The sequence below is a fragment of the Euleptes europaea genome, chromosome 9 (genome assembly GCF_029931775.1).
Source record: "Euleptes europaea isolate rEulEur1 chromosome 9, rEulEur1.hap1, whole genome shotgun sequence".
Lineage (NCBI taxonomy): Eukaryota > Metazoa > Chordata > Lepidosauria > Squamata > Sphaerodactylidae > Euleptes > Euleptes europaea.
This window is the reverse complement of record NC_079320.1, coordinates 41,079,071-41,151,159: the sequence shown is the minus strand read 5'-3', so window position 1 is coordinate 41,151,159 and position 72,089 is coordinate 41,079,071. Positions and strand designations below refer to the sequence as shown.

The window sequence follows — 72,089 nt, the reverse complement described above, 5'->3', positions numbered from 1 at the left end:
AGTGCCCCTACGCTGCTCTCAGGCGCCAGCATAGCTTGTTGGTAGCTGTGTGCTGGCGCCAAAAAAAAAAAAAAGGCGTGGTAATGGGCAGTTCTCAGCCCATGGCCAAAGTCAGTCAGCTCCCTGAGACCTTTCACCCCAGGAACGCCCCCTGAGAGAGGTGCAAATTTACAGCGAGGAAAATGGCAGCGCAGCCCATCGGCAGCCATTGAAGTGTAAAATCAAATCCCCCCCACTACCTCAGCCATGCCCACGAGGCCCCAAGCAGCTCATGATACCAACTAAGGGCATGATCAATTGTCTCCCTCCCCTGCAGCAGCCAAGCCCCTGCACCAGCACCCAATAGTAGCCCCCCAACCATACAAAAACCCCAGCTAGGATCCCCACAACCCAGTAGGTAGGGCGTGCGGCACAAGATGCTGTCAGACCGCTCTGTGCCATATGGACTTAGAGCAAGTAGTGAGGCACCTTGGTGGCAGGAACAGCATAGAGAGAGGGCACCCAGCACTACTGAGTGAGCACTTTGCACAAATACCCAACAGGGAGAGCAAAGCCAACACTCTGTGGCTGACCTCTTCCAATTCTGAACCCTAACAGGTACCCTATCTTCTCAACCAGGACTAGGGTTGCCAGATCCCTCTTCACCACCAGAAAGAGGCTTTTGGGGCAGAGCCTGAGGAGGGCGGGATTTGGGGAGGGGAGGGACTTCAATGCCATAGAGTCCAGTTGTCATAAGCGGCCATTTTCTCCAGGTGAACTAATCTCTGTCGGCTGGAGATCAGTTGTAATAGCAGGAGATCTCCAGCTAGTACCTGGAGGTTGGCAACCCTAGCCAGGACCCAAAGAGGTGGCCATGCAGTGACAGGTAAGCAGGCGATTGTTCCCCAATCCTCCTCCCCCTGGGCTGGAACAGCTGCCAGGGAGAGGGCCAAAGTTGTCGGCTCTGCACTGGACTGGTAGCTCAGGCAGTTGCCAGGGTCCCCCCAGGAGAGATTGCAAAGGAGTGTGTGGAGCCCCACCATGCTGAGTGGAGTGGGCAACCACACAATCCCTGGACTCATTCCCTTGCAGGAGCAGACTCCCGTGGAGCAGATGCCAAGGAGGATGCCTCATGAGCTGTCGGCGTGTACTTGAGCTCCAGACAGGTGAGGGTGATTGGGATGGTGCAAGCCTTTTGCTGGGGGGGGGGTATCAATCATGCACAGCTGAATGCCCCTCATGGTCCTCCGTCCCATGTGAAAGCTGCCCTGGGAGAGTTACACCCATTCCCCCAGAGGTGACGCGGAGGTAGAGTTTGGTTCTCTCAGCACCATTAGCCCCTACAAGCCCTCCAATAAAGTGTCTTTATTGGCACAACTGTGCCTTTGCGGATGCATCTCTGGGGGTCATTGGAGGGTGGGTGGGGAGGCTTATCTGTACCGCAGATGCTGCAATCTGATTGCAGAGCAGATAGAGCTCTTCCCGTTAATGATAGTGACACATCTGCATGGACAGACAGAACGGTGCTATCCCCACTAGCCCCGAACGGTGGGCCCTCAGCCAAAAGTGCAAACAATGAATGGAGGTCCTGCAGAGAGCTGAGTGTAATCTGTTGAGAAATAGCTGGGTTCTTGGAGCGGAGGCCACAGCTCAGAGAGAGGGGACAACAAAGAGTCAGGTTTGGCTGACGTTTCCAATTGATTGGGGGGGGGCACTGGGAATGATTGACACCCCTCTATTTTCTTGCCAGCCACCATGTAACTAAGCCCTTCAGGGAGCGGACTAGCACTGCCGTGGTTACACCACAGCCGGCTACGGCGGCACAAGCGGCCCTCAGGATTGCTCTGCCCAAATACGAATCTCTCAAGAGAAATGAAAAACAATTTTGTAGAACACTTGACAAAATCTCATTTAGGAATTGAATGATACTATCAACGGTGCTTCGCAGCTGAGGAACTGAAGGTAAAACTCACAAGGAAATCTTGACAATTTCATTTAAATAAAGACCCTGAGGCCATAAACTATAGAACATCATAAAATATATCCAAATTATTTGTGAGAAATTGAGGAAGTAGTGATGGGAAAGGGGAAATCCCTAAGATTTCCATATAAGTTTTACTTTTGGTTTAAAATACCAAATATGTAAAAAATATGTAAATAAAATGAGCTGGTTTTTCCTATCAGGTTAACTCTTCACTGTTGTTTGATTTTTCTGGCTTTGCTTCACCAAGTTTTCTTACTTCAAGTACATGAAGTGAGGTGTCTTCTTTCTTTCTTATTTATTTTACTGTTGGAATATCATGTGCAGGCAAGCATAGAGTGAGAATTGCTATGTGTCAGGTGCAGAGGGCTTAATATTCCTTTCTAACCTTGAATTCCAGGAATCTGTTAAAATAATCATTACATTCCAGTTACAGCACAATAGCATATTTCCCCTGCACATTCCCTCCACCAACATGAATGGAAATTGCTCAAGAGCATATGTGTTTCCTAACAGAATTCAAGGTCAGAAAAAAAATAAGGAAAATCAAGAGCACCTGTGTATTGAGAAACTTGCAACACTTCTGTTTCATCCATATGACATCACTGTTTTGGGGAGAGGAAAAGATTAAGATGTGCTATTGAAATCGTATCAAGTCAACAGATCAGATTGTGTCAATGTCATAGGACTCAATCTTGCAGGATCTTCCAGGTTGCATGTACTTGGTGCAATTATGAAAGACTTTGCCATATTTGTCACCTAGTTCACCTTTGCAAGGTTTATAATCTGTTATGCAATACTAAGTAAAACAGGTAAGATTGAAGGTGGAAATAATTATTGTAGTTGTCTAATTATTTTGGTTAGATATCACCCAAATCCAACCACTTTGAATGTATTTTCAGTTACTAGGCACAATGATAAGCAAAACAATAAGCCTTAACACCTGCTGCATTGTTGTCCTCAGAGCAACAGGCTCTGAAAATATCACTCTGAATAAAACTTATGTTTTCTCCCACTGCACTTTTTTGTTTTGGTTTATTTTTTGCAGTGCGCATCCAGCATGTTGGAGTGTCCCGGAGAACTCAAAAGTGTGTACACTGCTTGGTGTTTTTTGGTTGGCATTGGTACACAACTTTTCCTTTTAGAATGTTCCTATGAACCAGCACAACAACCTGAGATCTTTGTCTATTTTTAGCAAATGTTAAATTTAAATGTAAGATAGGGCTTCTTCAAGTAGAGAAAGATAATATCTTCAAATGGGACCTGCTTATGGGCACTGTGGGCCCTCCAACCATGTAATATTGCCCAATTTGGCTCCCACTAACTCTTTACCTAGTGCAATACGTTAAAGATCTCCAATTTCGTTAATATAAGAACAGCACGTTTTTCTTTTGATCTCTGTCTTACCAGTATACTGGGCTGGAATGTTAGTTGATTAACTGGTACCTTTTATATTCACAAGGGACGAGGTCTTTTTTCTCTTTTCTTTGTTCCAGTAGCCTTCAATACACTTTGAATACCTATTTAACTTCCAATATCTAATCCACTTAAGTACATAACATATCCTGTATTCCATGTTAATATTATAAGTAGCAGTGCCAGTCGCCAGGTCTCAGAGATCTCCTGGGATTACAACTGATCTCCAGCCAATAGAGATCCGTTCGCCTAGAGAAAATGGCTGCTGCGGAAGGTGGAAACTATTGCATGATACCCTGCTGAGGTCCCTCCCCTCCTCAAACCCCACCAGCCTCAGGCTCACCCCCAAAATCTTCAGGTATTTCCCAACCCGGAGCGGGCAACTCTGATTATAAGACTTGGGGCATTTGTCCCACACTCTGAAATAAATTTATTTTCTCCCCCATACCCTGCTTTTTGTTTTGTTTTTTGTATTGAACATCTATGCTACCCTTTCCCCCAAAGATGTTTTTCTCCCAGCAGGAGTTACTTCTCAATCACTCACTCAATCAAGCAATCACTTATACAGTCATAGACCAGCAGAATAAAACATACATGAACAGAGTGGCTACAAGAGCATGTGTAAAATCTTCTATTAAATATATTTTTTTAAAAAACAAATACATGTCACTGAATCAACACTGTACCTCAGTAGACTCTTGCAGCTGCACAGAATCTGGAAACCCTATCCGAGGTTTCAGATTCAGAGCACACCACACAATGTGTTTCAAGGTATATTATAACTATGTAAGCACTCTGTATAGGCTCAGAGGTTACAAAGTACTAGCTGCCGGCTGCTGGGGGGGAGGGGAGATAAGAAAGCATAAGAAAGAGGAGTGGGTACAACTCACCTGTCAGGCAAGATGCTAGCCAGTACATAGAAATGCAAATAGACCTGGCCAAGAAAAGAACAATACAAAGGTCACACATTAGCTACAGAGCTTGGAAGCCCTAAAGGAAAGAATGAACTTTCCTTTTTGGATAGAAAAAGAAAGAGAGTCTGCAAAGGGAGGAGCAGAGGGGGGAATTGTTTAAAAAAACTGGCCACAAGAAGGAAGGAACACTTTTTTTATCCGTTCATCATGAGCAATTAATCTCAGTCTCCATTTTAACCTTGACACCATCGTGAGCACATGATACTGAGACTGCAAAGGGGGAAGCCCCAAACCACTGGAACAAAATAATAGATCTAAATATTGTCGAAGGCTTTCACGGTCAGAGTTCATTGGTTCTTGTAGGTTATCCGGGCTGTGTAACCGTGGTCTTGGAATTTTCTTTCCTGACGTTTCGCCAGCAACTGTGGCAGGCATCTTCAGAGTAGTAACACTGAAGGACAGTGTCTCTCAGTGTCAAGGGTGTAGAAAGAGTAATATATAGTCAGAAAGGGGTTGGGTTTGAGCTGAGTATTGTCCTGCAAAAGTATTGTCCTGTAAGTATCAAGATAATGTGCTAATGAGGGTATGGTATGTTAATATGGAACCATTGTATCCTGAAGTGATCTGTTAATGTGTGTAATCCAAAACTAATCTGTATGGCTATTGTTGAATGTTGTCTTTGTCTGGAGGTTTTTCAGGGCAGGAAGCCAAGCCTTATTCATTCTTAAACTCTCCTCTTTTCTGTTAAAGTTGTGCTGATGTTTGTGAATTTCAATGGCTTCTCTGTGCAATCTGACAAAATAGTTGGTAGAATTGTCCAGTCTTTCAGTGTCTTGGAATAAGACCCTGTGTCCTGTTTGTGTCAGTCCATGTTCAGCCACTGCTGATTTCTCAGGTTGGCCAAGTCTGCAGTATCTTTCATGTTCTTTTATCCTTGTTTGTATGCTGCGTTTTGTGGTCCCGATGTAAACTTCTCCACAGCTGCAAGGTATACGATATACTCCTGCAGAGGTGAGGGGGTCTCTTTTGTCTTTTGCTGATCGTAGCATTTGTTGTATTTTCTTGGTGGGTTTAAACACTGTTTGTAGGTTATGTTTTTTCAAAAGTTTCTCCATCCTATCAGTGACTCCTTTAATAAATGGCAAGAATACCTTTCCTATGGGAGACTGTTTTTCTTGAGTTTTCTGATTTTTGTTTGGTTCAATGGCCCTTCTGATTTCATTCTTGGAGTAGCCGTTTGCTAGCAGTGCGTGATTTAGATGGTTAGTTTCTTCCTTGAGAAACTGTGGTTCACAGATCCGTCTTGCACGGTCCATTAATGTTTTGATTATTCCTCTTTTCTGTCGGGGGTGGTGGTTGGAGTTTTTGTGTAAGTAGCGATCTGTGTGAGTTGGTTTCCGGTAGACCTTGTGACCTAACTGAAGGTTTGATTTACGGATGACAAGGGTATCAAGAAATGGGAGTTTACCCTCAATTTCCTTTTCCATGGTAAACTGAATGTTTGGATGGATATTATTAAGATGGTTTAGAAAGTCCATTAATTTTTCTTCACCATGGCTCCAAATGGTAAATGTATCATCTACGAACCTGAACCAGACTGTAGGTTTGTAAGGTGCTGATTCTAATGCTGTCTTTTCAAAATATTCCATGTAAAAGTTTGCTATTACTGGACTGAGTGGACTTCCCATAGCTACTCCATCAATCTGTTCATAAAATTCTTGATCCCATAGGAAATAACTTGTTGTCAAACAATGGTGAAATAAGGCTGTTATATCTTCTGGAAAAATCTGGTTAATCAATGAGATTGTGTCTTTAACTGGAACCTTGGTAAAAAGGGATACAACATCAAAACTGATTAATATATCCTTTGGATTGAGTCTTAACGGACTGATTTTGTTGATGAAGTGAGTTGAATCTTTGATGTAAGAAGTGGTTTTTCCAATGTGGTCCTGTAGGAGGGTGGTCAAATATTTAGCTAATTCATATGTTGGGGAACCAATGGCACTCACGATGGGTCGGAGTGGAACGGAATCCTTATGAATTTTAGGTAGTCCATATAATCGTGGTGGTTGTGCTTCAGTCTTGCATAGTTTTCTGTGTGTGTCGGGATGAAGAGTGGAATTCTTGATCAGAATGCTAGTTTTCCTGGTAATTTTGCAAGTTGGATCTCGTTTTAGTTTTTTGTATGTGGCAGGGTCCAGAAGTTCCTCAATCTTCTTTTTGTACCATTTACCATTTGGAGCCATGGTGAAGAAAAATTAATGGACTTTCTAAACCATCTTAATAATATCCATCCAAACATTCAGTTTACCATGGAAAAGGAAATTGAGGGTAAACTCCCATTTCTTGATACCCTTGTCATCCGTAAATCAAACCTTCAGTTAGGTCACAAGGTCTACCGGAAACCAACTCACACAGATCGCTACTTACACAAAAACTCCAACCACCACCCCCGACAGAAAAGAGGAATAATCAAAACATTAATGGACCGTGCAAGGCGGATCTGTGAACCACAGTTTCTCAAGGAAGAAACTAACCATCTAAATCACGCACTGCTAGCAAACGGCTACTCCAAGAATGAAATCAGAAGGGCCATTGAACCAAACAAAAATCAGAAAACTCAAGAAAAACAGTCTCCCATAGGAAAGGTATTCTTGCCATTTATTAAAGGAGTCACTGATAGGATGGAGAAACTTTTGAAAAAACATAACCTACAAACAGTGTTTAAACCCACCAAGAAAATACAACAAATGCTACGATCAGCAAAAGACAAAAGAGACCCCCTCACCTCTGCAGGAGTATATCGTATACCTTGCAGCTGTGGAGAAGTTTACATCGGGACCACAAAACGCAGCATACAAACAAGGATAAAAGAACATGAAAGATACTGCAGACTTGGCCAACCTGAGAAATCAGCAGTGGCTGAACATGGACTGACACAAACAGGACACAGGGTCTTATTCCAAGACACTGAAAGACTGGACAATTCTACCAACTATTTTGTCAGATTGCACAGAGAAGCCATTGAAATTCACAAACATCAGCACAACTTTAACAGAAAAGAGGAGAGTTTAAGAATGAATAAGGCTTGGCTTCCTGCCCTGAAAAACCTCCAGACAAAGACAACATTCAACAATAGCCATACAGATTAGTTTTGGATTACACACATTAACAGATCACTTCAGGATACAATGGTTCCATATTAACATACCATACCCTCATTAGCACATTATCTTGATACTTACAGGACAATACTTTTGCAGGACAATACTCAGCTCAAACCCAACCCCTTTCTGACTATATATTACTCTTTCTACACCCTTGACACTGAGAGACACTGTCCTTCAGTGTTACTACTCTGAAGATGCCTGCCACAGTTGCTGGCGAAACGTCAGGAAAGAAAATTCCAAGACCACGGTTACACAGCCCGGATAACCTACAAGAACCAATAGATCTAAATGCTTGCAGCTCCAAGAATCAGCCTGTTTTGATTTTCCATCATTTAGAATATGTAAGAGTTCAGGTCAGAGGACTGCAATTTTATCACCTTTTTCTTTTGTCCTTGCTCATTCTGTTATGCTTATCTATGATGTGTGCACTTTTAACTATTAATTATTATGTTAACATTTTAAACGGGGCTTGTCTGGTCTCTGTAATCCAAGTTAAAGCCCCTGTTCAGTCACACATAACAAGAGTGGAAAGGCAAGGGGACAGAGGCTGATCCCTACTGTCCTGGAGTGTGCAAGAAAGAGCAGTAGCAGGTAAGGAAGGCGAAGGAGATGAAAAAGGCTGAGCTGGTCATTTAAGCAGTCCACAGCAGAGGGTGCCAGGGGTCAGAAGAAGAAAAAGAGCTGGTTTTTATAAGCCGACTTTCTTTACCACTTAAGAGAGACTCAAACCGGCTTACAAGCACCTTCCGTCCCCCTCCCCACAACAGACACCCTGTGAGGTAGGTGGGGCTGAGAGAGTGTGACTAGCCCAAGGTCACCCAGCTGGCTTCATTTGTAGGAGTGGGGAAACAAATCCAGTTCACCAGATTAGCCTCCACAGCTCATGTGGAGGAGTAGGGAAACCAACCTGGTTCACCAAATTAGCTTACGCCGCTCATGTGGAGGAGTGGGGAATCAAACCTGGTTCTTCAGATCAGAGTCTACTGCTCCAAACCACCACTCTTAACCACTACACCATGCTGGCTCAAGACCTCAGGTGGTATGTGTGCCCTTATAATTGGCTTGATGGTGGTGGTGGTACCGGAGAGACAACAGTAACCCTGGGAGAAGACAAAGAGAGAAGTCCCATTGGGCAGAAGACCCAGGACAGCAGAGCATCTTTCTTACTCCTAGGTAGGCATAAATGGGTTTGGGAGTCTGTTTCCCCATAATGGGATTGGGTGGATACACCTCTTGCTGCTTTTTTCTCACCCCAGCTGTCTTCAGGGTGGAACTCTCAGTGGAGAAGAAGTCTGGAGGATCCTCCACTTGCTGGGTACTTTTGTTACTGCAAAAGATAGGAGTGTGGAAGAAAGGACAGGAGTCGAGCTTCTGTGAGTGGCACCAATATTAATAGTGTTACACCAAATCAGGGCTGCTCACTCATTTGGACGGTGTCATTACCTGCTTGGGGGGAAAAGTGTTGATATCAGCAAAAGGGAACACTAGGCTAGTTTAGGTAAAGGCAATCCCCTGTGCAAGCACCAGGTCATTACTGACCCATGGGGTGATGTTACATCCCAACACTTACTAGGCAGACTGTGTTTACGGGGTGGTTTGCCATTGCCTTCCCCAGTCATCTTCCCTTTACCCCCAGCAAGCTGGGTACTCATTTTACCGACCTTGGAAGGATGGAAGGCTGAGTCAACCTTGAGCCGGCTACCTGAAACCAACTTCCGTTGGGATCGAATTCAGGTCATGAGCAGAGCTTTGACTGCGGTACTTCAGCTTACCACTCTGCATCACAGAGCTCCTTGTTTAACAAAATATAAAATGGATTTCCACAACCAATGGGATGTTGTCCATCTTTCTATTGCAATGTACGTTCATTTCTATTTGTTGCATATCCCTACTTCACTTTGGGTGTAAATCGCCTAGGGGTCTAGCAAAGAGGGAGGAAGGTGGGGTTTGTGAGGGGCAGATAGTATACCATCGTGTGTAATAAATTCAGTAAGCATGCATATCATGTTCCCTAAAGTGATACTGTTTTTTCTTTCCATATCTGCGTATTTGCATTTCCTGGAAAGCAAGATACAAGGCAGGGTGTGTGTGTGTGTTGAATTCAACGCTTGGGTGGTCAGTCTGCAAAAAACATGTAGCAGCAGATGGTGCTCCATCAGTCAAGGGTTTGTAGCAGACTACTTAAAAAAGATGATATAAATAAGTCAAGGGAAAGAATAAGACACCCTTCCCAATGGTGAATGGGGGATCCAACAACTCCTTAGGGCGGCAGAGTGCTAGATTTTACCACTGTGGTTAGGAAGCATTTGTGTGGTGCATTACACAAGTAAAGAACACATTGCAGCACTATTCTCATTAGCTCTAATGACAGGTATAGTGATTTGAGAGTGTCTGAATGTGCAGCTGGAAGAGATTTTCACAAGACACCACAGCTCACATATTTGCCAGTAAAGGTGTCTACTCAATGAGTAGTGGCAAAATGCAGTAAGAACTATGCCAGCAATGTTAAATAATTAATTTACAGTAATATGTTTTGATGTGGATGCTGTCCTTAATGTAGCCAAATACAATTTGTTTGTCTGTGCAGGAAATGAAGATCAATATGATTCCCATAATTCACCAAATATTTAAAAGAATAACTTCAGCCAACCTGTTGTATATTTGTTGAAGCATTTGCAATACCTGAAGTGCCCTGGGAGCTTTCCATTCAGTCCTATGCACAGCCTATCCCAATCAGTTCAGCTTGCCCAATTCTATATAGCATTGGTAGGGTTGCCAGGTCCCTCTTGGCCACCAGCGGGAGGTATTTGGGGCAGAGCCTGAGGAGGGCGAGGTTTGGGGAGGGGAGGGACTTCAATGCCATAGAGTCCACTTGCCAAAGTGGCCATTTTCTCCAGGTGAACTGATCTCTATTGGCTGGAGATCAGTTGTAATAGCAGGAGATCTTCAGCTAGTACCTGGAGGTTGGCAACCCTAAGCATTGGGCTGTCAGAAACTTTATGGATTACCTTCTGGAATATGAAGCAACCTCTTAGCTGCTGCCTCTGTGGTTTCTAGTGCCAAAGAAATTATTCCTGTTCACACCATTCATGGTTTTTTTGATGTAATTTTGTAAAAAGCTGAGTTCTCTCTTCCACACACAGCCTTTTTCCCCATTCTGGATTTTTAGTTATTTCAACAGGAGACATAAAGGACCAAATCTGAAACCATCCACATGTTCTACTACTGAGGTTCCCTTTTAAAGACGTTTTTCTCTTTGCCCATTTGTTTGCTAAGTGGTGCTAGAACACACATATCCATTATGAGTTTTTAAGAAGGAAAAGCCACATAGGGGAATTGTTCAGCCAAAAGGTAAAGGTAGATCTAGGCCAGCATTACCACAATACTCAGAATGAAATCAGTTTGCTTTTTAATAAAAACTCACATGAATTAACATTGAAGCAAAAGGCCTTTGGGATAATCTGGGATCTGGTATTCTTTCTTTGAACCTGCAACACTAAGCAGGCCTAAAACTTACTTGGAAGTAAGCTCCATCAAAGCATATGGGAATTACTTCAGAGGAAACTTGGATTCAGACTTGTTAGTCACAATGTTTGGCTTTCTCATGGTTCATAATATGGCTGATGTATTACCCAATGTTACCTTTCTGAGATAATGACCAACAAGAGATGTATCCACTCAGACTGAAGAGAAACAAAGAAGACGAAGAATTTTGCCTTAGGCAGTGAACATGGTATAGCTGGCCCTGGATCTTTGCTTTACTCCTCAGACCTGAAGGAAAGCTGAAGGCTTACCCTCAAAGTAGGTTTCCTACTAAAGTACACAGGTTTTTGTTTAGTAGTCAGCTGGTTGAATGATCCAAGGGGAAAAAATTAAAACCAACAATGGTTGGTGTTTTATATATTGGATATAAATACAAAGCACTTGTTCATTGCATTTCTCCACCGTCATAGAACTATGAAACAAAGCAAGCTAGGGTGTGTAGCCACATGGAAAGCTCACCCTTGATTTTAAAGTTTAGTAGTGCAACCACGTGAGGGGTTACAAATGTTTTGTCGACAGCCAGTGTAGTATAATGGTTAGCATGTCGGATTCGAATCACCCAGGTCAGGACTGTGGCATGAGGTGGAATTTAAGCCTGAGGAGCTGCTGTCTGCCCCGGTAGAGAAACATACTGGTACCTGTGTCAGACTAGTTTGGCCTGACTACACGTTACATTTTACACTTGTCCTCCACAGGAACTTTTAGCCAGCTGCAAGATCTCTCCTTGGAACTCAAGTGCATGGACCCCAGTTTGGATAGGAAATGCCATAGGAAGAATGTTTAAGCTCTTCTCTTCTTGTGCCATGGTCCTGATCCAAATCAGCCTCCTCCCACAGATCTGGTTTGTATATGGGAGGGTTCACTAAGAGCTCTGTTCATGGAACTGACAGAGTCAGGTCTGAGCCCTCAGCCATGAATTGGCTGTGTGATCTTGGGCCAGTCGTTTTCCTCAGACTAACCTATCTCTCAGGATTGTTGTGAAGATAAAATGGAGGGACCATGCATGTCAAACTAAGCTTTGGAAGAAGGGTGGGATAATAATGTAGTAAACAAAAATTTTAAAAACCACAAGTACATAGGTGGTTGGTTTCAGTCTAGGTTCACCTGGACTGGGTCATGTAAAATTAGAGTGTACTCTTTTCTGTGACCCACAATGAAAAAAAAGTGGACTATAAATAATATAAATAAATAAAGAAGTAAATTTACAGGGATAAATGGAAACACTACATTTCTCTTTTAAAAAATCTCAGACACCTATGAGAAGACTAACCTGGAGCATGGACCTTGCTAGACTCTATTTTTTCAAATGAAATGACCTTCCATTATTTGTCCCTTCTCCCCAGAATGCAAGTGATCTAATTTAACACTTACAAGCAAATAAACTAGGGACAGTGAGCCTACCAACATCTAAGGTTGGCATCACAGGGTCTTAAGAGCTGGACCTTGCAAATTTGCTTTCTCCCCCTTTTTCATGTTTTTTGTAACATCTGCCTGAAAAATGGTTCTCTAGAACTCAAAAGCTTGCACAGTGTTTTGTGTCATTTGGGTTGGCCTCCACAAAAGTACAACATAATTTTGTTTCTTTTTCTGGATTTTGCATGTTGTTTACAACTTTTTAAAATGATAGCCTGGACAGTTTTGTTTATTCGGTTGGTTTTACTTCCCTTAACCCAGCGAGCCAGTCAGTAAACAACATTTTGCATTCTGAAGTATGGAAGTCACAGTGGGAACCTGATGTTCTGATAAGGTGGGGACCAAAACAATGGCTTGCAATGTAATGTCACATGTAACTGCTTCTTGGGTACATACAGTACAGTTTTCAAATCACAAGTTTCTTTGTAAGAGATGGGAAAGATGGCACAGTTTCTGCTTTAACAACAACAACAAAATTGAGAACATTTTCACATGACTTCATCTCAAGGAAACCAATCACTAAAGGAACTAGAAAGCAGACCATGACTCTCTCTGTGTATTTGTGTGTGTGTGTGTGTGAGAGAGAGAGAGAGAGAGAGAAAGAAAGAAAGAAAGAAAAAAAGAAAGAAAGAAAGAGAAAGAAAGAAAGAAAGAAAGACTTTTTTGTAGTAAGTAAAAGACTTTTGTAGTAAGTAAAGTTAACCAATACTTAACTTAAAAGAAAATTCAACTGGTTCCCACTGGCCACAATCCAACAGAGTTAGCCACTGATTATAATAAGCTCAAGAATGTTTAATTTTGTGCTGGACTGTGGCCATTATCTTCCGTTTGTTTTCCTTTGGGACATCACAGGGCTGGTTCTCCACTTAGACAATAGATGCTGATGGGCAAAGTTTTGTCTGATGTTAATTTGGGAAGTATTTTGAGTCACACCATCTGCAGGGTTTGGAGAGGCTAAAACTGGCTTCCTCGGCATAGGGGGTATAGCATGTGTACAAGGTAAATTAGACAACAGCAATTTGGTCATTATTATTATATGGGTGAAAACGCACGGTCGCTGTAGCCTCCTTTATTCATTGCTTCAGCCAGGATCGAACGCATGCGTTTCGCCGAATGTGCGTTCGATCCTGGCTGAATCCTGGCTGAAACAGGGAATAAAGGAGGCTAAAGCGACCGTGCGTTTTTGCCCTATATCTCTTGCACATTTTTATTCCACCATTCTTCCAAGGAGCTCAGGGTGGCATATATGGTTCTTGCTTCTTCATTTTGTCCTCACAACAGCCCTGAGAAATAGCATCGGCTGAGCGTCACCACACAAGCTTTTGGGAGGGGACAGTATGGGGATTTTAACCCAGGTCACCCAGATTCTAATCCAACACTCAAACCACTACACAAGTAATAAAAGTAATTTAGGAGCCAGAGCTAGATGGAGCATGAGTATTTCTCCCATTCTGTAGACGCTCCATTGGCTGCCCATCTGTTACCTGGCTCAGTTTAAGGTATTGGCTATCACAAAGCCCTTCATGGCCTGGGCCCCTCTTATTGGTGGGACTGCCTCTCTCCCTATGCTCCACCATGACAACGTCACTCATGTCAGCAGGGGATTCTGCAGGTGCCAACCTGCACATGGGCAAAATCGACAACTGCCCGTACATGCACTTTCTCTACTGTGGCTTGTACTTTGTGGAACGGTTTGCCCGAGGAGATCAGGAAAGCTCCCACTCTCCTGGCCTTCCACAAATTATGCAGAACTGAACTATTCAAGAGAGATTTTCTGCACCGGTAATAGGGTTGCACTGTACATACAATGGTTCACAAACTTACCTGAATACATGATTGGTACTGGTGGTCTATACTGCTGCACATAGCTTATTGTAGTAAGATCCTATTATTATAATCTCTGTACCACTTAATGGGTCATGTTAATACTTATGTTACTCTTCGGTTCTTTCTGGTGGTTTCAGACTTCTAAAATCCTAATGCATTGGTTGTTGAATGTCCCATTTTGTTGATTATTCTGACTCAATATGTGTAATCCTCCTTGAGTCCCTGTGAGAAAGGCAGGCTATAAATAAGTAAGTGATGGCGGTGTGCATCTGGCAAGGCCTGTGTTTTTACTCAGTACCTCACAGACAGACAAAGACACCTTAAGAGCTAAGCTCAATGGGTCAGTCACAAATATTCTATGTACAAATGTGACTCATTCATATATGAAGTTGGAGGATAGGGAGGTCTATTGTATTTTTAAAAGGGCCATGTGGCCGCAAGAAGCTGCAACCTTTCCCCTCATTCCGTCACCCCATTCACTGCCATTCAAGCAGTTTTCTCCCATATCATTCTCTCCTACTCCATTTTATTCTCTCAACAACCCTGTTGGGCCGAGAGGGTGCAGCTGGCCCAGGATCTAGGGTTGCCAGATCCACCTTTGCCACTGGCGGGAGATTTTGGGGGCAGAGCCTGAGGAGGGTGGGGTTTGGGGAGGGTGGGACTTCAGTGCCATAGAGTCCAATTCACAAAGTAGCCATTTTCTCCAGTTGAACTGATTTCTATTGGCTGGAGATCAGTTGTAATAGCGGGAGATCTCCAGCTATTACCTGGAGGTTGGCAACCCTACCAGGATCACTCAACCAGCTTCCATGGCAGAGTGAGGTGGGTCTCCCAGATTCTAGTCTGACACTAACCAACTGGGAAGGGAAATGTTTAAAGCAATGGAGCACAGCAAGGTAACATGAGGGAGCAGGGAGGCTTTGGATCCACTTAGCTGTGTGCCCCTTTCCATGTCGAAGTACAGACCCCTCTCTCCCTGCTTTATGCACTCAGAGTACATTGTAAAACAACTACATCACAATGAGCCAGCATCGCGTAGTGGTTAAGAGCAGCAGATTCTAATCTGGAGAACCGGGTTTGATTCCCCACCCCTGCCCATGAAGCCAGCTGGGTGACCTTGGGCTCGTCACAGTTCTCTTAGAGCTCTCTCAGCCCCACCTACCTCACAAGGTGTCTGTTGCGGAGAGGGGAAGGGAAGGAGATTGTAAGCCAGTTTGATTCTCCTTAAAAGTTAGAGAAAACCGGCATATAAAAACCAACTCTTCTTCTTCTGAGTCCTTACAGTATGTGGGTACAACTGTTTGCAAGAAGGAGCCAATGCTCATTTACGACCAGGGGCCAGTAACTGGATAAATGTTGGGTTTGTATAACATGTTCCAGATGTTTACATGTTTTGCTTTAACATGAGAATTACTCATTGGTCTATTAGGAGGGAAATTACATTGGCACTTGGGTCTCCCCACAGTCCCTCTGTCCTCTGTACGGTCCCTCTCCTTGTTGCCTTGCTTGGCCTTATTTCTTCAGAGGGAGAGGGGAAATTAACCTTTACCCAGTGCCTTTGCTTCCCTGTGGCTCCTTAACCAGAGCTCCCAGGGAGCCATCCTCAGCCTTGGACCTATTTATTAAATTATTTCAAATGTATAGCCTCATTCCCAGACGAGGCCAGGCTCACCAACCAAGCCAGCAGTGGAGCAAGGCAGGACCAGCCATCAGAGCTCATGACTGATAGTCATTGGCCATTTATTCATGGTCAATTTTGATGCTCACTCAAAGCTCTTTTTTTAAATGCGACTTTACAAATGCCCGTTCACGGTCCCAACGATGCAAAAGGAGAAATTCCACCCCTGCCACTCGCCTGCTCCTTTGTTCCTGTTAGCATAGTCATTGGCATGTGCATAGCTAACGCACTGCTGTTGTTTTGCATGGTTCTTTGAGGAGGATTCTTCGTGGCAAATGCCAAAGATATGTGAAGCAGGTCTGGGCCGGCTTCGCAGTCACTTCTGGAATGATGGTTCAGCATGTAAAATTCAAAAAAATATGCGGGGCAATTCAGCCTGGAACGTGCTGCTAATTATAATGAATAAATGGCCTTTTGCCAGGATGCAGCTACCTAACAAGGTTTATTTCCAGCAATCTGTTTCCCTCTTCTTTTCCTTCTACCCAGCTCCATCATTTTCTCTGTTCAACCAGATCTTGCAAAAGGGTAGTAGCCCTGTTAGTGTGCTGTAGAAAATAAAACAACCTTTTCTCTTTTCTTAATTTTTCTTCCTCCTTTCCCACACATTCTTCCTTCCTTCATTTTGCTCTCTTCCTTTCATGATATGCCTTCATTCCTGTCTTCCCTTCTAATCTCCCCTTTATTTTTCAGTCTGGGTCTCAACTCCTTCTCATCCTTGGTTGGCAACTTTTTTTTTTTTTTTTGCTGTCAAGTCACCGTTAACTTATGGCTTAGGGTTTTCAAGACAAGAGACATTCAGAGGTGGTTTGCCATTGCACAACCCTGGTATTACTTGGAGGTCTCCCTTCCAAATAGTAGACAGGGCTGACCCTGCTTAGCTTCTGAGATTTGATGAGATCAGGCTAGCTTGGGGCTATCCAGGTCAGGGCATTGCTTTATATAACTGTAGTAAATTACAGCTGATGTCCCTACATGTGAAATGTGGCTTGTTATTTAAACTACTGCATAAAATTCATCCACTGTAAAAGGGGCGAAGCTATTATAATGTGGAGCAATATTGTGTCACAAAAAATCACTGGCAAATAACTTTTGTGCGTGAGTTTAGGGACTGTCATTTACATACCGGTAACTGCTAATTGTTTCCTTTCACTAGTTCTTTCTGGCGCTTCACTCAAATCAATTAATGCAAGAATGATATAAAAATATGTTAGTGATTTCGCTATTCATGTAACCTGATATAACAGTAGCAAGATGCAACCATATTAATGCAATATGTGTAAACCCAACAAAGTTCAAGAAAAAGTCTGCAGTAAAGTCTTGTACTAGTCTACATGGCAAAAGCAGACCCATTTAGAGCAAAGTAAACAGAAGGGATTTTGGAAAACTCTCAATGGGAATCATATGTGCTGGTTTGCTTTACAATATTCTGCCAAAGACTTTAATCTTACCAATACTGTATACATAACACTTTTAATGCTCTGCATTCATGTATTCACTTACATTATTACATCCATGAGCCTTAATTCAAGACCACGTGCATCACACATGAGAAGCACAGGAAAACTGAGCCTAAAATGGAGCTGTCTTAACTCATGTTTCTGTTATGTTTATGGGTGTACATTAGAAGCCTGAATGCTATTAATTTCACTATCACCCACCCTCAAGTTATTATGACTATAAAGACTGGTGAGCACATCTGTCCAACCCCAAGCATTTAAATTGAAAACAGGCCACTTAGAACAAGCAATCATAAAGCACAAATTTCTTTGGATCCATTTTAAAAGGGAAAACAATAGATTTTCACTGTATTAATTCTATTCCCTATTGAAACAGCAATTAATCATGTGCTCTCAGCAGGAATAAGAGACTCTCCCAGTCATATCTCAGGATAAGAATTTGTACAGTTATTCCTGCTGTTCTTAGGTAGGTTTTGAAATAGACGTTTTATGGGCCTCTAAAACAAACCCACCATTGAACTTCTGCAAACCACCCAACTGGGATCCAATTTTTTTGGGTTGACAACACTGTAACCTTGTTTTACCAAGAACCCATAAAGGGATCTTTATCATTCAGGCAAAGCTTTGCTATGCAATACAATGTATAATAACTCAAAGAAACATGAACAGTTTTTGAAACAGTTACTGCTCAATGTAGAGAAAAGGGTGACATAAACAATGACCTCCGTCTCTGCCTTTAGCTGTAACTGTTCTCTTAGCTACCAAACTAGTATGTGGCTTTTTGTTGCTCATTCAGGCAGCTGTGCCAGATAAGAGCGGAACAATACTGCCTTGTATTAAACTAGATCTGGGTATTTCACCTTAAACACTAGGGTTGCCAGGTCCCTCTTTGCAACCGGTGGGAGATTTTGGGGGCAGAGCCTGAAGAGGGTGGGGTTTGGGGAGGGGAGGGACTTCAATGCCATAGAGTTCAATTGCCAAAGCGGCCATTTTTCTCCAGGTGAACAGATCTCTATCAGCTGGAGATCAATTGAATTAGCAGGAGATCTCCTGCTGCTACCTGGCAGTTGGCAACCCTATATCGGCTGGAGATGAGTTGTAATACCAGGAGATCTCCAGCTAGTACCTGGAGGTTGGCAACCCTACTTAGCTGAGGTCCTAAGCTCTCCTTGATGGTTAATTTCTATGCTGGCAAATGACGTGTAAGTGAATATATACCTAAAGTGCTCAATGAGGGACCAAATTGACTAACCGCCCACCCCCACCTTCTCTCCTTTTATTCAGCCCTGATGTAATAACAGGTTCTGAAAAATGCTGCAGTGAGGTGTCTGAGTGTGTATGATATTTGTGGATTTCTGAAGGCAAAAACAAAAGGCCTGTAATACCTTCTATTGGAAATAACCAAAATAATATAAAACCGTTTGCAAGCTTTCAAGTTCTGTGTATTGGAAAACAAAAAGGGAAAGGGAGAAGAAGCAAAAAAATGAAAATTGTAAAACGAAGCAAAAACTGAAGCAAAAATGAAAATTGTAAAAAGAAACAAAAACTGATCTATTATAGTAGAAAAATTGTAAAAAGAAACAAAAACTGATCTATTATAGTAGATCATATCCCCTCTCAGTCTTCTCCTCTTCAGGCTAAACATACCCAGCTCCTTCAACCTTTCCTCATAGGACTTGGTCTCCAGACCCCTCACCATCTTTGTTGCCCTTCTCTGGACACGTTCCAGCTTGTCTACATCTTTCTTAAATTGTGGTGCCCAAAACTGAACACAGTACTCTAGTTGAGGTCTAACCAGAGCAGAGTAAAGCGATACCATCACTTCGCGTGATCTGGACACTATACTTCTGTTGATGCAGCCCAAGACTGCATTTGCCTTTTTAGTTACAGCATCACACTGCTGACTCATGTTCAGTGTTTGGTCTACTAAGACCCCAAGATCCTTTTCACACACACTACTGCTCAAACAAGTCTTCCCCCATCCTATGATTATGCACTTGATTTTTCCTACCTAAATGCAGAACTTTACATTTGTTCCTGTTGAAGTGTATTTTATTAGTTCTAGCCCATTTCTCCAGCCTGTCAAGATCATCCTGCATCTTGGCTCTGTCTTCTACCGTATTTGCTACCCCTCCCAATTTAGTATCATCTGCAAATTTAATAAGCATCCCTTCTATTCCTTCATCCAAATCATTTATAAAGATGTTGAACAACACAGGGCCCAGCACAGATTCCTGAGGAACTCCACTAGTCACTTCTCTCCAAGTGGACAAGGAACCATTAACTAGCACTCTTTGGGTATGATCTGTAGTACTGCCATACTCATCTGTAGTACAATCTGTAGTACAATCTGTAGTACGGCCATACTCATATTCTCCTCTCTTAGTTCTAAGAGCAAATGTGTAGCAGTAAAGGTCAGTGATAAAACTACATTTTAAGCTCTAAATGTAGTTTTAAAATGTTAAACAATGTCAAAAAATAGGGCTTAAAATTTATTTTGTGTTTGATAATTTACATTGGAATCCAAAGTTAACAGAATCTATTTAATGGTATTTGTATTGAAAACACACACACACACACACACACACAGAGAGAGAGAGAGAGAGAGAGAGAGAGAGAGAGAGAGAGAGAGAGAGAGAGAGAGAGAGAGAATTAGTTGTGTTAGTCATGTATAAGTGATGAGTAAAAGGCTATGTTTATATTCAAAGTTAGTGGCCATTTCATGGCCACTGCAGTCTTTCATCCTAGTCCCTTCATGCCCATCAATTAAAATCCTCTTCCCAATCCCTGTACTATGTGTCCCTACCAGTAAGGTTGCCAGGTCCCTCTTTGCCATCGGCGGGAGATTTTGGGGCGGAGCCTGAGGAGGGCAGGGTTTGGGGAGGGGAGGGACTTCAATGCCATAGAATTCAATTGCCAAAGCTGCTATTTTCTCCAGGTGAACTGATCTCTATCGCCTGGAGATCAGCTGTAACAGCCGGAGATCTCCAGCTAGTAGCTGGAGGTTGGCAACCCTACCTACCAGACACATGGCATTTTCAGTAATGGTTCCTCTCCTTCAGAATGTCCACCCCCTTGAGGTTCACCTAATGCCCCATGTTGCTGTCCTCTATGCACTGGCCCAAAACATTTCTTTTTACCCAGCCTTTTCACTTGAGGAAAACCAAATTCAAGTCACCCTGCCTCCAGTTTTCTGCATCAGGTAATGAGATGTGATTACAGTGTCGATCACATCTTCAGCGGATGGGGTTGGCACAAAGAGCGCTGTGTGCTGCCTGCTCTTTTGAACAACTGTCATGTTACATAATGAAGTACAGATTTTTTTCGCCAAAATTCTTATTATCGAGGCAAATAGTCCCTAAATAATAATATGGAAAATGCACTGCCAATCTTTTTGATTTGAGAAATTTTCAACAATGACGGTCAAATAATAAAGAACTCACAAAGTCTGAGCTAATTTTCATCACATAATATTCCCTGGTTCCTTACTGACAAATCCTCACATGAGACTGTGTGCGGGCATGCACACACACATGTACATAGACACTGTCACTAAATCCCATAGCTAGTTTCCATGTTTCTCATCACTCTGTGTTTCTTGTTATATTAAAATGTCAAGATTCTCCTTCTTTCTAGCATTGCAGGCTTTCTTTCTCTGCCATGCAACTCACAGTATGGGGACAACCGTAATATTGACTTGTTTTTTTACTCTAAATAACAGCTAAACAACAGCTATAGGCAAGGGAGACTCAGCACTGGATAAGGAAGAGGTTAATTCCTTTCCTCCCATACCAACACACATACACACACAAAAAAAAAGAGAGAAAAGGGGGGGCGCTTCCCTCCAAAATGGCTACTTTATTAGGGTTGTCAACCTCCAGGTGGTGGCTGGAGATCTCCCGCTATCACAACTGATCTCCAGGCAGCAGAGATCAGTTCACCTAGAGAAAATGGCTGCCTTGAAAGGCAGACTCTATCGCATTATACCCCATTGAAGTCCCTCCCCTCCCCAAATCCTGTCTTCCTCAGCCTCAACCCGCAAAACCTTCGGGTATTTCCCTGCCGAGAGCTTACAACCCTAGACTTTATATATTCATTTTCAGGGAAAGAGTTATAAATTCCCCCTGGCCCTATGCTGTGGTCTCAATTTGAGTGCCACACCCCTAGCAAGCAGCCCCCTTTTAGGTTAAAAAAAACAACAACCATAAAGAGATCTAATCACAGAGGTCTAGAACAGCTTGGCCATTGAACAGGCGAGTGAGGGGTTTTCAGTTTTAATGTAACCAAAAGAAATCATTTAAGCCCTGTTCCTTTATTTATAAATTTATTATCTGTAACAGTTATAATAATGGAAAGCAATTTGAACTCAAAGCAATTGTTTTAGATGTGTTTCAAGGGGTCTGAACACATCTTTCACTTTTTTCCCCTTTTAAGTCCTCATCCCTTTGCCAAGCCACAGTATGCTTTTGAGAGGCCTCTCAGTTTCAAAAGTGGTTTACCATGTGGTATTGTGGGGGGCATTTGTGTGGTGGTTTCGCTACCTGAGAAACACACGTTTCTTTGTATCCCAGCTATAATTTATTATACTGGCATGATTTTCATCAATATCACTTTGCAGGGTTTTTATTTTTTGGGGGGGTAAAGTATTTTTGCAGCCTGCTCCTTTGCGTATTTATTCCGTGAGACTTACTTCCATGCAGTCTTAGAGCGAAACCAATCCAAGTATGTTGGTAGGCTGGATCTTTGAAACTTCTGTACGAAAACTGCTTTCCTTAAATCCGACCCAGAACTCTCTTGTATATAAAATTCAACAAAGAGTTCAGTTCACATAGTGTGGTTATAGGAAGAAGTGAAAGTGTTGGAAACTAACAATGCAGTCCTAACCAGAGTTACAGTCTTCTAAGTCTGTTCATTTAGAAGGGTATAACTGTGCTTACGGTTGCACTGTCACAGTGATTTCAAGACCTGCAGGGTTGTAACTCATGAAAGATTTATGGATATTAAATATTTGCCTAACAAAATCATCCCGAACTTCAAAGTTGCGCCACAGAGATCATTTTAATTATAGTGCTTTCTGCCAGTGAGTTCAGCTAAGTTTTCTTTTGGCATGCCTTTACTGCAGCAGACAGCGACGCAGACAAACAGGGCTTGCACAACGGTGCATTCCCACACCAAACAGGAATCACGCAATTGCACAAAAATCATTCAGTGAACACGTAAATCAGAAACAAGTCAAGCAAAGAAACAAACACAGACTAAACGGCACAGGGACAAATTTCATTCTGTGTGCTGCAGAAACATGAGGGTATAGGCTTAAGGAGACTGCAGATAGCGGCCGTGATCCAAATGAGTTATTTATATGGGAAACCAGAGCTTCCTTAGTTGTTTTCACTGGTACATCTGAACAAGGACAGTCTTTGCTGTTTTTCAGTGTAGCACATCTCCTTGTGGGAGTTACAGAAGTGAAAAGGACAAAGGAAGCCCTGGGCTTCCAGCGCTATTCCAATTAACAGACAGAAAGAATTCTCTCTGAAGCAAACTCTCTCTCTGGTGAGCTGAAGAACAGCCAGCACTACAGCACCATCTAGTTTCTAGCTGGAAATACTGATTATTTATAAGCAGTGTTTGCATTTCTGCTCGAAAGTCAGCTTCAGGAGATCAGTTGTGGGTTTTTTTTGCACTAAGTAGTATGCAAACATTTTGAAACCATCAGCACTAACTTTCAAAGCCCTTTACATTTTGATCTTACTTCTTAGTAAAGTACCTAGCGATGGTCAGTTTCATATAACATACCAGGTCTTGGGAATCTCAGACTTGCTACAGTATTGGAGATGCACAGAATCACCCAAGGTATTTTGCCTAATGTTACAAAACAAAATATAATCCCTTGATTGGACAGCTGAAGTTACCAGTGTTCATAAGTATTTATTAATTGTTAGAAATGTGTTTGCTTTTCCCATATTGTTTTTTGTTTTGTTTTTTGCTGTCTAGATACATCTGACTTATGGTTACCCCTGGTGGGGTTTTCAAAGTAAGAGTCATTCAGAGGTGGTTTGTCATTGCCTGTCTCTGCATCATGACCCTGGTGTTCCTTGGAGGTCTAGGCTTACAACAACAACAAAAACAAAAACCAAACCCTTCAATGTAAACTGAAAAGGTAGTGACTTACTCAAGTCTTCAGAGCTGAACAGAGATTTGAACCTAACCTGGTCACATCCAACCACAACACAATAGCACTAAACCTCTCTGGTCTTAGATTTACTCTTTGATTTCAGAAATTGAAATAGAAATACTTAGATCAACATGCAAAAAAACCTGGTTCAAAATATTTGGTTTTCAATCTAAATCCTTCATTGAGAAGTACTGTAAATAGACCCAAACAGGTTCTGAAATCAGAATATAGCCTATTTGTCCAATTTCAAAGACCATATTGTTGTATTTAATGTGCCATTTTATTTTTACATACCTATATACACTGCTAAAGAATAATAAAAAATATAAAAATGCAATATATATAAGACTAAACAATTAAAACCCAAACAAGTTCCAAGCAAAAAGACATGTAAAACATTATATATAATTCCAGCAACATAAAATAATAAGCAATTTCAGTAATACAAAGTTGAAGTACCGAGGAATATCTTCTAAAGAAGACTCACTAGTTTACTGCAAAAATTATCATTTCAGAACTAATGTCTTTTCTCTGTGTTGTGCAGCTTAGTTTTATCCTTGAAGAAAATTACTCATTTAAAACTGACCCCACCTGTAATTGCTATTCCTCAGCTAAAACTGAGAATCTCAAATGTCTGTTCCTTGAGCATTTCTGGTAACTACCGGTAAATGGACACTGACTGAAGCGGAGAACCATGAATGTCTCTTTGAATATCTGAAGCTGTCCTGTACCACCTGATCTAGCTTAGCATTGTCTGCTCTGGCCAGCAATGGCTCTCCAGGGTCTCAGGCACTGAAAGTATTTCCTAGCACCAGATACTTGGGATATTTTGTATGCTAAGCATGTGTTCTACCACTGAGCTGATGCCCCTTCCCATCAAACTGTTATTTGATCGTGATAATGAAGTTCAACCAAAATGTTTCGAGGATGCTTTCAGAGTCCTGATTCTGACGTTTAAGATGAAAAACAGATTCCACCCTTCTGCATTAATCAGTTCCAAAATAGATGCAATCCAAGTATCAACATAAATAGTTCCTTGCCTTTAGTCCCCATGGGTACATTCTAAAATTATTCTTATGACTTTTATTGCATAATTAATAAAGATATATGTGCTGGGGGGTGCTCTGGTCTGGCTGAAGCAGCAGTGGCATCTTGTGTAAGTAAATGAGGTGGTATCTATCAGGCCCTGGGCTCGCTACCCAACTACTTTTGCACTCTGACCTCCCCTTTCTTGAGACGTCTCTTTATGCAAGCTCGTCTAAATTTTCTCCCCACGGCCTGGACCACGGGCAGATATGCCAGAGTCCCCTATGAGAAAAGGCTGTGTTCTTGTGCCTCTGGACAGGTTGAAACCGTGGCCCATGTACTACTACATTGCAAGCATGGCTCACTTTTACGGGAATAGGTCATCAAACCCCTACTGATAGATTGCCCTGGTGGCACTGATAAGGAGCTAGTTCGATTTCTTTTAAGTGATATTTATCCCCAGGTTACTGCAGGGGTTGCTAGCTTCCTGGGATTTATATTAAAAGTTTAAACTTTTAATGTTGTAGGGAGACCTTCGTCAAAAAGTTTATAAATCTCCTTTTAACCTCATTATGTACTTTTTTAAAATGTCAAATAAAGGTGTGATTTGATTTTTTTTGAAGTAAATGAGGCTTCTTTATCTACAGGCTTTCTAAAATTTGATTCATCCCAATAGACTGTGACTGAAACCAGGGTGAGCAAAAAAAGAAATGCTTTTTTGGAATGGGTGGGGGGAAGCACCCACTACTGCTTGGAGTCACAATGTGGGTTTTCCATAGCAAAAAAAGTATGGATCTGTGAGAAGTGGGTCTTTCTTCTAATTTAACACAAGGCCTGAAGGAAATTTTGGTTGCAGTGCTGCTAAACTGTTTAACTTGGCATCTAGTTTGCTAGTTCAAGGCAAAATGGAACATTCTGCTTGATCACTTCCTTAAAGCAAGACTCCAAATTTAGATTGGAATGTTTACTTTGTTTTTGCTGTAGGTTTGGCCTTTTAAAAAAAACTTGACAGATTTTTTGAAAAATAGGGTGAAAGAAAACACGCACAGTCATTTTTGTTGTTTGAAGCATTCTGAAAATCTAGCATCCCAAAGTTCAATACTGCTAGTGGTGACACCCAAAACGTTCCTCAAAAGAAATAAACTCTGCTCACACAATCCTCTGTCCAAAGTATTCACTACATACTGCAGGCATTAGGAGGATGTATTGTTTGCCTTGGCATACTTAAGGGACCACCCTCCACAAAACAGCTGGCTGGCACGCAGCAGTCAGACCAATAATTGAAGACATTGGGGATAATCAGAACTGTGATACTTTAAATTCTATGGACTAGAGGCTTGACATTAGGGTTGCCAGGTCCCCCTTCACTATCGGAGGGAGGTTTTAGGGGTGGAGCCTGAGGAGGGTGGGGACTTCAATGCCATAGAGTCCAATTGCCAAAGCGGTCATTTTCTCCAGGTGAACTGATCTCTATTGGCGGAGATCAGTTGTAATAGCAGGAGATCTCCAGCTACTACCTGGAGGTTGGCAACCCTACTTGACATCAATATGGAAAATGATGGAGAGCCAGTACAGAAAACTTAGAGGGATGAGTGGGTGACTCATTTGTTTTTACTGTGATGAGAGAAGGGGCTTTCTGTACCAATTAAGCAGACAGGCCAGTAGACGTTCAGCTCCATGTAACCAGCTGTTTAGTTTTTCTTTACAACTTTTTGATTTGAAATCACATGGTAAAAACCACTAGAACTCTATGGAGGAGCTGCTGATATTGGCGTGCGTAGCAGCCTCTCTGAGCATGCTCTCAATTGCATATATGAACTAGGGTTTAAGACTGCGTCTGCACTGCAAATGAACATAGCTTTTTTGATGGGTCTTGGGTGCATATGGTTTACAATAAAGATACTTTTTAATTGTGCAAATAGACTATCAAATTCAGGAAGCAACCTTTTATATTATACAGAACTTGTTGTCAGGCTGAAGTATCCATTATAAAAAAGAAAAAAGCAACAAATCTGATGTTTAGAACAGATCAGATATTCATTCATCCTGATTTGAAGTCAGTAGAGTGATGCCAATAAGTTTAACAGAACATTTCCAGATGCAGCCAAATACTACAGAGCCTTTATAATGCAGCTTAGCATTCATTAAGATTTAAGAAGAGTTTACAGAGGTGTGAAAAAAAATGAGGCTTACTGGGTCCCCTTATCTCTTTTGCCCAATGCCTTACCTACCCCTTAGGGTTTTGAGGTTAAAATGAATGAGGGGAGAACCAGGGATGCTGCCCTGAGTTTCCTGGAAGAAGAAAAATGAACTAATGACAGGCAGGTTGAATGAACATTTTCCATTTAAGACACTTTGGGCGAAAACGCATGGTCGCTTTATCTTCCTTTAATCCCTGTTTCAGCCAGGATTCAGCCAGGATCGAACACATGCGTTTCTCTTAATGTGTGTTCGATCCTGGCTAAAACAGGAATTAAAGGAGGATAAAGCAACCATGGGTTTTCGCCCAAAGACAATTCTGTTTAAGACACTAGGCCAGAGGCAGCAGCAGCTAAGCCTCTCTGCATGTAGGGAGCAAACCTAAGTAGGTCTGCTCATAAGTCCCATTTCATTCCATGAGACTGACTCCCAGAAAAGTGTCCTTAGAACTGCAGCCAAAGTGTCTTTTTAAAAGCATCCTCCCTTGCAGTTTGGATGCAGCTGACCAACATTAATCCTTACCAGTTTGATATCGGCCAAGTACATCAGCTTAGCCATTTTGATGGATTGTTGATGCCTTTGTTGATTCTGGACTAACTCCCCCACAACTATATTTTATAGCTTTAATCTAACATATATGTTGATGTAAAGGTGTTCTTTTTCCAACAGGATCAGCTGGCCCAAAGTCAGCACAAATGATTGTAAGCCACCTGAAAGCAAAAATTCAAGGTTCAGATACGAGGCATTTTTAAAGTTATTGCACATGGCACTTCACAGAGTAATAAGGAGAAAACAGAGATCCCTCCTCCAAGCTGTTTAGAATCTCAATTTCAAGGAGAGGGGGAAAGGAAGGAGGAAAGGGTATAATAGGGTTGCCAACTGTCCTGGAGAACAATGCCCTGCTCTTTAATAGAGGCTTCATAGAATGTTATTTACATCCATGGCATAAAAAGCTTCCACTGCCCATCCCCATGCATTAAGCATCCCTTAAACAGACAGAACGTTTTCATCCAGGACAGCTGACAACCCTACACAAGGGTACTGGGATGAATTAGTGCATAAAATGTAGTTACCTTTACTTACGATTAATTTCATTTGTGGGACAAAGACTACATGGTTACACTAATAGAGTCTCCCAAGAGGTAAGCTATGAGGAGGGATATAAAGAAGAGATAGGTGGCAACCACATGTGCTCTGGGAAGGAAATCCAGATGTGGGGATAGCGTGAAAAGGGTAATGCTGTTTAGTGGTATGTAGCTTTGGGTTTTTAGCGCAGTGGCATCTAGGCCATATTGCTCCATAGAATCATGCTACAACTCTGCACAATAATTTTTGTTCTCTGGAAGCCACCAGACCCAACAAAATTCCCTAAACGATTAGACCTTTCTAAGTCTGTTCAAGTTAGTGGCTTTAGAAGGGTGCGACTCTGCTTAGGATCTCTGCATGTAACCAAATTTTTTTTTTAATTAAAAAAAAGAGTTAAACTAGAAATAGAGCACTGAAGTTAACATTTTAAGAAGAGTCAGGTCCATATGGTGAAAATCAGAGGCTGGATTCACAAGAATGGCTTAGTGAGCAGATTAAATATTTAGCTCATCAAGCAACATGATGGGGCACCCCTTGATTAATATGGTTCCATGTCCAGTCCTTAGTGGAGCCAGGAAAATTGCCATGCTGGGCAAATGTCCTATAGCAGAACACTTGAAACAAATTCTGGTTCTTAAAGTTCAACGGGTTGAACATATAAGGGTGAGCCTAAATGAGAAGTTCTGTAAATGTGTGAAATAAGGGACCTTTATCTAGTTCAACCTTAAGGCCCATGGTTAGGCTTCCAGAAATAACAGCATCGGATGAGATTCATATACCTGGAGACTGCTGTTGTCTTCATTAGAACTTGGCTAGTGGCAGGATGGGAGGAGGTTCCAGACAACCGCAGCCAGGCCCAAGGAGAGCCATATGCCGTTTTCCCTATCCTATAGACTCATTTAAGGATTACTGCTATAAACAGCACCTCAGCCTGGGAACCAAAAGGACAAGGAACATTGTTCTTTATGTGAAAACTCTGTGTCTATAGCCAGAGATTATCCTCACTGCTGTTACTCCTTTAGAGGACGAATCCCTCCACCCTCTTTTCCAAGGATACTACTGAGATCATGTACTGCAATAACATCCTTGTTGGAATGAAGGGGGTTGTAGGAAATCACAATGGGAATATCTCTGATGATTTTATAATGAACCAAAACCCTGGCTTGCTTGTCCATTGGGATTTCTATAAACCATTCTCACAACTGCAATCTCATCCTAGATCAAAAAGCCCCAACATTTTTCCCTGCCTGTTACACCAAGCTCAGGATACATGCAGATATACTTTCCAAAGCATTGCAACTAGTAGAATGGACTAGAAACATCGCAGCAGCAAAGGTCTTCTCTCACGGTGGCCTTCTTTCATTTCTGGAAATCCTGGTCATGTTTCAGAGCCACTGGTAGACAACTAAGGTGCTTTCTACAAACAGTACGTGAAGTTCCCCTTCTGTTGTAGAGTTTTGTGATGCACTGAACTATGTTCCCAAAGTATCTTCTAGCATTGGACAAGCTTTTCAAGGAGCACAAAAGGTTGCAGCTGGAATGGAATATTTAGGAACTCTCTCTGGATCTGAGCCAGTTTTGAAAACACTATTTAGGGACAAGGCTTTCCCATTGGAACACTAAGCAGAGTCTATGTGCTTAAATCAAGAAACTGCAAACACCAGCAAATATCCTAAGGGCATATCGGCAAAGACAGGATATAAATGCATCTCCTTCACCTGCAGCAAAACGGCTACCACTGCAGACATTTTAATTTTCCCCCCTGTGCCATTTATATTGCTGTTTTCTTCTTTTAAACAGGGACTGGATATAAAACTATGTGGAACTGAGAACTTGAGGCCACACTTTTCGCAGGATACTGAAGACAAGCTACACCTTCAGGAACTATTGCTTTATTTATTTCAAGTAATAAATGGGAAAGCTGAGAAGAACCTTTCTTTCAAAAAAAAAAAAAAAAGTGTTCAGCCTGTATTCCTCCAATGGCTCCCGTACCATAATATTGATGCTGGCTCAACACTATCTTAATTGAAGGCCACAGCAAGTCAGGATTATTTTTTTTGTACCTGCTGTTTTGTGACCTCTTAAGGTGAGGATAATTTTATGGGCAATGCTGTGAGATATTATTTCTTTTGGCCAGTAGCGGTGGTTGTATTTTCAGGACATAAAGATTTCTTGCCCCAGAAAGCGCACATACAGCAACTGCCAGCAGAAGAAAGCACTCCAAATAGAGAACACTGAAACTTCTTTCATAAGGGCACCACTGCTAGCCTGCCTTGGAATTTGCCAAAAGGTATACAGAGTGGACAAACCGGCATACATTCAATTATTACCTTCATGTGGTCATTGGTACCATCTTTCCTGAGTTTATGCTCAATGCAATTTATTTATGTTGAAACTGTTATCGAGGCATTAACAGCTATTGCTCGAACAAAATTGGCAGGCGTATATCTCAAGCCAACAATTTAATTTAAACAATTTAAATTATTGCAACACGCTGTACAGGAGGGCTTTCCCTGGCGCAAAGCGAGGTAGCCCATTTTTAATGGGATAGCCATCAAAACCATGTTGCGGCTGTTCTGAGGCCCCTTCACTGGCTGCTTAGTTTCTGGGTCCAATTGGTGCTCACCTTTAGAGCTCCTCACCCGTAGACCACCCATATACTCAAATGCTCACCTCTTTCTGCCTGGTCTTCCATGGCAGCTTCATTCTCCCCAGCAACATCTGTTGGTTGTACCTCTTTTTTGGGTGGTTGCCCCATATTTGTGGAACAGTCTCTTATCAGTGGGAAGGGGGGCTTATACTGGCCAGGCTCGGAAATGGAAGTGTTCCAGAAAGCTTTTGGGGCAAACTGAGCAAAAAATGGAAATATGTTCTCTAGCTGTGAACCGGCTATTTTAATGTGGTATTAACGTATTCGTATTTACCTTCAGTCCTGAGCTATCAGGATAAAGACAGGCTTACAAATAAGTAAAAATCCTCGAACAGAGACTAACACCATGGAAGCCTTACTTATGTGTAGAAGCCATGCCCCAGTCACGAAGGGAGCAGCAATCTCCGTCACTAGATGCACTGTTTGGTTTGCAGCACACATTCAGCATTACTGCTACTACTATACATTTAACCCATTTTACTGTTAAATATCATGAACATATGAAGCTGCCTTACACTGAACCAAACTCTTGGCCCATCAAGGTCAGTACTGTCTTACTTAGAATGGCAGACGGTTTCCAGGGTCTCAGGTACAGATTTTTCACATCCTTTATCACAGTACTCAAAACTATTTCCTTGAAGTATATCTAGAACTTTGATATGTACATTACGGAATAACCTATGAAGAGACAGATTTCCCTCTATACTAGTCTATTGTGATGAAATACTGAAGATCCTGGATCTCTCAGGTGCGTTTAAATAAAGTTAAAGCAGCTGCACAGGAGGAAGGTTTGATGTGGCTTGGTGGCCATGGAATTTAAGGGTGTTAAGTCCCTGCCCTACATTTTCCCTGAAATCCCCTTCCCCATTGCTATCAGCTCTATGTTTGGGATGGGGGAGACAGATTGCCTAGCTTTTTCTGGGGTTACTAGCAGGAGAGGGATCTTTGTGCAGGCAACAGGGTAGGGAGGAGAAAAGAATGAAAGAATTACCGCTGTCACACTAGGATCTCCTCCTCCTTTCACACCTGATTTTAAAAATAAAGACAAGATGATGGAAGATGTTTCTCATCTAGTTGTACCTTACGTCCAACTGATCTTAGCCAACCATTAACTTCCTGACTATTTTGTTGTCTTTTAGACTAAAAAAGTATCTTACCTAGAAAAAAAGGGAAAGAATAAAAATGCCAGCAAGAGCAATTTAAGCCAAATATTTAGAAATCCCTACAGAAGTAATCTTTCCAGAGGTATCCTCTTACCAACAGGGATAAAATTTCAGTCAGCATTGTTTGGTTTTTACACAAAAGCACTGATATTAACGTTACTAATTTTCAAATGCATTTCTGAAATGAAAATTATGAGCAACAAATAGATTTTTAGAACCACCAGACTTTACTTCTGGAAAATCTAACATTTCCCCCAAAAAATCATTTCATATTAAACAGGAAAATTAACATCTCATGTTCTACACTCTTCTGCAGCCTCAAAAAGTTTTGTACTTCAAGTTACGGTACAGCAAGGCACATACAAATTCTCTTCCTTCAGAACACAGCAGAGATACTCCCTGAAATAATTTTAAAATCCTCAAAGCAATTAGAAATACTACAAACTTTGCATTTTTCTTAAAAACTTGGTTGCTACAAGACCACGCACATTTAGAAAAGTGATTTAACAAGCACATTAAAGTGACTTCTTTATATATGTACCTGCAATTCAAATATGCCGCGTTTCAATTGTTCTTACCTTGGATTACAGTGCTAGTGTTCTGGGTTTTCATTCATTTTAAAGATTAAACCATCTCTAGTACCTTTGAGGATTTACAAATTTATGAAAAAAATTAAACCCACCCCAAACTGCATTGGGGTTGAGTAATCATCTCTTCTTCAAAGTAGCATACTTTCACCATGAAGTTTGGGATTACATGTCGTAAGTGCTTTAGTCTAATGTCATAAGTCTTCATACTCCTCTTTTGGCCAAGAATGTCCTTTCATAAAGACAACTGATTTTAAGAGGTAGATTTCTCCATGATGCACTTATTTATTTCAAATAAAAAACAAGGTTCTCTTTAGAACAAAGATCACATCTTGAAAAAAGCTTGATACATTATTTAATACAGTTCAGTGTTTTAACAGTCCTAAGCAGTAGTGGGGGCTGTTTAGGAACCAATGCATTTGATGCTCTCTTCCTCAGAACACTAATCGGCCGATAGTACTAAATCCTCCCCCGCCTCCTCCACCCGTCGGTCCACAGCTTCCGGGGGGATCATTGTCATCAAATCCATTCGGTCGAAAGGAGCATGAAGCCGCAGCTGCTTGAAGGGCCTGTGTTCGAGCACTAAGCTCTTGCTCCTGAAATAAGATCAAAACGGTCAAACAATACTTGGCCAAATCAAGTTAGGAAAATTTAAATTAGTTCAAAACTTTAGGTTGGGAGGGAATTTGACATTTGACCCAGCTATGAACAGAATGGCTAATTGCGGCTGCAGAACGATCCACACCAAAAGTGCAACAAACTAGTGTCATGGACCCTGTACGATGGAGATGAACAGCTTGTTTAATACAGAGGATCTAATAAAATTATTTCAATCTCAACTTCAAACTTTCCTGCAGACAAAAGAACTATGTTTGTGAGAATGTCGAATCTTGAGACTTGTAAAACAACCTCAGGGACTGCGAACTGCCCAGTTGTGTTATTTTGCGCAGACTGGCCTGGTACTAAAAAGCCATGATACAGTACTTACTTCAAGGGAAAACTCCCCCCCCCTCCAGTATGCCATAAAAAGGGGTGGGGTCATCTTATACTTACATACAAATTACAGTTGTGTTCAGTAAAATTTGTTCTTGGTGTATAACTTTTTTTAGAGAGGTTGTCTTACATTCAGGGTCACCCTCCTTTCAAGTAAATATGGTATATTTACAAGCCCCATGCTAAGACATATTTGTGTAATATCTGTTGCAAGGTTTCAGGGCGTGGGCTTCTATTTGACATTTACTAAGCTACCAGGGATTATTAAGAGCATATTGCTAGCACTGCAGGAATCCAGTCTAGTCATTTGGCAATCAACTTGAGCATGTTCTCAGATTTACTGATGGCTTTGTAAAAGTTGTTACAGAAAAACAGTACAAACCTTACGAAGGTACGTATCCCAGAAATGAGTTTGTCTCAATTTTCCTCACTTTTGACAACTGGACAGATGTAAGATTTTCCAATGGAGCAAGTTCACACTGCCATGAACTTCTCAGCAAACCTGCCCAGCACTCAAATTTACCTTGTTCAACACTATCACATTCAGAAAACATTATCACAGTCAATCAAGGTTATGTTCAAATTGCATCGAGAGACAGCTGCCAAATAAGTTTGCAGCTGCCTGTTGGTCAGAAGCAGACTCATAGATGATCAGGTGATCAGCTAGAAGTCAGGCTCTAACCCTTCCCACTCAGCAAAATAGCCACACAATGAAGTTGCAAAAGGAAAAAGGAGGAAGAGCTGATTTATTTCACTTCCTCTGCAGCCCAAGGCAACAGCCTGAGGAGGGGAGAAGGGAAATCAAGTCGGCTTGCTGCATCTCAACAACTCTGAGGCAGCAAAGTTTCAAAGATGTAGAAAAGGACCCAAACTTCATCTGACCCTTAATCAGCTGGCAGTCAGCTTCTGATGGCTGCAAGTAGCCTGCTCCTGCAAATACACACAAATAGGTTGCAAACAGCTGAACAGCCCTCCAATTAATGGGCTGATGGATCATCACTGGCAAAAGGGAACTGAGTCGAACTGGCAGGTGTCTAAGTAACCCTAGTTCACACAGGCAATTTTTAGCGCTTTACACTTCCCCCTGGCAACCCACTGAATTGCTTCTATTGAGGCGCCACTGTCCTTCCAAACAATGTGGCAAAGAAATTGCAGCAAGAAGAGAGCATCTACACAGAAAGAAGAGCATTGGGTTGGATCCTACAACTCTGCTCAATTAAAATGCAAAGCCTTCCTCCAGAGAAAGGCTCTGCAATCCACAGATTTCTTTAAAATAATGCATTTCATGTAATGCACACATCATAAAGTTGTATTGCAGATGTACTGCAGCTATGAAGTTAATTTGTATTGTGACACTGAAAATACAATAGATGTTCAGATATTTGAATCACTTCTGTTAAACAATCAGTTTTGCACTGTGTAAGGTAGATGTCTGTAAATGTTCAACAATACCTTGCTTGAGAGAACCAAATACTGTGAATGTATATTTTCACCTGACAAAAAACGAGAATGAAAGAATCTAATATTCTTCACAGTAACATCTACTGTGCCACTTTTATCATCTGTATATCATTACTACTGTTGAGTTTTAAGAATAATTTTATTTGAATGATCACCCCAAGAGACTACCATGTAAGGTGCCTACAGAAAATTCAGTTTACAAATATTTACAAGATTAACTAGATTCAGACATCATGCCAAAGTACAATTACAGTCCCTCTGATTTGGTAGGATGTTTGAAGTGACAGTCAGCAAGCCACAGCCAGAAACCATAAAGTGCCAAGACACAGAGCCAGTAAAAGCCACTTTTTCACAGTATTCAAGAACAGTCTGTACCTTACCTGTAAATATAGCTTATTATCTTTTGTAATAGCATCCATAAGATCTTTCTGCAGTGGAGGATCTCCATTGACCCAGAGCCCATTGGGTGATTTAGTGCCAAAAACATGTGCACTGTTCTGTTTTTTGTACAACAACACGTAAGCAGTATCCTTGGGGAATCGGCTTGTAATTTTCTGAACTGACTGAAATGAGGTAAATGTCACTCTGCTGTCATTAAATAAAAACCACTCCTCCGACCCCTTATTTCCATCCAGGTCCTTTTCAACAGCTGCAACTGGAGTCTCTCCAGCCATTAAATTACTTTGTGGATAAACTAAAGTCAGATCCCTAGCTTGATCACATGGTCCTAATGAGGGTGCTGAACTAGCAACATTTCGGGCGTAAGAATAATAATGTCCACTTTCCGAAGATATGCCAGAGTGTACAACTACAGAACTTAATACGTAGGGAACTAGTTGAGGACAACACACTTCTTCAGCACCGGAAGGTTTGAGCTTTTTAGCTAGATTCTCACCAGTGTCAGAAAACTCAAGTCCTGCAGGCCATACGCCTGTTACTTGCCCCAGGGATGGCACAGTTCTTTTGACAGGCAGCTCCAGAATAAGTGGCAAAGACACATTGTCTAAGATTTTGCGCCTAATGTGACACTTGGGGTCATATGAGAATCTCAACAGAGTGAGAATGAGGTATTCTGGCTCCTCCACTATTTGCATAGTTTTTTCTGCATTCTGTAGAGAGGCACATTTTTCACAATAATATTTGTTGTCCCCGTTAAGGACTTCAGGCGCCAGAAAATAATTCAGCAAGTCAGTGACAGAGGGAGTAGCTTCGCTAACATATTTCCGCAAACTGTCCTTGTCTTCAGCCTTGCACACAAAAGGCTCTGGAGAATTTTCACAGTTTGAGTTAATGAGAACATCTTTCAACAGTCCATCATTTGTGACCATTTCACAGCAGTCACTAACTGTTTCCACCACAGGACTGAGCACCCTGGTACTAACTTGTTCCATACTGTCATCTTTCCCTTCAGACACATTTTCTGAACTCCGTGGGTCAACATTTTCTAAGAATATAGGAGGGCAAAAAGCAAGAGAAAGATCTGTGAAGGCTTCCTCTTTGTAAGAAGTACTTTTGCAATTTAAACAGCATATACTTGTTAGCAGCTTCCCTCGAAACATTTTTTCTATTAAGGTACTCTCTTCTCTTCCTGAACAAGACGGTTTGGTAAACTTCTGTGTCTTACTAGACACTTCTTGCACCGGTGACTCTTCATTCATGTCATCTTGAAGTTTGGATGAACACAGAGCTTTCAAGGTCTTCTCTTCTTCATGAAGCCTAAGAGGGGGGAAATCCAAACAGATCATTTATTTCAACCAATGCTTTGTTTATGCTTCTGTAAACTTACACATCTGAACATGACTAAAGTGGAAGGAAAGGCTATGAATGAGTACTTCTTTATCTTATGATTCTGCTGGTGCCAGCTGTAGTAATTTACTTTTGCCAAGTTATAAATACAGAAAGACTATTCAGCCTATAATGGGACTTCAGGATATGAGAGAAAATCTGACTTAATATATAACAAGTGAACTGATACCAATGATGCCTCATATATAGAAGCTTATTTTAGAGACAGACAATCCCTTGCATGGACATAAGCGGTCTAGAGGAAAGGCCAAGAATCTTCCTGAAAACAGTGGGGGATGAACCCTAGGTGTTACCTTTAAGAACTGGCCTGTACACTAGAGGAAAGGGGGGAAAAGCTCTAACATTTCAGCTTTGTAACATGAATATGTATTCAAAGACCAAATGAAATCTGAAACAATTAAGAAACCAAATTAGTTCTTTACTAAAAATCTGGCTTTCAATCTTTGAAGTGTGGATGTGCTACTATAACTTGCAACTCTAGGTAAAACTCTGGCCCGAAAATAATTAAGGGAAACCCAAAGGACTACCACTGTTGCATTGAAGAGCAATTTTTTTTGTTTCATGTGAAAAGCACTCTTTAGTCAACCACGTTCACAAGAATCACAGTGCCCACAAGATATTGCACACATCAAAACCCAAAGGACCACCACTGATAAATTCCAAAATGTCAAACCTGTCTAGCAGGAACCTGAGATATTCAGAGCAATCCTGCTGGGATCTAGGAGTGAACCATGGTGGCCTTGAAGCCTCAAAGAAAATCCGAGGAGCATATGCTTCCCTCTATATGCAGGAAAAAAAACACAAGGCAAACATTATAGAGGCTAATTTACTAAACATTTAATAATTTCTGGAGAGAGACAGTCAAGTGAATAGTACGCTAAAATCTTGCTACACAGCAGCAAAAGATTTGAGGATTAGCTATGAGTTGCACTGATTACAGAAACGCTATCAGGCAATATAAAAACACACACAATCTGTATTTTACCAATAATTTTAACTTAAATGTGTAATTTAATCCCAAAATATTAATCTAGAATTTGAAAAACAAATTTAAAATACATAGGAAAATTAACAAGACATACCTACACCCCCCCCCCAATGTGCTTAAATGTAGAAAGCATATTTAAAATAGAAATCTTTGGGAACAATTTCAGCTCCTTATAAATTTAAAGCACCATCTACAACTATGTTTTATTTCAATTACATCACTCTTCTTAACTATGCTGTATTTTCCTTCAGAAGTACACATTCCAATTCCCAGTTGAAAAACTTACTAAAAATGTTGCCAAAACCTTCTCTTGGCTTACTAAAGCTGATATATGTCCCTCCCCGCACGACCCCATTAATTCAGTTTACTACAAAAATACATAATTTGGAACTCGAGATAAAAATATATTGTATTTTATACAGATTTAGTTAATTCCAAAAGTGCAGTATTTGTTATAGGTATTAATTATGGATATTACTGAAATAACAACATTTAAAAATTCACACACACCTGAGTATGAGCCAAAAATGCAAAAAGATGTTGCAACTTTCTCATCAGGGAATTGCATCCATTCAGATTTAAAGATAACACGTGTCTCCTGAAACTGCAAAGGGGTGGGGGGAGGATGTTAACATTTCCATGTACTGTTACAGATAAAATGTTCTGATTCCAGAAATCAAATTTATTAGAAAACAATGGCTTTGGCCAGTGTTCGCTTTAATGATGCAGCATAATTTTAAAACACGGAATGCCCCAAACATACTACTGATGAAGGACTGCTTAAGATTCTCAAGTAAAACTCAACTACATTTTTAAAAACACAGTTGAATTCATTCACATTGTAAGATACAGAAAGTTTTCCTAACTTGGTTTATAAAACTCTGCAGTAAAAAGGAAACCAACCATCAATTGTTAAAAAGTGCAGAAGAGCAACAATATCAATCTATTGTGTAAATAATATCAGGGAACTATTTTTATTAGAATTTGGAAAACTCTGTAAACGGTAACATTTCTGTCAACATAAGGGCCAGCATTTTATGTCATGTGTGGTTCCGAACTCCAAGAATGCTTTCTATCTGTGATATATTGTTGTTTTGGTTAGGGAGAAATTAATTTAGGCAAGTAGACCGATTCCAACATTTTACTTAGGTGCAATACTGAAAACGGAACTGTGGATGAAAAGAATGAAGGCACTGGCACACAGATGAATACTCTAATTCCTTACAAGAGGAAGTTCAAACTTACTCTGTAGCCATGAATAATGCCTGGATCACGCTGTTCATGTAACAGGTATTTCCTAAGTTGATCAGACCAGTCTTTCCAGTTTCTGATTTTCCAGAAAATCTAGACAAACAAGATTGTAAGGAATTGGACTGAGAAGTCCAGGCACTCTGATTCAGTATCATCTTAATTTTTTCTTCATTGGGTTTGGGAAGATCCTGTGGAAGGGGAAAAGGGGAGAGTTGAACACTGAGCAGCAGCATCTCTCTGTACTTGTTTTTATAAATGGTTTCCACCAAGCAACAACCTTGCACTCTGTAATAACCCTCTCCCCATACCTGGCCTCAGGCTCTTTCTTTCTTTTCTTTTCTGCCATCAGACGAATGGTGACCCCTGGTGGGGTTTTCAAGGCAAGAGACGTTTGGAGGTGGTTTGCCATTGCCTGGCCCTGAGTCACACCCCTGGTATTCTTTGGAGGTCTCCCATCCAAATACTAGCCAGGGTCAACCCTGCTTAGCTTCTGAGATCTGATGAGAGCAGGCTGGCCTGAGGCTATCCAGGTCAGGGCCAGATTCATGCTAGCTGAGCAAAAGTAGGGCATGGGCAACACACACTCCTAGAATACCAACTCTAAATATGCTGCCAGACCTGTAAGTCACTTTTGTACTGTGTCCCTGCTACTTTGTCAAGAAAACCACCTTGAGTTTTAAACTGGCAAAACAGAACAGTTTCTGTTTACTGTTTGATACATCCTGTTCGTTACGATGCTGCTATCAAAAGATCCATATTCTGTTCTAACAGTGTTAACAGTGATATTTACTTCAAGGAAATAAATGCCCTACCTTTAACTGAAACGAACGTATATTTGACCAACACACACTAGGCTTCATCATACATTACACAGTTCCCTTGGAAACTGATCAGGAAAAATTTTAAGCTAGCTCAAACAACCATGTCTGAAATCAAGCCAGTTTAGGCCAATTCAAACAACCATTTCAGAAATCAGTCTCCAATAGCCTCTGAAGTAGTCTATGAAAGGGATCCAACAGGATGAGACTACACCCCCACACTTAAAGGGTTCTTCTGGAGGAGATAATTTATGGCCTTACTTCACAACACTGAGTGGAACAGTCAACTTACAGTGCCTTCAGCCCCCAAATAATTACATGAATTGTGCTTTAGAATGTACTCAGCCACCTATGTATTTCAAGGCTGTTTCTTTCACAGGATATTTACAAATTCAACATACCCTTAGCTTATATGGAAGATAATTTTTAAAAGTGTATATGCACGGAGAATTATTCTGGACACTGTTATTTCCTGTCTTTCACTAATAGGTGATCTTTCCAGTCTTAGAATCTCAAGCAGTTCTACTTAAGTCTCAACATGACTCATGAAGGCAATGCAAAAGTCAAGTTCTGAACCAAAGTTATGCATTCCACAAATAAAGTACTTAAACGTTTGCATCAGCATACCTTAACAGCTTCTAGAATAGGTTCATAGAGTTCCGGGAATCCAGAGTACTGATACATCATACAGTGTATTAGCTCACTCAACTGTTCCAAAAAAGTTGCACTGGAAGGCAGGCCATTGCTTTTGAAGGATTTTACAAGCTTGACCACATGTGGAACAATCTAATGTTAAGATAAAAACAGCAAAGGCACCTAAGATTCAACAAAGAGTTTGCCAAGCAATACATTTTGGAAGCCAAACCATATTTGGATGCCCTTCATCACAAGTATTTAATCTGGCAATAGCATCACAATAAAACACTCTACTGTTATCAACCATTTAAACACAATGAGTGTATTTCTTCTTCATGGTGAAACAACTTGCCATATTAAAAAAGAAAACCTGTGAATCTATTAGCCTACAATAATTTTGATATCCAATAACATTTTTTAGTTATGTACTGTGAGTAAAACTTTGATTACTCCAGTAAGAAATAAGCTCTTTCCAAAACAAAGACATTAAAATACAGAGGCATTCATAGCTGCATCTAGTGTGAATCATCTCAAACTTTACCTGTAAGTCTAACCCCCCACCCCAGCTACAGTTTTGGTCAAAATGATATGGAGGAGGAATTCTAAACATTCTGATTATTGAGCAGCTTCAAGCTTAGCAGACTATACAGTCTTTATTTTTACTTCATATTTTAACATTTACGTTTGTTCATACCAGACCTCTAATAGTCACCATCATAAACTGACTTTAGATGGAAGCCAAGTTCCCCTAAGATGAAACTCATTAACAAAACCTGACTGAACTGCATGTCTTTAACCAACTCCCTCCCCCATGCATGTATTTGATTTTATAAGAACTACTTACTATTTCCATTTTCTATGACCACACCTAATTGTGATAATCTTGTTTCTATTTGAATGGCAATAAAATCCTTCCCACAAAGTAGGAGGCCTGCCTAGTTACACAGAAAGCTGCTACCAATAGTGTATAATATTCTGGACAGTTAAGAGATATGTAGCTCCATTCCAACCCAGCAAAGGAAAGGGATATTATAATACCAAGTACTGTTCAGGTTTGTGGCCAGATGAGCAGGCTTACCTAACTGGTGACAAGTACTGTGGGAACCTGTTTCTCACAACAGGTAGAGCAGGATATAAAATAATAAGCCATCAATGAGATACCACATTATAACCAGATGTTCTAGCAATTTTACTGTTCATATCAGTAACATTTGTTTAGCCACTGCGGGCTAACGTTTTAGGGCCCTTATTGCTCCTGAAAATCAGCATACAGATATGAAATTTGGCCCAATTACTATTATGGGTAGTTTAGAACTCAAATATGCCTTCCCCCTTTTAAGATCTAATCATACAAGCACTTCAATCCTGAGCATATTTTCTTTGTAATCTCTTTCAATGGCTACATTTCGACAACATGACAAACATGCCTTAAACACTTTTTGTTGATTTAGTTTTTCGTTGTTTTCCAGTTCTGTAATGCTAATCTTACTGAATTGTTTACTGGAAGCCCTTACTCTGATTTTCATATTTAAAAATTCGCCTTTAGTCTCAGTGAGAAAGGCAGGCAATACATTAAATTATTAATAATGATGATGGTGATAACAATACTAATAAGCACTACAATTAAACTGTTAACATGTGTGCAGACAGCTTGCTGCCGTGCCCCCCTCCCATTTCCCAAAGCATCATGGAAAATTGGTGCTTGATTAAAACAGAAAGTTTTCAGTCAAGCTCCACATGTGCAGAGGAAGAGAATGGAGAGTGTGCATGTACAGAAGCAAGCTGCTTTTATGCCTGATCCCTCTTTAATTACAGCTTGCTGCAATTCATGAATGTTCGCAAAGTTCTTTTCCAAGTGTGCTCAAGGCTGCAATCTACATTTAATACGAAAAACAATGAGGTGATCCACCAATTATACAGTCTACTGCCGTAAAAACAAGTTTATGCTATTTGTAAGGGGACACTTTAAGGCTCAGACAATAGCTTACCAAGTGAAAAGCCTCTGGAGAATGCTGAAAACTAAGCAACATGTGAGAAAGGACAGCTAAAGCACCAGGTCTCACAAGAGGAAACCAGAGTCGATTAAAAACCTAAGAAAATACAAACAAACAAAAATACAATGACCAATGGAATTCACATATATTCAGTAGTGAAGTCTTGTAGATTAGTTTTAGTTACTGTATTTTTCGCTCCATAGGATGCACCTGACCATAAGACGCACCTCGTTTGTTGTCTTATGGAGTGAATGTCGGCTGGGTGCGTGCGCGTCGGGACGGCGGGAGTCGGCGTTCCCCACCCCGACGGCCAGCTGGGAGGCGGGCGGGGCCACACAGAGCCGTGCACGCCGGGATGGCGTGAGCCGGCGAACGCACGCCAGCCGGCTCTGTGCAGCCCCGCCCGCCTCCCAGCTGGCTGTCGGGGCGGGGAATGCCGGCTCGCGCCGACGTGCACGCGTTCAGCCGGCTCTGTGTGGCCTTGCCCGCCTCCCAGCTGGCTGTTGGGGCGGGGAACGCCGGCTCACGCCGACTCGCACGTGCCCAGCCGGCTCTGTGCAGCCCCGCCCGCCTCCCAGCTGGCCGTCGGGGCGGGGAACGCCGTCCCGACGCGCACGCGCCCAGCCGGCATTCACTCCATAAGACGCACAGACATTTCCCCTCCCTTTTGAGGAGGAAAAAAGTGCGTCTTATGGAGCGAAAAATACGGTACATTTTACAGACTATTTAAATATCACTAGAGCAGAAAAGGCAAAAAACATCAGCTATTCTACAAAAAAGCCTGGCAGCTGCACTACAATTATACCAAGCCTACCATTAAGTTATCATACCTACCAGTTCAATCTTAAGCAGAGTAACATCAATAAGGATAGTAAACTTCTGGACTGCAGCCAGTCCTTTTAACAGTGCGATCACCCAGGTCTCCACATGCTGAGCTAATGGCCAAGAAAGCCAGTCAATCATTCTGAAAAGTGATAGGTACATGTGTTAATGTCTCAGGCACAAAAGCTGTGTTCTATTAAATAGCTCCAGGCAAATCTAGGGTTAGTTTACACAACTGGAGCACCACAGGGAAACCACCTTAAGTCACACCAAGACCAAAATCAATTGCATAGTATCCCTCCAACCCAATAAGTTCTTCTGCTGCAGAGTAATCACATTTGTCCCTGTAATTTTACCATTTTTAACACTGTGAAATTGCAACAGTAAGGAATTTAAATCTTAACGACTGTAAAAGCATAAACGTAACACAATTTACAAGCCAATGAAGCCATACATCATTAAAACCCAGTTAAACATTGTTCTTCAAATTGCTGGTATGCTCTGGCTGCAACTTTCCTCACAGTGTCTATATTTGTGTTAGCAAGCAGCAATTGGATCTTTGCTGAGCAGTCCTATAAGTAGAATGGGACAGCAAACACCAAATATGGTTGCACAAGTGTCAAGGGCACAGATCACAAGCAATGTATTTTCCCTCCCCTTCCCCTCTTGTCATTTTGTAAATGTTTACTAGTAAAAGAACCACTAAGTAAAACACTAATAAGAGAAACACTAAGAGATTGTCGTAATGTAAGGTTTTTCCACGCAGATGTGTCATTTCATACTGGGCCTTCCTTGTACAAAGATGTACCAGTAAATGTCACCATTCAACATGTCTGACTGTTTCCACATTTCCACGATTTTCAGAAGGAGGGGAAAAAACTTGCGTTTGTGGAACAACAATATTATCTGCTCACTGTTAATAGCAATAACCAATGGGGAAGAACATTTGCCTATGGGAAAGTCTGGAATGGAAACTGTGATAGTAAGGACAAGTGACAGATAGGCCCTTCAAAGTGGGTTTAAAGAGCATGTAGCAGGAAATAAGCACAGCATAAACAATTAAAAACAAACAACTGGATACACACAAAACAGCCCAAAGAATTCACAGACCCTTACTCCAAAACAACCATCCAGTAAGTTTCAATGTCCCACAAAGACCCTCTTAAACAATACCACTTTGTAGTGTCTTTGGAAACAAGTCAGTGGTCACCAAAGAGCTCTTCCATTGTGGAATGACAGGTCATTCCACAAGGACAGCACCTCTATTGAAAAAGCTTGGATTGAGCTGCGACCAATCTATACTTGGAAGAAATGTTAGGAGTTATCGATTAATACCAGCAAAATGTACAAATTGTTTACTAGAATGGTGTGGCTATCCTTTAAGAATATCTACAGGTACACTTGTACAAGCTTTCTATAAGATTCCATTGTACACAATACAATATCTATATCAATCTCACCAAGGGAGAGGCCCCCAAAGATGAAACAGAATATAGCACTGTAGGTAATCTTGTAGACTTGAGACATATTTAAGCACAAGCTGTCCATTAAGTTCTTTATGGTTCCAAAAAAGTACACTGGATCTCTCTAACTATGAGAAGCTTCTGGGAATTAATATATGGATTGGAGTGTTTGGGGGGGAACAGAATTTACATTAATGCTTAACAGTAACAGGGGAAATGAAATGCATTATCTGTATATTTTCAATGTAGATACTAATAAGGGGGAAATTAATATTTTAAACATAATTAGGATAACCATAATTGTTCACAAAGCTAATGTTTAAAAAGCCAGAACACTTGCAGTTATATCAAATTTTATCATAATTGCACAAAACAAAGGATCACGTTTACATGGAAAAGTAAAATAGTCTGAAGGCATATATGGAAGAAAATGAATTAATTGTATTTTACACTATATTACATACAAAAGTAAAAAAGTCTGAAGGAATATATGGAAGAAAATGAATTAATTATATTTTACACTATATTAAGGGGAAACTCTTATTACTGTAAATGATGCACCAATGGTATCTAATCCTCTCTCCTGAATCTAAGATGCTAAGTACATTATTCCAAAAACAGTGATAATAAATGCTAGAAACGTTTATAGGAAAAGAGGGATCTTATTCATTGTTAGACAAGTAAAAACAGTAAAAAGTTCCTGGTAAAAATATAATTCATGAGCAAGTTGACTGTAATTAATTTGATCCTTGATCCTAGAATTTATCTATTCTGTCAAAAGATAAACACTCCTTGTATTCTACAACATAACACCCTTCTGAAACCATTAATTTCCAATCACTCATGGACAAAAAAAGGCTGTATTTGTGCCCAAGACAAACTACTGTTGTGATGTCTGAATGCTAACCTAGGGAAAGATACACAAGTTTAAGGTTTAAGTGATATAGACAGAAAAACAGTGCCATTTAACAAGGTTTATTTCCTTTAAAAAACCTGAAATTGTAGCTGATATTACTACTTGGTTAAACTTTGTCACATTTTAAAGCTCAGGATAGATGCAGGTTGCTTGTTCGCATGCTCCACACCACCAGCTACATGTTTCAACAATTTATATAACTGTTCACATTGCAAAGATACTGAGCACAGTTCAGCAGAAGTTGGTAGTGATCAAGCTTCACTGAAATAATTGGAGCAAGTTAACTATGAGTAACAATCACACATGCTTATTTGGACCTCAAGACCATTTTGTCCTTTACAAATCACTCAGCAATACTGAAAAAATCAAATTTGTGCTGCTGAAAGAAGCACTGCCTGACAAATTTCTAAAGTCTAGCAGTCTAGATTCAAAGGTCTGGATCCAAAGAGCTTCTTATGAAAGAAAGTCCTCCCTATATAAGGGATGTTTGTGTTTCCTGATTTCTGTGGACCATAACGGCCAACAGGTGAAAGGACTGGATAGCAATAATCTCCACTCCATTACAGGAAAACCACTTATAAGATCCAAGCTAATGTTCCCGTACAATGTTCCCCCCAAACCGATGCAACGTTCATAGTTACTTAGTACTATACCTCAACATTCAGACACATGTAGGAAATAGGAAAGCAAGAAGCTAGTAATCAAATCTCTGTATCTGTATATTAGTTTTTATGATATGGAGGAAAACTACCCTTTCTTTGTATCACTAAAACTACATATATTCTTTTCCAAGCTGCAACTTCCAAGATATTAAAAGGATCAATATTGGATTTAACAGCCAGGCTGATAACAGGGTTATTTTCTTGGGTTCTAATGTTCAGCTAATCCATATGATCAATTAAAAAAATGTTAGGCAGCAAATTTTAGAAGTAAATTTTTTATAGTATAAATAATTACATAGATAGCAGGTAGCACATTTTCCTCCCTCTTACACAGAAAAAATGCCATCTTCAAATATTTTGCTTGCTCTTAGTACACACATAACCTAACACCAAAGAGCTTGAAACCAGAATACCTGTTTTGCTTATGTGCATAATTTATGCGAATTAAATCAACAAAAATGATATGACCGACTTCCTTAACTGGGCAAAACCTGCATTTCCCCCCCCATGTCCTTCTCCACTATAAAGACCATACCTGCACAAAGCTTGTGTCATACTTGCATCTTTTACATTTGGGTCTGTCGTAAGGCTCCCAATGAGTACTGTAATCATCTGTAATGGGATATGCTGCACAAGACTTGCCAGGGCAACGGAGGGTTCAAATGAAGTATCTACAATGGCAACATCAAGTTAAACATCAAAAGCAGAATAGCACCAGTTTCCTCTCTGCTTGGTCCTCAGGGCATTAAATAATTCTCAACCTGGGAGAAGGGAGCTCAAGTACTCAGAAGCTAAAGTACTCATGAGCTCACTGGGTGACCTTGGGCAGGTCACACACTCACAGCCTAACTTACCTCACAGGGTTGTTGTGAAGATAAAATGGAAGAGAGAACAGTGTAAGCTGCTTTGGGTCCCCAATGTGGATAAAGGCAGGAAATAAATTCAGTGTGCATGTGTGTGTATATAATGCTGTTAGCCACTTTGAGGACTTTATGCTCAAAATGCTGGATGCAAAGAATCATGTAGTGCAACTGCAAAGTTTACTTGAGTTCTTTTGTTCCTTCATAACAATACACAGAACACATATGTGGATAGCAGACTCAACTTGCTGTGTCAGAGTCTGCTAGTTCTGTCATACACTACATCACATGTCCTTTGATGCCCCTCGATTTCTGATTATAGGGTAGTTATCGGAGCAAGCAGCTGTGATTACATTTTAGTAACATTACAACTTTTCTAAACCTGTCTCAACACAGACCATTCAATATTCTGCAATTTCCGATATCTTAATGGTTTCAAAATGTTTCAATACAAAGCCTTCAACCTATACATATATCGAAGAACAACTATCCAAGGTGAAATGTAAGGTGCGTCTCATAAGACAGGCTGCCAGGGAAAACTCAAACTGCTCCCAAGCACATGCTAAGATGTACCAAAATCAACTTTGGAACTGTCACATTGATCCTTCCTCACCAATCTAGTTTGTTGCCTTTAGCAAGCTGGAAATTCAAATATCTCTGGTCCCACTCATGATCTTTTTACCATTCTAAGGTATTTTATAAGCATTAAGAAATATAAGTATGCTAACTGGGTATTTTTACATGGGTAGCCCAATCCTGAAGGGGGGGCGGAAGGAATCTGGACCCCTGTGCTGGCGTTAGTGCCACTTGCGCTGGCTAAACTGGCACTAACACCAGCTAAAGTGGCAGTAATGCTGGCAGGGCCACTTATGCCGGCCCCAGGGAGCAGCAGAGCAGTATGAGCCGCGGGTGCTGGTGCAACCTCATCACTAGCGTTTCCCCAGCGCAAGGGCTCACACTGGCACCAAAGGGGGCATTCCTGGGGGCGAGGCTGACTTTAGTCAGCTCCCTAGGCCCTTTTGCCCTGCAAAAAGGGAGGCATAGCCCCGGGAAACTCAGTGAAGCAGCTTCAGGGGGCTTGTTGTTTTTTTTCTGGCTTGCTGCACCAAGGCAGCAAGCTGCTCAGGAGGTGGTGCGGCTGCGCCATCCCTCCCTGGGCTCGCCCCAACTCCCCCCCCCCTTAGGAATGCACTGTTAGAGTCAGTGTGGTGTGGTAATTAGAATGCTTCCATAAAGTCAGTCACACTTGTCTTATGGCAACCCCATAGGGTTTTCAAAGCAAGAAACGTTCAGAGGCGGTTTGCCACTGCCTGCCTCTCTGTAGTGACCCTGGGTTTCCTTGGTAGTCTCCCAACCAAATACTGACCAGGGTTGACCCTGCTTCGCTTCTGTGAGCTAACAAGATTGGGCTAGTCCAGGGTTGTTAGGATAAAATGAAAGCCACCCTGGATCTCCATTGGGGAGAAAGGCAGGGTATAAATGAAGTAAATCAGCACAATAAAAATGTAGATGTTATTTGTGCTGTATGGAAGTCATTGTCTGATCGTAGAAATTCTACTTAAAAAGAGAACCACACAAGCACAACAAACAAGGTGGCTATTTATCTGTCATCTCTTGTACAACAGCCTCGGAGATAACCTGCTCAACTACATGACTCTTAATTGTATGTGTCCCCAGAGCAGCATAAGCTGGAATAGCCTAAAACCAGCTCCCAGACCACAAGGGAACCATTTGAAAGAGCTCTTGAGGAGAAACACACAGCTTTCTCTCTCTTGATAAAGGAGACTTGGTGTAACTACTTTAAACAGCCTGGTCTGAGAGACAGAGGGTGAAAACGCACGGGTGGTTTTGCTGCTCTCCAAATGCACATTTCCCCCAACCAAATTCTCAGAACCCAAAAACAGCCCCCACGCAGAGTTCTGAGAATTCAGATGGGGAAAACGTGCATCTAGAGAGTAGCAAATCCAAGGCAAAACCTCCCATGCGTTTTTGCCCAGAGAGAGAGAGAGGGCACACAGTGTGGAGACGGCATTCACTCACCGGTGGAGGAGATGATGGCGAAGAGTTCCTGTAAGGAGGGCAGCAGAGTGTCGGGCTCGGCCTTCCATATACTGCGCAGGAGGCTGCTGACTTGGGTGACCTGGGAGACATAGAGGCGCAGCTCGGCCTCGCGGGTGCCGTGCGTCTGGAAGTGGGCGATACTGCGCACCAGCTGCTGGCAGAAGGCGAGGGCAGGCTTCCTGCCGCGGGGCAGGCACTGGGGGAAATCGCCCAGCAGCTGGCAGAGGCGGGCGCAGAGCGGGGGGGACGGCCTCTCGCCCACCAGCCGCAACGCTTCTTCTTGCAACAGCGCGAAGAGCTCCAGGACCGCCGGGCAGCTGATGAGCAGGCGCAGGCCGGCCTGGATGTAGTCCAGCACGGCCGGGTCGAGGCCAGGGGCCGGGGGCACGGGCGCCCACGAGGCCGACGCCGGGCCCCCTCCCCGCAGCAAGGCCAGCACCAGGCCGCGGGTGAAGAAGGCCTCGAAGTCGTCGCGGTGGTGGCGGGCGTAGGCCTCGAGCACCTGCCGCCCGACCTGCCGCTGGAAGCGGTCGGGCCCCTGCAGGATGAGGCGGGTGCTGAGGGCGAACATGGCCTGGCACTGCGGCCCGCTCAGCGGCGCCTCGGCCGACTCCACCACGCGCCTCACGATCACGCGCTTCACCGGCAGCGGGTGCGACGAGCTCACCAGCCCCTCCAGGATCTTGTCCATAGCGGCCGGCGGCCCAGCATCGGCCGGCCCCGCTGCCTGCTTGCCTGCCTGCCTGCCTCCGGGCCCTTCTCTACGCTCCGCGGCGGCCGCGTCCCCTTCCGGCCGCCCCTGGACTCGCCGCCGGGCAGCGGTACCTCAGCATGGATCCAAGCCGGCCTCCCTCCTCGGACGCGGGAGGCTTCTCAAAACCGGTAGGCCGCAGGCCCCAGACGCCGGGAAGCGACTGACCCGGAAGCGATGATGCGGCGCATAGTCACGTTAGGCAGGAAATAGGAAGGGGAAAAAAAAACGTGCGTCAACGTCGAAACAAGCAGCTGAGAGGGCCGCCCTAACAACGCGCATGCGTCATTCTCGCCGCGAAGGGGTGCTACGGCTCTTGCGCGGCCTCCAATCGCAGACAGCGCGGAGATGGAGGGCGGGCGGTGCGACAAAAGGGGGCGGGGCTAAGGCTGATGCATGAATGGAACCGTGAAGCGCGGGCCGGCGCGCCGTTTTCTTGTCAGCTCTGGCGCCTCCTGATGGCGCAGGCGGGCAGGCCGTCCGCCTGTTTGTTCCAAGTGGGAAACAAAACCGCCCCACGTGCGCGTACAGCGCAGCAGCCCGCCGTGGAGAACCAAAAGCGCCGCCTGGTTCTCTTTAAAGGCCATTTATTCATGGAAGGTTTTGCATTGGATTTGCCACGCTATAGGTGCACATTTTCCCCCATCCGAATTCTCAAAACTCTGCATGGGGGCTTATTGTTGAGTTGTGAGAATAGGGCTGGGGGGACAGTGCATCCAGAGTGGCAAATCCAAGGCAAAACCTCCCATGACTAAATGGCATGAAAGTTTTATCCAGAGGCTGTAGGAGACGGGCTGCCAGTACTGAATCGAGATGGGGACACTTCTTAGTATATTAACGCAGTGCAAGAACTTGCATATTGTGGTGTAGCGGTAAACGGGTTCGTGGGGGAAATAGAGACCCGAACCGTTATTTCAAGAAAACAGTTTATTCTGGCAGCTGCGACCCAGAGGCCCTAATGGGCAGAAATCTCTGAGTCCCGATCATACTGAGGAAGTCAAAAAGGGCAAGAGTCCAGTAGCACCTTAAAGACTAACAAAAATATTTTCTGGTAGGGTATGAGCTTTCGTGAGCCACAGCTCACTTCTTCAGATAACTCATACCCTACCAGAAAATATTTTTGTTAGTCTTTAAGGTGCTACTGGACTCTTGCCCTTTTTGACTACTGCAAACAGACTAACACGGCTACCCACTGTGAATTATCTTCATACTGAGGAAGGGATATTTATCCAAATTCAAGATAGGACAGCCATCAACATTCAGGGCATATCTGATTGTAATACAGAGAGAGGCGGCAGTATAGTCACAGTTTCACCCAGTTCTTGTTATGGTTCACTGTAACCCTCCGTGACTCTTGCCCCAATTACTAGCACACAGACATACAGAGATACCCTGCCCAGCAACAAGCTATTCCCTTGCTGTCCTAATACATTTCAATACATTTACAGAAAGGAAAAGAGATTATTACAAATTGCTAAATCAGTGGATCTTCCATAGTCAGGGGAAGTCTACCTTGCTGTCTCAGTGGTTACCCAAAGTGATGTGTTTTCATAGTCCCTTTCCAGCCAGCGTGGTGGTGTGGTTAAGAGCGGTGGTTTGAAGTGGTGGAGTCTGATCTGGAGAACCACGTTTGATTCCCCACTCCTCCACATGAGCGGCGGAGGCTAATCTGGTGAACTGGATTTGTTTCCCCACTCCTCCACACGAAGCCAGCTAGGTGACCATGGGCTAGTCACAGCTCTTAGAGCTCTCTCAGCCACACCTACCTCACGGGGTGTCTGTTGTGGGGAGGAAAAGGGAAGGTGATTGTAAGCCGGTTTGAGTCTCCCTTAAGTGGCAGAGAAAGTCGGCATATAAAAAATAACTCTTCTTCTTCTCTCGGCCTTAGTCTGCGAAGATGGCTAAGACATCTTCGTTCTTTCCAAGGTAGTTGGATCCATGGGTTATCCATTGAGAGAAGCAGTAAATCTAAGAGCTCAGAGTTTCACATTTCAACCCATTTGGCACGAGACTGGATAGGGTCAAATTAAAATGCCCGAGCTCTAATGGTACCATTGAGATACTGGATTTAAGCCAGTGATTCTCAAAGGAGAACCATCTGTGAGCAAAACAGAAAGTTTAGTAGATAGGTTGTCAAGTAGGTGGCAGTGGGATTTGTGAACGAAGTGACACGAAAATAAGGCTGGATGCTAGGATCAGTAAAAGGAACAAGCAAAGGATCACCAAAGGAAAATGTCAGAAAAAAGTCTGACACCTGAGCCATTAGCTCAGGCAATCACACAATTAATTTTCCCTAGTGCTGCGAATGGCTATAATTGCTGCTTCATAGTGTGAGAAGATTACATACACAAATATTCTGAAGGCCAGTGCTCATCACTGATAGCGTGACACAGGAAAACATGATTAATGTGTTTATGGCTTCAGATTCCAGTCATGATGTAAATTCCTCACATTTAATTTGTTGATTACATCTTGTCATCAGTAATTCCTGAAAGACAAGTGGCATGTGTGTGTGTTAAGTGCTGACAAGTCGCTTCTGACCTATGGTGACACTATGAAGACCTCCAAAATGTCCTATCCCTAACAGCCTTGCTCAGGTCTTGCAAACTGAGGATCAGGGCTTTCTTTATTGAATCAATCCATCTCATGTTGGGTCTTTCTCTTTTCTTGCTGCCTTTGACTTTTCCTAGCATTGTTGTCTTTTTCAGTGAGTCTTGTCTTCTCATAATGTGACCAAAGTATGATAGCATCAGTTTAGTCATTTTAGTTTCTCGGGAGGGTTCAGGTTTGCTTTGATCTAGAACCTACTTATTTGTCTTTTTTGGTGGTCCATGGTGTTCGTTTAACTCTCCTCCAACACTACAATTCCATAAAACAGTCCTCCAACACAACTTTTGCCCTGTCAGCTTTCTTCATTGCCCAATTATCACACCCATACATACTATGGGAAACACTATGGTATGAATTATCTTGATTTTTGTTGCCAGCGACACATCCTTAAGTTTAAGAACCTTTTCTAGCTCCTTCATGGCTGCCCTTCCCAGTCTCGATCTCCTTCTGATTTATTGGGTCGTTTACGCATGACTAGTATGTCAATTATTTGTCCGTCTCATGTCTCATGCTTTTCTATCCCAAGATCAAAAAATTGAATGCGTGGTGAACTCTCCCCTGCATCAATCCTGCAAAAGACCAGGGAGGAATGTTACCATGCACAGCGCTGTGGGATAGCAGGGGACTGGTCATCATTTTTGTCACTGCTTTGTGATTGGCTGATGCCGGTTAAGGGTTGACCTAACACCAAGGTTTTTGGGTTTTTTTAAAATTTAATACTGGCATGCCGGTATACCATCATATCAGCATTAACCCCCCCTTTTTATAGGGTTGCCAGGTCCCTCTTCACCACCGGCGGGAGGTTTTAGGGGCTGAGCCTGATGAGGGCGGGGTTTGGGGAGGGGATGGACTTCAATGCCCTAGAGTCCATTTGCCAAAGTGGCCATTTTGTCCAAGTGAATTGATCTCTATCACCTGGAGATCAGTTGTAATAGTAGGAGATCTCGAGCTACCACCTGGAGGTTGACAACCCTTTTTATTTTTTAACAAGCATGGTTTTAGACCTCCCCCTCTTCTCTGGTCTGTCTTTCTCTTCCTTTGCACAATAAAAACAGAGAGCCCGGCAGGTGGGCGCTGGTTCTCCTGGGCAGTGAAAGAGCTCCAATGGCGGGGGAGTGGGTGGGAGGCTTCCTGCAGACATTAGAGTAGGGCTGCCTCTTCATTCCTGTCAACAATGCTGATTCTATTATCTTAAGCAGATGATGAGAGGGAGGGCACCTTGGCCATCTTCTGATAGGGTTGCCAGGTCCCTCTTCACAACCGGCGGGAGGTTTTTTGGGAGGAGCCTGAAGAGGGCAGAGTTGGGGGAGGGGAGGGTCTTCAATGCCATAGAGTCCAGTTGGCAAAGGCAGCCATTTTCTTCAGGTCTCTGTCGGCTGGAGATCAGTTGTAATAGCAGGAGATCTCCTGCTACTACCTGGAGGTTGGGGGGGGGGAGAAAAACGGCACCTCTGTACTTGTACCAAAAGGTTTAGAAAAACAGTACAGGAAACTGTATATACACAAAGTGCAAATATTTATAAGCTACTGAGGTGAAACTACCTGGAGGTTGGCAACCCTATCTTCTGAGCATGGAGTAGGGGTCACTGGGGTTGTGGGGGGTACTTGTGAATTTCCTGCACTGTGCAGGGGGTTGGACTAGATCAGTGTTTCTCAACCTTTTTTCGACTGTGGCCCCCTTCCGACCTTGTTTCCTTCCTGTGCCGTCCCCGTCCTACCAGTAGAAAAGTAGCTATTTAAATGTTTTGTTTGTAAATAGCCAAGGAACAAAGAAGTATAAACAGCCACACAAAATGCACACAAGCAGTTCTTAATGGGAAACTGAAATTTACAAAAAAATACCCTACAAAAAGGGAATACAACACGCAAATAAACAACAATGTTCACATACAAGGGAGGAAAAAGCCTCTACCACTGTTTTCTATTTTCTTCACTTCTCTGTTTTCTTTTCTCTTGGTCACTTCTCTGTTCTCTTATCACTTCCCTCTGTGGCCCCCTAGTCTTGTGCCGGGCCCCCCATTTATGCAGTTGGCTATTTATGCCCCCTCGGAATATCCTGCCCCCCCGGGGGGGCATATGGCCCCAGGTGGAGAACCACTGGACTAGATGACCCTGGTGGTCCCTTCCAACTCTGTGATTCTATGGTTCTACAGCATTGTCTTCATAAAGCAGAACAGAAATGGGATATAAGTTCCATCTAGGAGGATGAAATTCACTGTGGGTTAATGTATGAGGCAAGCCGTGTAGCTATAGGTTAAAGAACTGCGGTGCTAAAACACAGCTTTGTCTAACTCCTTTTGTCACAAATATGGGGTTTGAATGATTTCCAGAAACAGGGCATCTAACCTTTACTGAGGAAGCAGAGAACAACATTTTAATGAGAAATAGCAAACTGTGAGGTATCACCTTCCCCTCCTTCACAAATGGAAATGTTGTTCCACCAGCTGTACTGCTGTTATACCAACAGAATAGGAATTTGGGCTCAAGCTATTGTTTCCTTTGGAACTAATGTTTTTTTTAAGATTCTTGAATAATCCTAAAATTCTGTTTATTCTTTTCAGTCTCATGGCACATGTGCCTGCCCTGTAGCCCCCAGTGTCTGTGAGAACATGATAAAGTATTAAACATGAAGGCCTCACAGATAAATTTTTTTACTTAGCTCTCTCGTTTACCCTTAGGACTGGTAGAAATTACCATAGGACATAGAAGCCCACTATTGGTAGTTACTGGTCAGTAGTGAAGAGTGAAAGGTAAAGAGACTCTTCCTTGCTCTATTAATCTTTCTTTCTGCTTGCTACTAGTGCCGACTAAGGGGTGTTTCTTACTTCTGTGCAATAATTCTAAAGGAGTAGCCATGTTAGTTGGCTGCAACAAAGTGAAACCAAGTAGTTTGTAAGTGTATAGAATAGCTGTATCCCATAAAGGTTCAGGGAAACATTGGGGGGAGTAGCAAAGTAGCACACAGTTTGAGATAAAAATGAACAGGAAAAGACAATCTCCACTGCCACCTTAGATACTGAGCCTATGTGAGAAATTTATAAACACCAACTATGGATTATTTATCAATAGATAACAAAGTGCATGATGATACACTGTCTCCTACATACTTACTTTGTTGCTTTTGTACCAATTATCTTTTGTGTAATCCTTACTTACCCTTCCATTTGTATCATTCCAGCTGTATTTTACAAGTCTGGGTCTTTTCTAAATACAGCATTATTGTAACATAGGGTTGCCAGCCCCATGGCTGGAATGGCATCGTGTTGTACTAAAACCTGGGCCAACCAGGTTCAAATCCCTACTCTACCATTAAAAATCGTGGACCTATCACAATTTCTCAGCCACAAAGTTGGTGCTGTGAAGATAAAGCGGAGATGTGGAGAATGATGCAAACAGCTGCTTTGGGTCCCAATCAGGGAGAAAAGCAGAATATAAATTGTAAAAAATAAAAATAAGCAAACTCCAGCTTGGGAAATTCCTGGAGATTTGGAGGTGCAGACAGAGTTTTGGGAGGAGAGGGAGCTCATTGGGGGTGGGATGCCATAGAGCACACCCTCCATTGCAGCCATTTTCTCCAAGGGAACTGATCTCTGTACACCAGAGATCAGTTTATAATTCTGGAAGAAATCCATATGCCACTTTGAATTGGTAATCCTAACACAACACTGGAGTTGATCTTGATAGCCAATATCTTCTCTTTGTTGCCATAACTAATCTTCATGAACCAGGACACACCCCTAGTTTTACCTGCCTCACCTTTGCTCCACCCATGCTGATGCTCTGACCTGCCAGGTTTCTGAACCGATGTAGATAGATTCTCAGAGTTTTTACTGCTGGGTCACAGACATTTATTTTGTATAAAGAAATGAGACCTGAACCTACCGTGAAAATATTCCTATTCCCATTTTGGCCCGATCTTCAATTTTCTTGTCTAGTTGATCTCAAAATATCAGCATGCCATCTTGGGTTCAGAGTTCTTATATTTATACATCCTTGGCAATGATGGAAAGCAAAAAGATTGTCCCAGATAAAGGAGCATGCTATAAAAGTTATATCCCAAGAAGCTCTTTCACCCGAGCTTACAATTCATGTGTTCAAAAGCTTCTCTAGTTTTAAATTCTTAAATGTTAAGCTCCTCCCCGCCCATTTAAAAGAAACCAATTAAGGCCGACCTAACAGAGTCATGAGTTTTTAAACCTGCTGTCTGTGGACGTTTGGATGAACACTTACATTTGTTATGGAGATGATTCATGACCACTCAGCATCAGCAGACTACATCTTCTAATGATGAGCATCTCAGCTCAATCATTTTAAATAGAGAAAAGGAATACTCAGTAATCTGTGATGCAAGGAACTCAATATGAGAAAGTGTGCAGAGTTTCAGTGGCACAAAGAGTGCTTGTGCAGACTGACTGAGCTGAGGTTGCATCCTTTGAAATCACAAGGGGGGAAGGTCATTCAGTTCTGCTGGCTGCAAGCTGCAATCCATTATATATTCTTCTTACAATATATCAGAGGCATGGGGTCGCCGAACAACTTGCAAATGCAAATAGCAGAATCTTCATCCTAGAAGATACTTCTACCAGAACCCACCCCAGGGCCATAATCTTCCACTTACTGAACTTTGCCACTAAAGATCTTCTGAGATGAGCTAGAGATTGACCAACTGATGTGGGGCCCAAATAAAATCAAGATTTTCCTCTTCAGTGACCTCCCCAAAGAAACTGTGGACCTCTATAAAGTATTCCTGCATGCTGCGGCTCTAGCACAGGAAAAAGCTGCAGACGTCTGTATGACATATCCAGCAATTTTCTGTCTGAGGCATAATGACAGGGTTACCAGATTCCAAGCTCCAGTTGAAGCAGAAGCTTTTTTGACTGCCATATGACTACTGCCTCATTCAACTTTCCTGCTTCCTGGAACTCTACTGCACAGAGTGATACTTCATGCAGCTACCTAAAGTTCTGAAAGTTTTTTCTAAACTTTGTTGACCCTTTTCTTGAATGCTGTTTCTGTAAGCTTTAGCAGCTATGAATGCCTGCTAGGGTTGCCAGGTCCCTCTTCACCACTGGCGGGAGGTTTTTGGAGCATGTGAAGGGCGGGGTTTGGGGAGGGGAGGAACTTCAATGCTATGGAATCCAATTGCCAAAGTGGCCATTTTCTCCAGGTAAACTGATCTCTATTGGCTGGAGATCACTTGTAATAGCAGGAAATCTCCAGCTAGTACCTGGAGGTTAAGGAAATCAGTACAGGAGCGAATACTATTGAAAAATAGCAAGATATATTACAACTACATACATTAATTACAATAGCGGTCTCGTTGACCTACAACATACAAAATGGACATGTAGCTCAGTGCGGGTAAGTTTTTTAAGAGCATAGTTCAATGCTGAAAGATATGTATTTAATAAGTTTGAATGATGATGCAGGAAGTAGCAATTGTTGGATATATTTATTGTAATGTGCAGGAAGGACTGATGAAGATTTGAACTCTCTGACTTCGAAACGATCGTATCCTCTTGATGAACTTTTGTCTGTCGACATCCTCTCGTCCATGCATACCTGCTTTTGTGAAAAAAGAAAAGACTGTTAACTGAAGTGTACTCACTTTATCTCATTATATAACTTTTTGCGTCGGACACAAATTGCATTTTGTATGTTGTAGGTCAACGAGACTGCTATTGTAATTAATGTATGTAGTTGTAATATATTTTGCTATTTTTCAATAATATTCGCTCCTGTACTGATTTCCTTATCCTCCAGATAGTTGTACAGAGGTTTCGTATTTTCTCCCCCAGTACCTGGAGGTTGGCAACCCTAAGGCCTGCAGAAATGCAACGTCTGCATCAGAACTGACCTCCGGGGTTTCCTGCATTGTGCAAAACATCTCACCAGTCTTGTGCATTCTATAACCTAGAGAACCTACATAGCAACCAGCCTGGATATTTTCTCAAGGAATTCCTGTAACCAATGTGTGATTTGCCATAATTAGACGAGGAATAGAGAATAAAACTGCTGATATCATACTGCCCTTGTACAAATCTATGGTGAGACCACACTTGGAATACTGTGTTCAGTTCTGGTCACCACACCTAAAAAAGGATATTACAGAGCTTGAGAAGGTGCAGAAAAGAGATACCAAAATGATTAGGGTACTAGAGCAACTGTCCTATGGGGAGCGGTTAAGATGCTTAGGGCTGTTTAGCTTGGAAACAGGTGGCTGAGGGGAGACATGATAGAGGTCTATAAAATTATGCATGGTTTGGAGAGAGTGGACAGGGAGAAGTTTTTCTCCCTCTCCCATAATACTAGAACACGGGGTCATCTGCTAAAGCTGGAGGGTGAGAGATTCAAAACAGATAAAAGGAAGTATTTTTTCACGCAACTCATAGTTAAATTGTGGAACTCCCTGCCCCAGGATGTGGTGATGGCCGCCAGCTTGGAGGGCTTTAAGAGGGGAGTGGACATATTCATGGAGGAAAGGGGTATTCATGGCTATTAGTTAAAATGGATACTAGTCATGCTGCATACCTATTCTCTCTAGTATCAGAGGAGCATGCCTATTATTTTGGGTGCGGTGGAACACAGGCAGGATGGTGCTGCTGCCATCGTCTTGTTAGTGGCTTCCTAGAGGCACCTGGTTGGCCATTGTGTGAACAGACTGCTGGACTTGATGGGCCTTGGTCTGATCCAGCAGGGTCTTTCTTATGTTCTTATGCCAAGGATTATATTGCCACATTTATTTTCTCACTTTGTATTGGGACTAAGTTCCCTGCATTCCTCACTGAATTGTATTGTATTGTATTGTACCCTTCCTTTTGTCTTTAACCTTCTTCCCAATTGATTGCTCATGTGTTTTTCTCCCCTTTTTGTTTTTGGCTTCCTTTTTGAGAAGATTTTGGGAGGAGCCTGGGGAGAGCGGGGTTTGGGAAGGGGAGGGCATGGTATAATGCCATAGAGTCCACCCTCCAAATCAGCCATTTTCTCCAGGGAACTGATCTTGATCATCTGGAGATCAATTGTAATAGTGGGCAATCTCTACTGGTGTCACCTGGAGATTGGCAACCCTAGTGATTGGGTGTGTTCGCTCTAACTCCTATGACGTTCTTAGTTTCCTTTTCTTTACTCCTCTGTTTTTCTTCTGTTTCCTGTCACTATTTCCCCCCTTTCTTCCCTCTCCTTTCCTCTCTCCCACCCCTCCCCAAAACTCAGAGGCAGCAGATGGAGCCCCTAGGTGGGGCTGGTGGGGTATATTTCTGCTTATTCATGTTTACAGATGCATCTGCTACAGAGCTGTTTCTGAATTATGCCTTGTGATTTAGAGATATAAGGTGCTTTGAAGCGCATCAGTGAGCTGAGACGGGAGATAGCTATTTGCTCACCTGCCAGGCGGGCAGGATGGATAACTGTTGTAAAACATGATCTGGGCATGTCATGGGTGAACGGTGTGCTCCAGAATGTTTGGAGAGAGTTTGGGGTGTACCTTCCCACAGGAGAAAGGATTGAAAGTACGGTTGGTACTAGCTGGAGATCTCCTATTACAAGTGATCTGCAGCCGATAGAGATCAGTTCACCTGGAGAAAATGGCCTCTTTGGCAATTCGAGTGTATTGCATTGAAGTCCCTCCCGTCCCCAAACCCCGCCCTCCTCAGGCTCCACCCCAAAAACATCCCGCCAGTGGAGATTAGGAATCTGGCAACCCTAATTGAAAGGTTGACTCATCCATTAGTTCTTTGTTCAAATGCTTTGTCAAAACGCTGGAAGCCAGATTCCTCTGCAAGGAGCAGGAGAGGGTCTGGGTTGCATTTGCTCCAGTAGTCAAGCGGGGCTGTCAGAGGTAACTGTTCTGCATTGTAAAATTAGCTTAGACATGTTTTATGTTCTTTTCATTAGCTCTGTGACCACTAGGCTTGTGAACTATTTTCCATGTCTGTGCTGTAGCTTAATCTACAGTAATAAATTCTTCCTGTTTAAGAAAACAGATTGTGATTCCTCCGCACAATGCCTAGACCACTCACACCCGCTGAAACAAGCATGCACAGGGCAGACTGAAGTAATTGGAAAGCTCTGCCCTTGGTACTTGCTCAGTGGCAGCCTTAACCAGCCTTGGGGTTTCCCAAGACACTGGTTACGTGGGAGGCTGGATTTTAACTTGGGGTGGTGGCACAACAAAGAGGGAACATGCTTTACATGCACACGCAACACGCATGTAAGAACACATAGACCCAAGGTGGGTTTATGACATGCCTAAGCTGAAAATCATAGAATGGAATGTTTAGTGTCTTGGGAGCCCAAATGTGTGTGTGTTAAGTGCCGTCAAGTCGCTTCTGGCTCATGGCGACCCTATGAATGAAAGTCCTCCAAAATGTCCTATCTTTGACAGCCTTGCTCAGATCTTGCAAATTGAAGACTGTGGCTTCTTTTATTGAGTCAATCTATCTCTTGTTGGGTCTTCCTCTTTTCCTGCTGCCCTCAACTTTTCCTAGCATGACTGTCTTTTCCAGTGACTCTTGTTGTCTCATGATGTGACCAAAATACGACAGCCTCAGTTTAGTCATTTTAGCTTCTAGGGTCAGTTCAGGCTTGATTTGATCTATAACCCACTGATTTGTTTTTTTGGCAGTCTACGGTAGCCGTAACACTCTCCTCCAACACCACATTTCAAAGGAATCTATTTTCTTCCGATCAGCTTTCTTCGTTGTCCAGCTTTCACACCCATACATAGTAACAGGGAATACGATGGCATGAATTAATCTAGTCTTGGTGGCCAGTGACACATCCTTACATTTCAAAATCTTTTCTAGCTCCTTCATGGCTGCCCTTCCCAGTCTCAATCTCCTTCTGATTTCTTGGCTGCAGTCTCCCTTTTGGTTGATGGTGGAGCCAAGGAATAGAAAGTCTTGAACAATTTCAATTTCCTCATTGTCAACCTTAAAGTTGTGTAATTCTTCTGTAGTCATTACTTTTGTTTTCTTGATGTTCAGCTGTAGTCCTGCTTTGGTACTTTCTCTTTTAACTTTTAGCAGTAGTCGTTTCATTTTATTTTTTGTAACTCCACTGTTTCATTGATAGCCTGGAGATGCTGAAAAGAAATCTCCCTTATGAAGATTAATCACATCCCTGCTCCATGATGAAGCCTTTAAAAAGGGAACGGAGCTTCATATTAAAGACTTCCTATCTACCAATGTTATCATGAGGTCACCTGGCGCATTTTGTGGGGCACTCTTAAAGCATACCTAAGGAGTTATATTATTACTTATGCCTCTCACAAAAATGTCAAGATACTGAAGAACTGATTAAACTAGAACCTAAACTACAGGATGACTCAATCCATTTTAATTTTGTTTCTGCTTCTGAGAACTACAATAATGATGAAACTCAGGTATGAAATTAACAATTTGCTTTCATTGCAAGCTGAATTTATATTGGTCTGTATTAAACAAAATTATGAGGAGTCAGGATAAAAAGCTGTCAAATTACTGGCATTTAGAATAAAGCAAATATGTACCCACAAGTATATTGTAGCAGTTAAAGATAAACAAGGACAGGTTCGTGTCATTCCAAACTCAATTAATAATGAATTCAGAAAATTTTATTCAGCTCTTTATTCTACTGGCCACATACTTTCTGCAGAGGCTGATTGCAAAGTTTGTGAGCAAAGTACACCTGCCAGCTTTGAACAAGCAACATCGTGAATTTCTGGCAGCTCCTCTAACAGATTCTGAGATTGCAACAACTATCAAAAATATGAAAAGTGGTAAGGCTCTGGGACCAGATGGGTATCCTGTGGAATGGTATAAAACCCGCAGCAGCGAATTGGTACCTCTTGTTTAAGACTGTAGGAGATGCTCAAGATTCTGGTGTTCTGTCAAAGTTAGTGTATGACTTGTTTCTATCAAGGGTCTGGCAGGCGCAGTGTTGCAAAAGGTACAGTGTGCAACACAGCAATAGAGAGCATGAAGTGGAAGGCAAGCACGGTACTCGGAACACAAGTAACCCTTTCATGCAACACAAAACATAAGCAAAGATACTATGGCTCAAAAAAGATCCTTTCACATCCCACACAGGTATGCTTCTTTCCTCCCCCTCTGCTCTTTGTGTTGTGTCAAGTGTTGCACAGATAGCTTTGGCGGAGGGCACCTGGTGGAGATCTCAGGCACTTTCTTGGGATACTGCACTGTTGAAGAAGAAGAAGAGTTGGTTTTTATACGCTGACTGTCTCTGCCGCTTAAGGGAGACTCAAACAGGCTTACAATCACCTTCCTTTCCCTTCCCCACAACAGACGCCCTGTGAGGTGGGTGAGGCTGAGACAGTGTGACTTGCCCAAGGTCACCCAGTTGGCTTCGTGTGTAGGAGTGGGGAAACAAATCCAGTTCACCAGATTATCCCCCGCTACTCATGTGGAGGAGTGGGGAATCAAACCCGGTTCTCCAGATTAGAGTCCACTGCTCCAAACCACCATTCTTAACCACTACACCACACTGGCTCTTCTGTTCTGCTCACATTGGTCAATTATTCACTCAAAAAATTGCTGCTCTCTTGAGGCGGAGCAAAAAAACCCCCGAACTTAAAAGGTTATTAATGGAATTGAATCGAATTCATAAAGCCCGAGGTAGCTTGGATTACTCATGAGAAAAAGGCTGCAGCATTTGACAGCGGTTGTGTCTGCCTCTGACCTTTCAGCCCTCCTCCTGCCGACAAGCTCACTGTTGAGGCCCACCCCCACCTCCGTCATAACTCCGTAGCGGGGAGGCATTCGAAGGAGAGGTGGAAGGAGAAGTCCTATCGGGCTCCAAATCGCTCGACTCCACTTTCATGCAACCGAATGCATGGGGAATTCTGCCTTGGATTTGCCGCTCTCTGGATGCACTTTTTCCCCATCCGAATTCTCAAAGCTCAACAATAAGCCCCCAATGCAGTTTTGAGAATTTGGATGGGGAAAATGTGCATCTAGAGAGAGTGACAAATCCAAGGCAAAACCTCCCCTGCGTAAACGGCCCTTGTCTCCCTTTCTGCTTTGACTCGGCATGGTTCCCCCTCTTCCCTTTCAGCTTTGGATTCGTTTTCCCGTTGACTTCTGTTTTCTGCTACTGTCCGCTTTCCTTGTTTCTCTTTTAGTCCCCCCCCCTTTTTGATGGTGTGTCCTGACTTGTTGCTTCGTCCCCCTTTGGAATAGTTCTTTTCACTTCTCCCCTCGTGATTTACGCGTGCACACCTTTTTTTCTTCACCCCCCCTCTTTCTTTCCCCCTTATTTTTTCTTTTTTCATTAGTGCAGCAGCCAAAGTGCCCAGGGCCATTTATGCATGGGAGGCCAAATATCTCTTATAATCTTGCCGTAGAGATTTGGATTTGGTACGGCACTCAAGCGCGGATCTAGTTGCCGCGTAAAGCGCATGAAAAGGGTCGGCTTCTGGAACCCTTGGCCAATAGCCGCCCCTGTGGGTGGGGAGACATAGGAGAGGGAGGAGACATTTGCCAGGATGGGCGGGGAGAAGAAATCCGACTCCAGGGAGTTTTTCATGGGACCCTCCGGCAGAAAGGGCGAAGCAAAGAAAAAGATCGTAGCAACACAGGTTTGAGTTGCTGCTGGGATGCTTGAATTTTATGGGCCAATTCGCGGCAGCTGTAAAAAATAAAAAATAAGGTCAGGAGCAACAAAGCATGGAAGCCGCAGCAAACAGCCATGAATAAATGACCGTTCTGTATACTGTGCAGAACAGCTGGCTTGGTGGGGGGGGGGGGCTTTCTGTGGACACTGCAGAGTGGTGATAAGGTGCTGTGAAGGAGCCTTATGTTGCATTCGGTCTTGGGAAACAGAAGGGCTCTGCTTATCCTGCCGCTTTTAAAGTGCATCAGTGGCCGGCAGCATGACAGTCATGTTCCGCTGCATGGTCTCCTCAAATACCTTTCTGTCACACTCTCCCTCCCCAAGCCTCTCTTTGTGACCTCGTTCTTCCATTTGCATTCAACTTTTGTTCTGGCATGAAGCTGGTCCTGGTCATCCTCGCCCTGCTCCAGCATTCTCTCGGCACATTGTTCAGATCGCCACACGATGCTTTCTGTTTTGGGCATCGGTCAACCGAGTTGCGGGTGACAGCTCTGCTGCTGGTCTCGATCTGTCATCCGCCATCTGGGTCGCTGTGGAGAAAACAAACATTAATACCATACAGTACTCTGACAAGAAGTGTGTGTGTGTGTGTGTGTGTGTGTGTGTGAGGGGAAGAAAAAAGGAGGGGAATACCGCTTTACTAGGTTGATACCTGCACACATAGTATTTGAGAGACTTATACTAACCAGTATTACAACAAGAACCTATTATACCAGATGTTTGAGTAATTGATAATAGAATTTACAACATATACTCATGCCTGGTTGGGTTTGAACTGTTTGTATTTGTGTTTGTATTCATTAATGTATTTCTGTAAATGTGTGCAGGTTTACAAAGGGTTTTAATTAACCACTGATGAAGGCCCCATAGGCCGAAACGCGTTTGGTATGTGGTTATAGTTATCAACCTCAGGAAATGCCATTGTGCCATTTTAATGCTTTTAAATAATTTTAACTTTTATATAGCGCTTCTAATAAATTATACTTTCAGTATTTATACATAGACTTATATATATTTTCCTTTCACCCAACCTTGGGTACCCAGTGTGTGTGTGAGGGGGTCAGCATGTCCAGAAAAAATGTTAAACAGATGGGTTGAATAGTGGGATGCAGAGCTAACTTGATATGTTGGTTGGTGGTCACTGCAGAGCACAGACAAAATCATTGGTGGCAGTGGGAGGTTGTATAAGGTGCCAGTAGGCCACTGGACAGCACCCCTGAGATCAGTGTGTGTGTGTGGGGGGGGGGTAATGTTACAATTGGTTACTACACAGCATAGTCAAAATTATTGGTTGGGGTGTGTGACGCCCAAGGTTCCCCTGCAGTCCCTGGGGGGCCCTCTAAGACAGGGGGGTTTGCACAAGGTCCCTGTTGGCCACTGCACAGCCCAAATGATTGTGGGCAGGGGTGTAAAGTTTCCCCTTGGCCACTACACAGCACAAACAAAATTACTGGGGGTTTGAGTGCTAAAGCGTCCCGTTGCTATGTGGTGCTTCTGGGGTAAACCTGGAAGGGACGTAGTCGTGTTGGATGCGGCCATGTGTGCGGGATTGCTGCCCCAGCTCCACCCCCAAAACCTCCCACCAGTAGAGAGGGGAGACCTGGCAACCCTACTCTCATATCCACTCTCCCTTTTTAATCGTTCTTCTTACTCTCTGCTGTTAGCTACCTAAGTGCGTGCAGCTCTTTGTTTTCTTGTTGATGGGGTATGTGGGGAGGGGAGTGGGGTGGTAATGTTACAGGGAGTTTGTTCACGATGGGTAGCCATGTTAGTCTGTCACTAGCAGTAGAAAAGAGGAGGAGCTGTGGCTCACAAAAGCTCATACCCTGCCAGAAATGTTGTTAGTCTTTGAGGTGCTACTGGACTCCTCCTCTTTTCTACTGCTAGGGAGTTTGTTGTTATATTTACACCCTTATGTGAAAAACAATAAAACAATAAAAATCTTAATAAAAAAATTAATGTATCTGGCTCTGTGGTGCACAAAAGGTCTTTGGGAAACATAAGGCTTCTTCAACTCTACTATGTTCCATGCTGTTAATTTTAGTAGCTTATCACTGCATCTCTCTTCTGGAAATGGTGGCTGTTGTTGGTACAGTCATGTCAATGCCATGGCTTTTCTGGTCTTCAGTTAATTTTCAGTTGGCATCTTTGTTTGGTATGGAATACCAGCACAACACCACAAGAAGGGAGATACCCTGCCAGGGCAAGGCAGAAAGTTATAGGTAGCCTTCTGCCTCTAATGTAGATGTGTGTGTGTAAAGTGCCATCAAGTCACAGCCGACTTATGGCGACTCCAGCAAGGGTCTTTCAAGGCAGGTAAGAAGTAGAGGTGGTTTGTCATTGCCTTCCTCTGCACAGTCTTCCTTGGAGGTCTCTTCCAAGTACTGCCTGGTGTAGATAGTTTCACTTATTCTGTGAAATTCTTTAAGCATGAATTTAAGACAAGAGGAAATTACCTTAAAGGCTATTGAGGACACGAAGACAGAAACAAGAGAGCAAAGATGAAGGAAACCAATAGCAGATATATTTGTGTAGCCTTGAGTGAGCTATTCATCTTCATTGTTGCTGTACACGACAAAAATAATAGTTATCTATATTAAAGATATGCAGCTGCAGACTTTGGAGTGGAGAAACATTTGTCACTCCGTAAAGATAATTTTTTCTGCATGATTACTGCATGAATGATTCAGGTTGTTTAGGGATGGTAAAACTCCTTGTATAATATTAGTGTATTAGAGAGGGGGAAAGCAAGGAGAGGCACCCTTGGGACCATCTAAGAAGGCTGCCGTTATGCTGGAGTACAGTGGCAGTAGTATAACTAACTCCTCTAGCAGCACTTTCCTCTTCTTGCAGCACTTTCAAAAATACAGTGATAGCAGCAGAAAAATAAGCAGTGTAGCAGCGGTTTTACCCAGTCCCATATTGTACCTGGCCCAGAGAAAAATGTCCTGACCCTGCAGCTCAGTTATTACCAGGAGCTGGACAAGCAAGCACGTATTCTGCAGTCCCATTGGCTGCCCATCAGCTACTGGGTTCAGTTCAAGGTACTGATGATCACGTACAATGCCCTGCGTGCCTTGGACCCTCTTACCGGCAGGACCACCTCTCCTCCTATGTTCCACGATGCCAGTTCTGCTCATCTGTTCAGGGCAGGCCCTTCTGCAGGTGCCACCCTGCAAATGGGCAAGATCAATAACTGCCCATACATATACTTTCTCAGTAGCAGCCCTCACTTTATGGAATGGCCTGCCTGTGCAGGTCAGGAAGACTGCCACGCTCTCGTCACTCCGCAAATTATGTAAAGCAGAGTTGTTTAGAAGAACTTTTCTACAAAGGTAATAGGGATATAACAGGATAGTTCAGGGAAAGGGACTGTGGATTATACCACTATGTAGGGGACTTATTATCAGTTTTCTGCATGTGTTACTCTGTTACTGTTTATTTGTTTTCTACTCGTGTCATATCATTATATCCTCACTAAGGTTGCCAACATCCAGGTACTAGCTAGAGATCTCCTGCTATTACAACTGATCTCTAGCCGATAGAGATCAGTTCACCTGGAGAAAATGGCCACTTTGGCAATTGGACTCTATGGCATTGAAGTCCCTCCCCTCCTGTCCCCAAACCTCACCCTCCTCAGGCTCTGCCCCAAAAATCTCCAGGTATTTTCCAACCTGGAGCTGGCAACCCTATGGGCTACCCAGGTCACAGCTACCTTGTTCTAGGTGAAAATAAATCATTTCCATGTGGCCCAAGTAGTTTCACTTGAATTGGCTCAAAACAGATCCACCCTGAAATCATTTGAATGCTATGTATGTTCAACAATCTGACAAACCAGAGGACAGATAGATGGGTAAATTCATTGTGCAAAACCCAAGTTAACTTTCTACCCATTTCCAAACTGATCACAATTTGGGCCTCTATTTGCATGGTGTCTACACAGGATATGTGGTATGAGATTCCTTTGAGGCATTCCGGGCCATTTTGTCCCTACAAGTACAAAATAACCACAATTTTCACTCCCAGCGTTCTCATTGTATATGCTGTGTAAATACTGCTTTTCCTGGATTAATTTGCTCCCAGACAACATAAACACTTGTTCTTGAGAGAGTCTCTTTCTTATGTTCTCATATTTAATGGCACATGCTTTAACAAAACAAGAATTGTAATGCTAATAACCATCTCTTCCAAGCCTGCGTTGTTCAAAATGCAACAGGAAGCAGAGCTTATAAAGAATTGCTTTTTGAAAAATGATACATTTGAAGCAGCTCAGATGCCTGCTGTGGAAATAGCCTGTTTATATAAATGGCATTATACTTCAGCATAGCCAGGCCAGCTCTCTGACAAAGAGTAGTAAAAATAGATTGGCTGCAAAGTCATCTGTGACTCAGAAATTGGAGGGAATGGTGGACTGTGCTAGAGCCAACCCAGGGGCTCCTGCTAGGATGTATTGTGTGCACACTCTATTGAACTTGCTCAAAAAGAGGTATCAGGTGCTCACAAGAGGTATCAAGTGCTCACAAGTATCAAGTGGTTTTAGAGGAAATAATTAATCGCATTTTAAAAAATAGATTGATTGTCCGCAACTTTGGTTTTTTATGCAGAATGGTTTTGGAAAAAGTAGCCTTCTGTCAAGGTTTTGAGATCCAGTTGGCTGAAATATAACGATTAGTAGCCAAAATGGTAGACATGTTCCTTATGCAGATAAGACAAAGTGAATCACTGATTAAAGACTGAATGTAAGTGCTCCACCAGGCAGCTTTTCCTGCTTGGAGAACTGGTGGGTACAAGGCAGCCCTTCCTGTCTCTTCCAACAGTGGAGCTGACACAAGAGAAAAAAGAAGAAGAGGCTATAAGGGCCAGTCTAGAGTGGGAGAAAGATACCAAAGAAGATCTAGATGATTTTTTTGAAACTAGTGGAAGAAACTGAATGCATAAAGCAGCTTTTGCTGCAGATTAAGTTAGCTACGCTCTTAAGTAAAGCCCAAGCAGAGGAGGTAGCCATATAATTACAGAGATAGGTTACAAACCATCATCCTCAATTAGAGAAGCCTAAGCAGTTACTTGCTTCCTTGTTGACCAGAATTGCTCAACTAAAGCCACAGCCAGCCTTGTGGAATGCCAGACAGCCATTAATAATTTACAAACCCACAGTGTCTGTAAGGCAAACAGCCACTTTCCTGGATACAGGAGTTTTTCACTATGGCCACCATTCCTCTTTGTTATGAAGCTGTTGCTGGTGCAGAGTGGCTACAGCAGGGGTGGGGAACGTCAGGCCCGGGGGGCATTTAAGGCCCGCGAAATCATTTGGTCTGGCATTTTGTGGGTCCTGGCAGATCTCTATCTCGGAAGGATCTAAGACTGGTGATCCACCCCCTCCCACAGACAGGAATAGCCTCTATTCAAGGCAGATGTGAGTTTGTTTTGCCGAGAAAAGGAACCTTCCTCCCCCCCTTGCAGAAGAGTCATTAGCTGTGGAGCTGCTAGGACCGCCCAAGAAACTGTGTCAACCCTTTCCCACCCAGGCCATGGAGAAACGTATTCCCTCTGTACTACAAGAGGGCTGGGGGCAGAAGTGGCGAAAATGGAGGGATTAAAGGGGGCAGGGCCAGAATGCATGTGTGTGGGGGGAGTTCTTAGCCAGTGTGTCCTCATTTCATCCCTGCAGGCGGAGGTAGCAGGAGCCGGCTGTAGAATCCAGCCCTGACCATGTGGAGCAGGCATGCAACTGGACGGCAACACCCGGCTGGTGCAACAGACCATCCTGTGCCACCAGGTGGGCGAGTGCGCCACTGGTTGGATGCCTGCCTGCATGGGGGGGTGTCATCTGGGGCAGCTGCCTGCTTGGGGCTTGGTCGGCTAATTTTTAAGTTGATAATTTTGTATGGCCTGCAAATGATGTTATAAATATCCAAATGACCCTTGGCAGAAAAAAGGTTCCCCATCCCTGGGCTACAGCCTCCAACCCAACTCCCCTAATGTTACATAGGGAAACTGGGATCCATGTGCAGCTCTCAGTCCCAGTTTGCAGGGTGGCCTGCAGAGTGTAGATCCACAGGTTAGCGCTGCACCAAGATGGGGTCTCTAAGGCCCCCAAGGAAATATCTTCCGAAGGATCAATTACACAAACACAGCCTTATTGTAGAAGGGTGGATCAAATCCTTCCCTGAGAGGTGCGGAATCTTACGTTGCGGGCATTGCTTTCTCTCACTCCTAAAACCACAGAAGCTCAGAGAAAGCAGAGTTTATTCAGCAACAGATAACAAGCAATTTAGAAGCAATCCCACACAGACTCCCAGATTGGGCCAGGGGGACAAGACAAACACACATAGAAACAGTATAATTACCCAAAGAACTAAGTTGCTGTGGATGAATGAAGAGTGGGTTTTTGCAGAACAGGAAGAACCTTCCTATGCTGAAGGATCAACCTCTTGCAGCATGTGGGACAGTCTTTTATTCCCTGTTACAAACAACTTCTCTATGGAGTTAGTGTGTGTCAGAATGATCATGCAAAATCATATGTTCTGTACATGTTGCAAATGTCATTGGTATGATAAGATCAAAACTTCAGAAACTATATGTTCTCATTGTGTGTGTGTTTAGGTTTCCTTGCAGAAGGACCTTATTTAAGCGTGACAATAGCAGGACAGAGAAAATTACCTCTGTGATGTTGAGCATACTCCACATCTTATTTAACCTGGCCCTTCAGCCATTACATGTGCAGTGTTAGCATCAATAAAGTTCCATAGCTTGGATGGGCTTTGAGCTGGTATGCTAGCACTGCAGTTAAGTCAGGATTGCATGCATAGTGGTACAGTGTAAACATGGTGGGTGCTAGCGGATATGTCCAAAAGTGCGCGGTTAAATTATTTTGTCCTGTCATCATGAAGTTTAAATGAGGCCTCAGTGCATGGTTGCCAGCTTCCAGGTGGTAGCTGGAGATATCCTGCTATTACAGCTGATCTCCAGGTGACAGAGGTCACCTGGAGACAATGGCTTCTTTGGAAGGTGGATTCTATGGCATTATACCCTATTGAAGGCCCCCCCTCCCCCAAACCCTGGCCTCCTCAGGCCCCACCCCCCAAATCTCCAGATATTTCCTAATCTGGAGCTGGCAACCCTACCTCATTGGGAGCTGGATCCAGGCATAGTGGAGGGGTGATCTCAGTGTTTCCTCCATTCCCTCTGATGGCCTCATTGATGGCAGCTGAAAACAGGAAAGAGACAGTTCCAGTCACATTGGGGGGGCTGCCTGGCTTCTTCCCATTTTCTCCTATGAAGCATCCTTAAAAGGTTAGTAGATGGCCCAGGCTAGCCTGATCTCGTCAGATCTCAGAAGCTAAGCAGGGTCAGCCCTGGTTAGTATTTGGATGGGAGACCACCAAGGAATACCAGGGTTGCTGTGCAGAGGAAGGCACTGGCAAACTACCTCTGTTAGTGTCTTGTCATGAAAACCCCCAAAAGGGGTCGCCATAAGTTGGCTGCTACTTGAGGGCACTTTACACACACACAGAAATCAAAGCCATGATCATGGGAATTATTTTGGTTTTGTTACATTATGTAACGTAGTTAGGGTTGCCATTTCTGGGTTGGGAAATTCCTAAAGAATTGGGGTGGAGCCTGAGAAGGGTGGGGTTTGGGGAGTGGAGGGGCTTTAGTGGGTTATGATGCTGTGAAGTCCACCATCCATTTTCTCCTGGGGAACTGATCTCTGTTGTCTTGGGATCAGTTCCTGGGAGATCTCCTGGCCCACTTAGAGGTTAGTAATCCTAAATATAGTACTAAACCTACAGTCATATTGCAATTGAAACTGATATCAGGTGTATACAAACCTGAAGGGAGAATTGATTCACCATTGCTTTTAATGAAACTTGCTTCCAAGAAGGTGTACTTAGAGATCACAGCCTAAGAACAGGTCTTAGAGACAAAATGTTTGGACCCACAATCAATATAAACTAGTTTCGGGACTACATTTACCTTTACCTATTTAACAAGGGTGGAATGTTGATTAGGAGCAGAAAAGCAACTTTCTCAAGGTCCCAACAGAGTAAAATTTATGTGAAATGTATGCTAGTCGATACACGTGTGTTGCAGTTGCAGTGTTTTGCCCACTCTGAAATGTGAAC

The 72,089-nt window shown here is 42.7% G+C and overlaps 1 protein-coding gene across 2 annotated transcripts; it reads right to left on the bottom strand.

Annotated features, from left to right (window-relative positions):
• Positions 1-32,522: 32,522 nt before the first annotated feature.
• Positions 32,523-49,707, bottom strand: USP38 (ubiquitin specific peptidase 38). Of its 2 annotated transcripts, XM_056855372.1 has the most exons (10): positions 48,972-49,707; positions 46,607-46,742; positions 43,043-43,172; positions 42,203-42,304; positions 40,206-40,364; positions 38,755-38,948; positions 38,020-38,113; positions 37,195-37,301; positions 35,096-36,431; positions 32,523-32,857 (listed from the first exon to the last, which is right to left on the bottom strand). In XM_056855372.1, exons 1-10 carry the CDS (start codon positions 49,681-49,683, stop codon positions 32,696-32,698), a joined length of 3,132 nt encoding a protein of 1,043 aa, XP_056711350.1. In that variant the 5' UTR covers positions 49,684-49,707; the 3' UTR covers positions 32,523-32,695. The 2 variants fall into 2 exon arrangements, with proteins under 2 accessions (XP_056711350.1, XP_056711351.1); XM_056855373.1 differs by lacking the exon at positions 42,203-42,304.
• Between the last annotated feature and the right edge of the window lie 22,382 nt (positions 49,708-72,089).

Excerpts from the sequence above, each read along its gene's own strand:
- USP38 (XM_056855372.1), bottom strand. The coding sequence starts at position 49,683 with ATGGACAAGATCCTGGAGGGGCTGGTGAGCTCGTCGCACCCGCTGCCG. Across the intron at positions 38,114-38,754 it reads GCATTATTCATGGCTACAGA|TTTCAGGAGACACGTGTTAT; the intron begins GTAAGTTTGAAC and ends ACCCCTTTGCAG. Across the intron at positions 36,432-37,194 it reads CTCAGGTTCCTGCTAGACAG|GCTTCATGAAGAAGAGAAGA; the intron begins GTTTGACATTTT and ends CCCCCCTCTTAG.